The sequence below is a fragment of the Elaeis guineensis genome, chromosome 15, assembly GCF_000442705.2.
Source record: "Elaeis guineensis isolate ETL-2024a chromosome 15, EG11, whole genome shotgun sequence".
NCBI classification, from domain to species: domain Eukaryota; kingdom Viridiplantae; phylum Streptophyta; class Magnoliopsida; order Arecales; family Arecaceae; genus Elaeis; species Elaeis guineensis.
Genome location: NC_026007.2, coordinates 66,261,436 through 66,333,524, shown reverse-complemented (window position 1 = coordinate 66,333,524; position 72,089 = coordinate 66,261,436). Strand labels below are relative to the sequence as shown.

The window sequence follows — 72,089 nt, the reverse complement described above, 5'->3', positions numbered from 1 at the left end:
TCATGATTGCCTCTTCTGAAGGATACGAAGATTCTCTCTCTACTTTCTCTCTCTATTTTCTCTCTTATGACCGACTTACTTTTTTTAAGAAGATCTATGAATTCTATACTAAATCATGCCTTCATCTTCTAGGGACTCATGTTGACTCCCACAAGATGATCCGAAGTCGCTTTGATATACGTGCTGTATGTCAACCTCATTTGACCATATTAAGTATCTTTCAAATTCATTATTAATGAACCCTATTGATTGATCTTGATCTTGATCCGATCTGTGCTTCACGATTCCTTGATCAAGTCGTTTAAATCTAACCTTCAGCTCGGAGATCTTGAATTGCCCTGATATCTGGATGGTTCGACATGTCCGATCAACAGGCCTTTTTCTTTATAATTTAATTTTATTATATTTATTGAATAAAAATTGATGATGATTTGATATTTTAAATAGGATTAGCTGATTCTTCTAACAAAGTCTGAAGATCTAAGACGAACGAGATAAGTGAATCTTATACTTCTTATTTATTTTTTTAAATAATCATATTTTTTATGCAAATAATTATTGTTGATAGAATCATATTTTTCATAAAATAAAGATCAGCTATGATATGAAAAAGCATGTTTTACTATGAGCATTGATTCTATGAATGTGTTTTATGAAAATAGCATGATTATGAGGCATGAATTTTATTATTTTTTCATCTATGTATATGTATGTTTTAAAAAAAAGATGTAAAAATTTTAAAGGCTCTCAGATAGCTATGAATGAATTTCTTTGAGAAGGTCGACATTCGGAGCTAGCATCCACACGAAATATGGCCCCACCAATGGGTATAAAGTTGGCATACGAAACAAGAACTCTGTGGATTAAGAAATATGGCCTTGTCACGGATATAATAGTGATTTTAGCATGAATATCTGTGAACAATATTTTGAAATATGAGACGAATACATGATAAGAATGATTTATGATTCATGATTGTGAAATATATATGATTTATGCATGCATAATGGATTTATAACTTGTTTTATTATATGCTCTATGAAATATTTATTTTTATAATACTTGTTACTTTCTAAATATTACATTATCATGAAAAATAAAATTTATGCTTGATCCGGTAAGAAAGCATAAGTTCTACTTCCTGGACTAGTGTAGCTCATATTCTTTTTTTTTATTTTTTTTTTTACAGAGAAAAAAAGTTCAGACTGATGAAAGATTTAAGTTTGGAGATTTGGAAGTTTAGTTTATTTTATGATCATGAATTTGTAGTTATTTATTTACGAATGTTGAGATTTGGATTTAGTATTATCTTTTGGATTTAGTCACTCTGAGCTAATATTGGTTTAATTATTTGATGAATAATGAAATTGAATCTTTTATTTGATAGATTTTAACTGATTATGATTGATTAGCTTCGTGTTATCGAAGGCTCCATCCCTCGATAGCATGATCATATTATGTTCTGAATTTCGGGCGTGACAATATCTTTAGAAAATTTTACGCACCAAGCGATGGTCTTGCCTTTTAGATTTTTTACTTTTATTTTTTTTTAATTTTTTGAGAAAGAAAGGGATGGTGACCTTCCCTCTATACAATTATCTAGGCCCAAATTCTTGGAGATTTACTATCCAAGACTTGAACCTGGAATCTCTGCTTGCTAAGCGGAGGGGTGCTCCAAACTTCTGGTCTTACTTGGCCTGGTTCTTGAAGGACCTTCCTCTTCTCCTGTATGTCCTTGTTGTGAGTGTTGACCAGTTTTGGAAGACTCCAGTATAGTTGAGAAAGGAATGGTTTGGTTGATAACTAATTGTGCTAGACTGATGTACTTCTCTTCTTGGATTGCTTTGGCAGAATAATTTGATTGAAAGATATGAAGATTTATTATCTTATTTGTCCAGTCTTTGTACCTGTTTCTCTATTTTGGTGGGATTTTTTCACTTCATTCCAGTTGTCTTTGAGGTTGTTCAATGCCCCTAAAGGGTTAAGATTTTTTGCTTAGTTGTGCATCAACAGCTAGATCTTTATGGGGAAACAGAACTCGATAGCACCACCCAGTCAGGTGCTCTACAATGCTGTAGGGAAAGTTGTTATCCTTCTTATTTTTGATCCATTTGTGGTTCATATGGAGAAATATGAGAGAGCATCGATGATCAGGGAGACACTGGCAGCTTTGTATCCTTGCGGTCAGAATGGAGGATTAGGAGGGTTAAAGCTTCCGCAGAACTGGAGGGATATGCTTGTCCTAGAGGTCTGGAGATGCCTTGGGCTGGAAAGAACTTACGGAATCTTTTGCTAGGCAGACTTTTTAGAGAGCGTCCTTACTAAATGCTCAGAGCACTTTCAGTTTTGGACCATGTATCCTGAAGGGCTCAAATGGATGTGGTGCACTTCTTAGAGGTTGCCCACACTTAAGATTTTTGCCTGCTGACTGTTGGTGTCCTCTATTTTTTTATTCTCTTTTTTCATTCTTCTCTTCTTTTTGCTGCTCTTTCACCTTCTTTATCCAAATGAATTCAGATAGGCTTCCAGCCTTTTCTTCTCCCTCCCTCCCTCCCTCCCTCTCTCTCTCTTAAACAAACAAGAAACATAAACAAAGAAAGAAAGAATAGATTAAAATCTGAATCTTCTGAGAATGGATTTGATTCATCTCTTGGAAGTTGGAATAGTGGAAATAATAGGATTTGTTGCTTTAAAATTTATAAGTGATTTATATTTTGCAGTATTGTATTATTTAAGTGAGTGAAGTACTTCTTTTGTAATGTTTGAAACTTGACTGCACTCTGCACTTTTGTAGGAGACGCTGCGTTGGTTAACAACTGAATTTTACATTCCAATGATATTAATCACTAATAATATTAATTACTAAACTGGAATAATTAGGGTGAAATCACACATCAAGCAGTACCTCTTAATCTTCATTGTCTGCGTTATTTTAGTCAATTAGAGAGACTACCATGCTTCAATATGATTGTCAGGTTAACAATAGTGCCAAATGCCAGTTGTCATTGAACAAATCTTTTCATGTATGGTTATAGATGCTAAAATAGGTTAAAACTTTTTGACAGACGAATGCTGTCTTCCTGTGGCAATCCCTCAGTTTTCCTCTCTGGGCCACCAAAGCATAGGTGACAAAATCATTGCCAAACAGTTCTCAATTTTGGTACTGCCATGCTAGAGAGTCACTTTTACAGTCATTTTTGGACCCCACACACACACACATATATATATGTATGTGTGTGTGTGTGCATATATATATATATATATATATATATATATATATATATATATATATATATATATATATATATATATGTGTGTGTGTGTGTGTGTGTGTGTGTGTATCTACGTATGTACATATATGCATATATACGTATGTACATGTATGCATATATACGTAGGTACATGTATACATATACACGTATGTATGTATATGTATGTATATACATACATACCTATGGTTGCTCTCATGTCTCCTTATTTTCTATTTTTATTCAGGCATTTAAGATCATATAATAAACCAGTGGTTAAATTTTTCCAGTTTTTATGTATTATGCCTTGATCTCTAAACGAACCAAAATGGGTGGAATAGGCTTGTTCGTTAATGTTGCTTCCAAATCTTGAGTCATTGAAATACATTTTGTCATTCTTTGACACGCGTATATCTCTTTCTTTGGGATATGAAATCACTTGAACATCAAATTTTCTAAAATATTGGTAACAAAGGTGTAACTATGACTCTGTTGCTGTTGATAAAAAAAGTGGAACTTTCTAATCTCTGTTCCCGTTGCTATGAACAAATAGACAATGAAATGAAGATGTTGCACCAGCCGTATCTTGCGGCTAAATTATACTTGTTCACATTATATATTTCCTTACAACATTATGATAATTTGTAAAATTTCTGATCATCGTGTGAATGAAAATATGATGATATGTGCCTTTTTAATGGATATCTTTACCATTATAATGCCATTGATACACTTGCTACAAGCTGCTTAGCTTGTTGGCTGGGGCATTTAGACCACACTGACTTTCTGGTGGTGTTGGTGGGATTTGAGCTTTCACAGGTAGTGGAAATATGTAACCAAAAAAAAAAAATGTTGGAATGCTGTCATAAGCTTTGAACCCTGAAAGGATCCAATATGAACCATCTATTTGGATGTGAATATGATTGAGTTAAATATCTAGTATGAAAGTGGAGGCTGATGTAACCTCCTAGTGGTATTGAACATCTCTTAACATGGTTCAAAAAATAAGCAGGCACTGTCTGATCACCTGGCATTGTACCTCAATTGAAAGTTTTGGAAGAGATTGTTGTAGTGAAAGTAAATGTAAATCTAGTGGTTTTATTGGATGCCGCTGTATGGTTCGAGAAGGAATGAATTAGTGGTTCTACAAAGGCTACATATTACTGCGTGAAATTCTGACATGCTGCTTCAAACTCAAGACCAATCATACTATCAAACGCCTTGATTTTGCCTTTGGAGGATGGCCAGGTAATGTGGCATATAGCAAACCCACTATAAGGAAATATGAGGGTGTGAGATATATGGTATAGCAACCACATTACTGGAGAGACTTAGAAATTAGGTTTTCCATATCGTGCCGAACCGGCCGGTACACTCCGTATCGTATCGAACCGGTGGAAAACCGGCACGATTCGGCCGGTAAATTCAGTGCACCGGCGGTACGGAAGGAAAAAAAGAAAAAGTGAGAAAGAGAGAGAGAGGAGGAGAGGAAGGGAGGTGGGAGTCGGCTGCGGCCGCCGGAGGGATTCCGAGTCCCGTATTGTCCGATAGGGCTTTCAAAAGAGCGAGAAAGAGAAAGAGAAAGAGAGTGCTCGGAGGGGGAGGAGGGACCTATCGGATGGATGGCGTCTCCGTCACAAGGCCCTCGGTGGTCGGCAAGCCGACACCGACGGCTTGAGGGTGGTCGGCTCCGCCCCTTCTTCTTTTTCGAAACAGACGCTCCGTGGCTCCGCCTCTTCTTCTTTTTCGAAACAGACAACCGTTTGTTTCGGTTTTTCATTTTTTTTTTTGATTTTAAACTTATGAAGTCGGCAACCCAGTTGCCGACTTAAGGAATTAAAAAAAAAAAACACAAAAATCGTGAAGCCGGCGAACTATTTGCCGGCTTCACTTCAAACTAGATTTTTAAAAAAAATTTGCAAAACAGGGGCGACGTCCCTGTTTCATGCCTGCAGCGCCATGTGCATGGACTGCGCCCTCCGACGGCTACGACGGCCAGCCGATGGCCCCGCCGGCTCCTTCTCCTCCCTCTTTTTCTTTCTTCCTCTTTCTCTCTCTCTATTTCTCTCTCTTTCTCTTTTTTTTCTTTCGGTTCGGGTCCACTTGCCTTCATCGGTTTGGTACGGCACGAAACCATACCAAATCATACCGCCAGTTGGTCAATATGGCCGACGGTACCGATTCAGCATACCTTGTTTAGAATGCTGATCATTATTCTGTTTATAACTGAGCTAAAAAAAGGTGTAAAAAGGCCAAATGGTAGCGTAGCAACATTCAAAAAGAAGGTTGTAAATTAGATTAATTAATATTCAAAGTGAAATAAAATGATTCAAAGTGTACGAGAGCAGTTCAGATAAAGATGGGTTAATGGTTAGTTGCTTCATAAAAAAATGAAAAAACTTCTAGCATCTTCTAGGATGTGTCTGGATGTACATCATTGTTATATTCTATGTTTTCAAATTCTCTGTTTTTTTCCTTTTTTTTTTCTGTAACCCCACCCTCCCTAAAAACACAACCTGTGATTTCTTAGTTAGGTCTTTGGTTGTGTAATAAGTTTCATAAAAACTAATTTCTTGTTTGATTGTAATTTTTCAATTTCATATTTTCCCTTCCTATCATCTTACTTTTTTCCATTTTGAAGTTTCTTCTTTAATGATAAAGCACTTCCTGTAAAAACTCAAAATCCTTAAATTTTCAAAAATTTTGAATCAAGAAATGGGATGGATTCTGAAATGCAGAAACTTACAACCTTAGTGAAAGTGAGGAACGCCCAAACATAACCTATATCAATTTCCAAGGATTTACTGCTGCAAAATAGCCAAAAATTATTTTCACATACTATGTATTCATGATAAAAAAGGGTGCATGCAACACTACATGACACTACGAAGAATTTTTGGCCTTCCCTGCATCCACAAAACTCATTGGTCATGCACATCCTTGAGGCTTGTTCCTACTATTTGAGGTCAGCTCTATGAATCCTCATTCACCAAGCATTCCTTTTCTCGCATCCTATGTATATTATAGCTCTACTCTATGCATACATACACACATATATGTGTATACTAAACCATCTTTAATTGTACATGAAAAAATAATAACTGCATTATGATTTTCCGAAACCATCATTTCAACTATTTTTTTAGAGATATTTTTTTCAGAGTAAATTTGTCAGATACTTCAGTTCAATTATTAAATACTTCATTAATTGCAATTTTTAGTTAAAGTTATGGTTTTCCAGTGAAATAAGTAGAACTGTTTCTGAAGTAAATCTAAATAAATTAACAGATAACATGGATATACATGGGTTTATGAAAATTTCATCATTGTTAAGTATAAAGCACCAGCAGACTAATTGAATTATAAGTTCATGAAAGGTTGGACAAACACTTTTTCAAGGCTGTAAGGAATTCTAGCAGCATCAATTCCTTCCATTTATAGTTTCACACTGCTTCAATATCAATCGTGATGAATAGCATTAAACACTCTAATCAGGAAATTTATAGTGGTAGTACTGGGTTTTGGAAAGCAGAACTCATAAAATTCTGGGAGCAGTATAGCATGATGTGTCTGGCTTCAGAACAACTGACCTAAGGCTTGTGCAGCTGGGAGTAAGGTGTCGATTATGTTGTTTGTCTTTCCAGTTTTTAAAGATGTTTGATGCCATTTGCCACCAAGTTGTTAGTAACTATAGAAATGACTCATTTAGAATCATGGACCTTAACCTGGCAGTAAGAAATTTTTAGCTTACCTTGCTGATTGAAAAGACAATTTTCATTCATCAGTTTTTCACATTTAAAAGCATTTCGTGGTTTTTTCTGAATCTAAAGAAAACTTATATCTAGATGATTTATCCTACAAATTAAGGGATAAGAAGAAACCATGTGGCCATTCTGGATTTATAGGGTAAAGCTAGTCATTCATAATTTATTTATTTCATGGGTTGATTGCAGTGCATTCTGGTTCTCTTAGAATTTCCTTAGGACAATAATTCTAACTTCTTGATATTGTTTTATGCAACTTCTGCGAGCACTTCTTTTGAGAAGCAACTTCATTGTGCACTTCATGTGTGCCTGGCAAGTATGGCAGATTAAATGCATGGAAAATCACATCTTAAGCATCTATAATATCTTTGGCCGAAAATGCCAGCCTTAAAGCGGCAACTTATAGAATCATTCAAGCAAAGAATAATGCTAAAGGCAAAGGCCCATGCCCTGGAGAAGAAAACAATGGGGGCATGGATATTTTGGAAGCCATTAATTGGCCAAAAGAGTTGGCATTGTAAACTACTATAGTGGACAATTATACCTGTAATCTAACTTGCGGGTGTATGATATTATATGTTCAATGACAGCTGATCTTTGCAACTAAGCTTGACTTTCTGACCCCTGTGGTTTTGTCGGATTTCTGCGCTGAAATTTCCTTCTTTAAGTAATTTTATTTTGGTGTAAAAGGGAGAATGCATGAGGTCGGTGAACTTGTATTAGTGTCCCTTTTGTTTTGTACTGTAAGAGGGGACCATAACTTTGCATCAATTGTGCATGTCCACAGGCTGTTGAAAATGCTTTGCCACAAATATCTTATACATGATCTAGCTGATAACTGATGCCCTTTTTTGCTACAATCTAATTTCTTGCTAATGGTGTATTGTGGTCCCCAACATCTATTCTTGGTTCTATTTACCAAGGCAACCTGCATGTAGCTTCTTGAAAATAAGCATATAAAACAAATAGAGCCTTCTGGGCATGTTCTGAAGCCATGAGGCTAGAGATTGAACTGCATTACTTGGGATTCTATTAAAAATATTTGCATTAACCTACATTCAAAACCATATATAGTTTTTCAACCAAAAAGAAAAACATAAATAGTTTCTATAACTCAAAAACTTCACTGAAATTGACTGGCAGGAAATGTTTGCTGGTAAAAAAAGGCTGAGTTCAAAAGAATTTCAGCGTGAGGGTGCAAATGATACGAGTCCTATTCACTGTAACACTTTGATTCCAAAGTTGAAAAGTTGTTTGGTTTTAGAAATCCCAGTGCTTCTTATTTATTTTTGAAAACCATGAAATATCGTAAATTATCATTTAAATTATAACATTTCTTACCTTTCACATTTATTATGTTTGATTTTGAAATCTATGTTGATGTTGGTTTTTTGTTTCTTGGTCATGCAAGACCTACTTTAGGCTATGGAAAGATTAAAATATTGCTTTTGGTTCTCCAACTTATCCAAGTTCCTTCTATTCTCTTTTGAGACATCAATTATAAATTCTAACCCATATATGTCTAATATCTTTCCCATCCATATTTTGTTTAGCATGATTAACTTTCTTTCTTAAGCAGCATTTTCTCCATTGAAGAATGGCAAGTATAATGATACTGGTTTAAATCAATGCATATCTGTCTGCATACTTTGCTCCACTAAGCCAAGAAATTTCAGCAATTTAATTGGCAGAATTTCTCCAAATTCATTGTTAAGACAAACCTCACTTAAATATCAACCATGTACAACTGGTCATCACAATAAGATGCATTTCGGATATGATAAATTGGTCAAGTGACTGCAGGTTTTTAATTCCATTAGGTAATTGATAAGGGTGAAATATTATGTGCTTTCTTCTCTGTTTTATTTAAAACTGTTTTACGTGCAAAATGATTTCTTGGCCTTTCCATTCTTTCATTGTTGCTTCTTGAACTTCTAACTAGCAAATCATTTAAGACAACATACTTATTTGACACAATCTGCTCCTCTGAAGAGACAGGAGAAAGGGAGCAGTAAACTTGAGCACATTTTCTAGGCAATGTGTTTGGTGGCTGGCTAGGTAAAAGCATCAAATTGTTGCTGTTTAAAGCCCCGTATACCAGAGTGCCTTTGGCTGAGAGAAAGAGAAGATACCTTGGATTAAGTATAGCAAAAACAAGTGCAGCCAAACATCTGCAGAGGATAATCAAGAGGTACAAAGACATCATTAATTTTCTTTCAGGCCTCGGGGTTCTAATATTCGATCATTCTGATCCTGATGATCCATCTGATGTATCGGCTCTTGGCATCTTTCTCCAGTGCAATGTCTGGATCACTTTTCTCTGAGTTCTTTTCAAATTGCAGTGGCGCAGTTTGAGTGTCAAGACACTTGATTGTATTTAGAAACTCAAGAATTCTTTAGGACCACTTGAGATCTTCCATAATTTTTTTAAAAAATATTGTTAAATGTTTATCTGAGATAACTACATTATTGTTTTTTTTTTTTTTTTAACTTGTTATAAATATCAAATGCTTAATCCAAGTCCCATGAGCCCTCTCTCTGTATTTATGAATAAGGTATAGATGTGTCATCCCACCATCTTTATTGTTCTTGATGGATCTGATTATCACCTATTTCATTGCCAATACTTTAATTCTCCTGGTGGCTTGCTAGGGCGTTTTGGAAGCCATCTAAAGATGTTTCCGGCCTAACCTTTTACTTTGTATTCCAAATGTCAAATGTTTTCTCGTACTCTGTTAAGGTGCAGAGTGAAAGGAAATAATTAAGGATGTAAATATGGATCATCTGACAGTCATCTTCAGTTTTGGCATATTAGAGACCCGCATTTTTTACATTTAAATTTCCTTGATTTCCTGGTTAAACATACAAAAGCCTCACCTGTCTAGAGTCTCCCACTCTTAGAAATCTAAAACCATTCATCCCTGTTTTCATGATCTTAAACTGCCTAAACAGTGAGAAAGGATTCTCTTCCTGCCACTTGGTCATCCACTCATCTCCAAAAGAATCCCACGAACTCTGTGCCACTTTTCTTTTTTCTTTTTTTTTCAAGAAAAACTCTGTGCTAATTCGGTCGTGATTGATAGCAGAATAAGCTGGCTTTAGATAATTTCTGAAACTTGTTTGGTCATTCTTTTCTGCATAAATCTGGCCTGTTTGTGGACAAGACTCTGAGGGATGGATAAACCTTGCTGGCTATGGATGTCAGAAGGTCATATTCTCAGTAAGGTTTTTCTTTTCTTCCTTTTTTTTTCTTTTTTTTTTTCTTTTTTTTTTCCCCCTTCCCCTCCAAGAAAGCTAGTTTTATATGCACATTACTTCAGATTATCATAATATTGAATATTGCATCAAATTTCACCCTATAGCTTCATCTTACATTTCGTCGAAAAGCACTCTGCACACACGTGTGTGCGTGTGCTCGTGCATGCGTGTTGAGACCAAGATAGCTAGTTGTTCAGGGGACTTGGCTTACACTGCACTAGAGGCTTCTACTTTATAGTCATTGACCTACTAGACAGCAATAAACTGAAAAGCAGCGACAAGTCAGATTATCTTCTGGTCCACCACTGTGAGGTGTTCACCGAACATGGAATACCGAATAATAGAATGATGAATCAATGAATAAAATCATCATCTGAAAATATGGGTCTTTCCAAGAGGGACCATTTGATCATTATACTTCGATTAAAGACCATTAGAAGGAAGGTCACTCACAAGAACACTATGGACCTAAGATCGTCTTCTTACTCCTTTATTTTCCCCCCTTCGTGAGCATTAGTATACTGCAAACATCCATCCTCTTGCAGTATTCTTTACGACACCACATGATAGAAGTTGTCCCAGGCATTTCACCTTTTAATCATTCATCTAAAGACCTGGAAAAAGACCCTCTTCACCGGATCTTCTCACACCTAGTGAAATGACATGGGAAATTGTACTGAAATGTAATGCCTTTTCCTTTATTCGATGTTTTATTTTTGTCCTTCTTTTTCCTTTATTTTGGTTGGTCTCACTCTTTTTGAGTCCACATCTAGACCCATGGGATCCGAACATCATCAAAGCTCTACCTTTCACTGTTAAATCCCATCATCACAACTCAAAAGCTCAGCCAGTCAGCTCCTAAAACTTCAATGGCAACTGTTCTCTTCCCCCAATTAGGTGGCCTTCATTAAAAGGATGTCAGAGATCCCTCCTTATGATACACCCACTTCATTTCTCCTGCACCTTTGGTAAAATCTTTGAATGAACTCTCTCATCTGATATGAAAGCAATCGATTGAAAAGGTTCTTTTTGAATCGGCTACATATGGGCAAATTTTTAAAGATCTCATAGGGCGCTGAGCATGTCTCTCCTATATTCTAGAGTTGAGTACCCTTTCAAGGTCTAGATATTACTGGCATTCAAACCATTAGCATTTAAGCAGCAAACAAGATTCTTAAAAATATATCAGAACCAAAGAGACTGAAACAATTTGTCATATGGTTAGGATTACATGAAGATAAGATTAGTTAAGATCGGACGACTGTTGAATCTTCCCAACCATTTGATAGACTGCAGTAGCAATTTCATCCACAGATGTGTATTGGCAATCATCTTCTACCTATACCAATCAGAAAACACCCAATAGAAGAGTATACAATCCATTAAACGGCAATTCATGGCACCAGTAGTAAACAATTGAGACTTAAAACAATTGTAAGCTAATGATACCTTGAGACTGAATGAGTAGAGAACCATTTCATCCATGGTGGTCACATTGAGGTGGAGTGTAGTGAGCTGCAGGTTCTGTAAGCCCACCACTAACTTGAGCAGCTGCTTGGGTCGCCGTCTCGAGAGAACCTTGAGATTGGCATGGCTGTCGACCATCATTACCTCAATGTCGGCTATGGCCGACCGGTTCTCAGCCATTATCTCAGTAGCGTTGGTGTTGATGGCGGCGGCAGCGGTGGTGGTGGTTGCAGCGCCGTTTGCACTTTGAGAAGAGCATGATGAGTACTGAGGAAAGGTGAAGAAATCAGCAAAAGGAACTGTATCGGATCTTTGCTTCAGTCGCTTTTGAACTTCGAGAGATTGGAGAAGTTGCTCAAGCTCTTTGACATAATTTATTGCGCCACCAATTATTGATGCTTGATCACCCTATCCATATAGAAATCAACAACTTCAGAACTTGAGACTCAGGGAGACTCACAAGAATTAATTACAAGAAACATCTTTGGAGATCAAGTCATAGAGTTTGATTAATATTGATATGGTTGATTTAAGGCCTGGAATTGTCAAATTTCAAATATGTTAAACAAGAAGATGCACCTTTCAACGCACTTACGGAGATTGACAAGAGCTAATTGTAAGAAGCCATCACCGGAGATTTAAGTAAAAGAGCTTAATTAGTTTTTCTTGAAAGATATAGAGCTTGGCTGGTTAGTGACCGTTAATTCCTAGGCCTTGAATGTACGAACATGTAAAACAAGAAAGTGCATCTTTTCATACAGCATGAAATTTTAGATTCTTTGATGATGTAGAAACTTAAGGAGACAAACCTTCACCAGCCTTTTCTTGCAGAACTGCCACTATGTCTCCAAAACTTTGAACCAAAAGCAAGACATTTTTTTGAGGGAAACAAAACACATACAAATTCGGAGCTAACATAAAACTAAGGTTTGTATGGCCAAAAACAAAGATCTATCATATTTGAATCGCCAATAGAATGAATGAAAAAATGGTGAGGTGTAAGTGGAGAAGAAATATTTCAATATTACAATATTTCAAATCCAAGGAGATGAAGAAGAGGGATGGGGGGGGGGGGAGAGAGAAAGACACACACACAGATAGAGAGAGAGAGAGACCCTTTGCACATAGGAAGGAGGCATGAGGGACCGGATCGATGAGAGGTACTCGTTCATCTGCTTTCGCCGGTTGCGCTCCACCGCAATGTGGGTCATCCTCTGGTTCTCCACCTCCTCCTTGTTCTTGAAACTCTTGGTGCGTCGCCTCTTCCTCCGGCCCCTCATCGCCGTCTCCCGGCCACCAGTCTCCGATGGGGGTGAGGAATTCACATCCCACTCCTCAAGGTTTTGCACCAAGGAAGAGCAAGAGGAGTCCCAGTTCCCATGCACTCCATCAACCACCCCCTTTCCCTGCTCTTGCCTCACCCCACCACCAACACCACCATCCATCTTGCATTCAACCACCACCCCCTTCCCTTCCAACCCACCAAAACCATAGTTCCATACTCCTCCCAAGGTGTAGAACTCCTTCATGGTGCAACCAAAGGGGTCTTGTGGGAAGACCGCAGCATCTAGAGCCATCCTTCTCTACCTGTGGAGCTATCTATGGATACCCACCCCAAGAAAAGCTCACAAGGACTCAAACACACACAGCCCCAACTCACCTTTCCTCTGTTGGAAGATGAGGTAGAGAGGATTATTTTAAAGGCATGAGAGAACAAACGCAACACAAGGTTGCCACGTGAGGGCAAGAAGGGGAGGGAGAGCAACAGGTAACATGTAACATGGTGGTGAGTTGGGCAGTAGCGTCTTTTGTTTGTGATAGGAGGGTGTAGGGCGATGGTAGATGCGAATACATACATCAAGGGCTTACAGGTGTGTGCGCTTTTTTTTTTCTTTCTTTTTTTTTTTTCTTTTTTTGGACCAAAAAGCTGAAAGGGTTTTGTTTTTGTTTTCATTTGGTTATAATTTGGTCGGGTGTCGGCCCCAAAGCGCGTAGGGGCAGGGGTGGTAAAAGGACTTGAGGAAAAAGACTGACAGGAAAAGCAGATGGCAGTGGGGTCAGCAGCTATGCGTTTCCTCACGCGAAAGAAGGATTCACCTTCCTTCCTTCGCATCCATCGTTGGATCTGGCCATGTGGCATGAAATGGCCATGAGATCACCATCCCGGACTTGGGTCTGGCCTCTTCTCTCCTGCAGTTTTGTGCCATGAAGACTAAGTTTCCCTAGAACCCTGTCAACTCTTAGTTCATACGTATCCTCACCTTTTTATTATAATATATATACTGGATTTGTTTTCATGTTCGTTCGGTCAATCTTTGTTATAATTTGGAATTTAGGAGCAAGAAAAGGAGGTGGCCAAAGGAATAATAAATATTGTGATGTTTGTAGGCCAAAGAGGCATATATAGGAAATGGATGATATCATAATTTGTGTTTTGATGTAAGGATGATATCATAATTTAGCTATATATCGTTGCTTTGAAGTACTGGCTTGGTAATTTGAATGGAGCAAATCAGGGGAAAGAAAACTCCTTTGGAATGCATAATTGACTCAACTTTTTGATGGCATAAATTATCTAATCAGATAATTAGATCTTAATGCAGCAGTACCGCCATATTTTTTTGTTACTTCTCCAAGCAATATTACAGTATTTTTATAGTTAAAAAAAAAAAAAAGCAGGGTACACTTTCCGAAGATAGACAAATATCAGCTATCCATTTCCTAAGCTTGATGGTGCTCACTGGCTTACTGCCAAAGTCTATTTGTGGTCCAACAAGAGATACGGTTGAATCCTAACTTCATCAAGGTCGTATGATTTAGGCTTATTTGAGGGGCACTACTCTGATTAGCTCAAAATTATATAAGACCTCATCTACAGAAAAAAAAAAAAAATCCTATAGATTTGCTAATGCAGGCTGCTAGTTATAATTCTTTTTGCAACGAATCACATGTTACATACTACTAAATTTTTGAACTAGAAAAACTATGCCTTCATAACTTTTTTTCATTGGAGGAAATTAACAACATATTTACGTTACTGTCCTCTTGCATTTTCAGAACATGAAAGTATCTAAATATAGGTTTATGTTATAACGACAATTTCTTTTTAGCAGATATCAATTGTTTGCCCTGTCTTTTTGTGACAATAATAAGACATTGTCTTCGATCTAAATTTGATGGGTGAACTGCAAATACCTGACATACCAGATGGAATCTAATCTAGCAAGGCATTAACCTCTTATTTGCAGTACATGTTCAAGATTATTTACGTTTTTATACTCCCTTCTTTTTTTGTTGAATTCTTCGTTCTCATTGGCGAATCGGCAACCATTGGTTCCCTTTGGTTACAGAAGGGAGGAATGAAAAACACATACTTCTCTGTTAACTAAAATCACCACATAAACTACCAAGGGGAAAATTAAACAAAGGGTATTTTTCATGCCATTTGTCTGGCACTTTAGACTGTTTAGGAGCCCACAGACTGAGATTGCATTCCAGGCCATAAGAAACATTAACAATCTAACTATATTTTTTTCATTATTTCTTTTATACATAGATATATAATGTTTTTCCAGCATATATATATATATATATATATATATATATATATATATATATATATATATATATATATATATATATATATATATATATATAGTTTTTCTTCCCTTTCTTATTCTCGAAACAGCTTTTTCCAGCAATTCCAACTCCAATATCTAGTTTTAAGTATATAACTTTGGAGTATCGGTTACATCACAAGGCAAAACGCCGTATAAATGGCAGTAATAATGTCATTCAGCAGCGGAAACTGGAGTTAGAGTTGCAAGGTGGTATAGACATACCAACAGCTTATTTTAGAGAACCAATTCAGAGTAGCAAATTGGTATTCCAAAGTTAGAGTTGCTACTAAGTGGTATTGGCCCCATTGAAAATGTTTTATCACTAATCTCCATTGTTTAAGCGATATGGAAGATCTTGAGCCGCATTAATTAAAGAAATGAGAGGAGTGCAAGGAGGCTTCCTCTTCTGTCCCTTCCCTCCCTACAAAATCCTTGGTCAGGAAAGTGCAACCGTTGTTATTATTCTAAACCATAGGCTTAACGCTAATCATGAATGGAATAAAATTTTTAATCTATTCCATCAGACAAGATTCCAATCTGGCCGCTGTTTCAGATGACTTGTTACGTGAACGTTTGCTCACCAGACCCGGCAATCATTCCTATGCATGGCTGTTCGACGCTACTTTGCATTAATAATTGGATAATATATACGTACACGGTAGCGTCTGTAGGTTTTTGCATGGACTCGATCAGATGTTGGAGGTTGATCATTGTGGCCCATGGAGGCAGGTTGCATGGGGATTCCACACATCAATCAGGTGGACCAGATGTCACCCAATCATTCCTCGAGTCTCAGCTGAATGATTGGGGCTTGGAGGTTGGGAGATTTGGTTCATTAATTTCACCTTCACTATTGCCGGGAATAAAATGGAATAAAAGTTTATTTCATATTATTCCCTCAAATATACTATTGAAATGGCGGTGGGGCCTATGAATTTTACAATTTCGATCAAAGATGCATTAATTGTACCTTATTTCTTTCCACCTAGTTTACTCTATTTCATGTTTCATCATGGAATAGCTTATTCTAAAAAAATGATGAGAAATAATTTTATCTTATTCTAATTTAAGAAATAATAATATTTAATTTTGATGGACCTCGCAAATTTCCAACCAAATACAAAATTAGAATAAGGATGGTGAATAGGTATTTTTTAAAATTGATATTCCTATTCCAAGAATACCAAAATAGCCGCCAAACACTACCTACGAGAAATAAACAAGAATAATAAGCTAACCTATGGGATATTCTCTAGAATTCCTTTGGACCTAAAGGGTGAACAAAACTATTGACATCACACTTCTTTTTGCTGTTGGGGAATACATAAACGATGCCAGATGCAAGAAAATTCACATTGAGAGAATGCATCAAGTTGCATTAGATTAAAATCCAAGAGCTATAAAAGAGTGCCTATACTTGCTAAAGTGGAATGTGATCGTTGATAGCTTCTCACGAGATATAATGAGGCAAGTCCAGAAGCTCCCATTTTATTTACATTAGCGGTGTAAGATATACAAAAATGTGTCTGCAAATGATCATACATACAATATTTTGTAAGCCATGGAGACTCGTATGAGTACGTACAAGCCCTACCGTGAATTAGATGCAACCCACATAATAGTGAGGTGGTGCCTAGTTAATTATATATTGTTTGGGAAGCTATATGTGTATGTTTAGCCATGTTGCAACCTTGCTCAGAAGTCAAGATTGATCAAAACATTAATGCCATATATATTCTTGCCTGCCAAAGATTGGGCCTAATATTGACTGTGTGTCCCTTGGTTAGCATCTCAGAGGCCATTAATTAAGTCCTAGCTAACTATATAAAGCATAAGTCTTATTAAATTGGGTAGTGATCGGAATGAGCCTTTATCAACATTATGTCACCAATACACAAGATGGTAGGAAGAATAGTCACACAGTACACGCTCCTAAAAGTGATGGTAACGATCTAAATTGTAGCCCCTTTTTAACTCACTTTAATTTAGATTAATAAGGCCTAGTCATTCAGTTCCACCCTAGATCACCTTGGTCGCTCTCATCGGATCGATATGAGAAACCTAACAAACAAAAATGTCTGAAAAGGGAGAATCTCAAATGGATGCTCCTCTATAATCCACAAAATCCAAACTCTTCCCATGTGTGAGTGCAGAAAGTTTTGTGAACTTAGACAAAGGGCTGCCAATTTCTTCCAAGTTTGCCATTATTAAGCCTAGGAAAGGAAATTGCCTGGCTAGATTCAGTGTAGCGATGGCTTGTCTCTATATCAACTTGCAAGTTATGATGTCCCACAGCTCATCACCCCCACGTCCAAACAAAACTTTAGACCACACACTCCCATGCACGTATTTTCCCCTACCAGCAGGGTGTCGGCCTCTTGGATTGTGATGGTCAGATTTGGTACGTGAGTTAACACACTCGAGGCTACTCGGTCAATGGAATCAGAGCAATAGTACATGGTGCTTATTGGGAATGGTTGCACCAAACACTGTTTTGAGTGCTTTCCATCTGTCTGCGGGGAGCCAACGGTGCTTTTGTTCATTGTTCCAAGTTCCCTTAACCTTTTTTAATTACCACTGTTCTTGCTGAATCTTTGGACCACTTGGAGGTCCTTTGTGAGTAAAAGATTTTGCAAAGTTTAGGACACTGGTTTTGCTGGAGCCTTTGGGTTAAAAGAAACGACAGACTTTTATCAGACAAACAGTATATGGGATCAAGTTCTCAACTCAATCCTTTTCCTCATGGTATATTGCACTAAGGTGACAACGGGAACAAGTTATCTTTGATTATACCAGTGCTTTAGGAGCTGAAAATTGAGACTCAGTCAACTGCCTCTAATTTCTCTCGAGCATTCTGGTTTTTTCTAGGCTTTTTGTCTGTTCTAAGTCATCTATTGGTTTTTGATCTTTGTATTGCTTTTATTTGTTCTTTCTTCTTTTCTTTCCTTGAGGAGTTTTATCTTTATTTGACTCGATCTCTTAAATAACGTGAATTAGACTTCACCTAGTGACTCTTTCTCAAAAACAAAATAAAATAAATAAAAAAAAGCATTTTCAAATACTTCACAGTATGTAGTGAATTAATCAAAAGTGCATTATTTGCGATTTCTTGATAGCATGCATGGCACTATTGGTGAAAGACACCAATTGCAGTAGAGATCTTAATGTTCAGAACCCTTGAGTCACTATAAAATAACCATGGTCATTATCTAATACCCTGAATTACTAAAATACATGATACAAATAAAAACAGTTGACAAAAGCCTATACTCCTCATAAACAAATCTCATGAAAAATAGGAAAAGCAGGACCTGCTTCACTGAAATCCAAAGTCAACCAAGTCTAAATTCTCAGTCAACCTAGGCAGGTAAATATTGAGCACAAGTTAGCTTATGCTAACAAATACCAATTCAATTTTGTGCATGTTATGATGTGATTAAGATTTGAACTTTCAACCAATCGAGTTTTTTTTTTTTTTTCCTTTCTTTTTATTTTATTTTATTTTTTTTGTTTGGGGGGGGGGGAGAGGGAAGCCTGACCTAGGTAGCGAGCTCACAAGAAAAATCTGCCATCTAAAGCTTGTACTCCTTGGCATATATTACTAGCCCTATTATCCAACCAATGCGCTGGCCTATTATTTCTCTGAATGTGTGACTAGCTTGAAAGTGAAGTTGCCATTTCCAAAGCATGATATCAACGAGCCAAGGATGAATTTGTAGTCCCTCCGCTCCACGCAGCTTCCATCCTACGCAGTTCACATGAAAAAGCCATAATATCCTTAAGTAAACCAATTTACCTCAACTTATATTGCGTTTGGGATGGAGTTATTTTGTTTTTTTTGGGGCGTGCACTTTTCCCAGCAAGAAATAAATTAGAACAAATTAAACAAAAAAGAAATATCATTAAAACCATAGCTCAATATATATATATATATATATAAACTACTGCATAAACTCCCAAACAAACTCAGGTATATACCATAATAATAAACAAAGATGGTACTAGAACTTAAATTTAAAAGCAAAAGGCAGTACATCTATGCGTCGGAAAGAGAGAATACATAGTAATTTCATCACATTCCGACAACCATTTCTCTATGACAACGTCATGTGTCATGTTGAGCATCCACGCTAAAACCAAAATGATTCCTCGAAGTGCATGAACCTTTAGCGTGGATTTTAGAAGCCACGTGAACGAATCAATCATACTCCCGCGAAAAAACGACAACGTAGGCCATGAAAACCCCACATCGACCCCCCATTTTTTCCACCACCAAAAACGACTGCCAACTCAAATCCATGACCACCCCACATCCCCACAAACGCAAGCAGCCAACGTTTGATCAAAAATCTCCAGAAAGTAGCTCAGGAGGACATGGTCGGTTCAATGTATGAGAACCTCATCAGTCTCCTAATAACCAAGGGTTTCCTACTTATCAATCAATCTAGCTACCAAAAACTCTTGCCTTTTCTCAATGAGGACATCAAGTCTTTTTCATTTACCTTCTTTCTTTCTTGTTTTCTCATGGGTTTGAATTGACAAACCTTGGATTCTTCTAGGCACTCTTCTGTGGTCGCAGTATTGGGAGTTACAAGTTCGGAAATAGGTTTGTGTTTGTAAGTCATACCCAAGTCTGACCCAATTGGTTCTAATTAATTTTAATGGGTGACGCATGCCATGCTTAATCGGATATTTTCAACTTCAATTAGATATTTCATAGTCTATGATGTTTCTGATTTAATTCGGCTTCAAAGTATGGTTCGTAGTTGTAACTATCTTGAATTAGATATTGAGTTTGATCACTTGGATGATTGGGCCTAATCAAATCCATTTGGTCTTGTCCAAATTATGCTTGATTATACCATCTATGTGGTTAAATTGGATCTCATGTCTCAATTTGAACTTGCATCGGCAAAATAACCTATGTTTGTTTGCTTTCTTGCGAAAAAAAGCGTTACCCATCTTTTGGTATATGTTGGGAACGAACCTATTTATCATTGATTCTTTACCAATGCACCAACCAATACGGGTTGGCATTCTTACAGTATTTTTCAAAAATTATTTGGAACTTATACTAATCTATGTGTTTAGACTCTAGATGTGTGCTAAATCCAAATTGCGCTATTAAAAACTAACCCATGTCTACCTAGTGGCCTGCACCTGTGTGTTCTAATTACATTGTGTCATTGATCTCAAGGTTGGCACGGTAAGGAGTGTGATGTAGGCCTTTCTGTCCAAAAAACAGGCCCAGTCGACATGGGAATCTAGGGCCTTATAATATTCCGAGGGTACAAATGCAAAGACCAGGGGGTTTTATCTTGTGGGGTCGGGTTTATTGGGAAAATCCACAGAATCTGGAATCCATTGAAAGTCGAAACCAAGGCCATGTCAAGTCTGTCCTTACTCCTAATTTCTTTGCTTAGTTTATTATTAGGATGGAAATAGAGGAGGTCAATGTGCCAGGCCCACCATCAAGCCCCACAAGTGCAAGGTGGCGGCCTTGGACCAGGGATGAAGGGAGCATCTTGTCAATTTGTGGCCTAAAGACAACACAATTCAAGTCATACATAGCATCCAAGAAAACATAATATCCCAATTGGCCATGGATGATCCTTTGCTTACAAGATGATGATGTGAATTTGATTCAAAAAGATGATTAATTTTTCTTTTTTTTGAGATCATTAGGAGCTAATTTCTACCTCCTATCCTATACACATCATATCCCGAAAACTGATTCTATCCAGAATTGGCTCTCCATACCCTTATCCAAGTGGTAAGAAAAATTATCATTCGAGCAGGTTCTAGATGGTTTGGTGATAAAATGATGAAGAATTCCAATAATATATTTATCGGGTCTGTTGGGAGAAGCAGCTCATCTAGCTTTTTGTAGTGGATTAATGCAAACTAACCCATATACACAACCCACCAAATAAATATATGAAAAATTAAAAATCATTCAACATCAAAATCAAAAGAAAAAACTGGTACTATCTATATGCAGCATATCTTAGTGGTAATGATTTAGGCGCACTAATGGATGAGTTATTCTTGAAGAATATTTTGAATCTAACTAACTTTCAGACAATCTCTATACTTTATAGCCCAATAGGCAACTATAATTGTATTCGTAGCTACATCCTTCCAAGCATAACGAGCTAACGAAGGTGCAAGCATCATCTTGTTTGCTTGTGCCAATTATGCTTAGATATGCAATCTCTTTCTTGACGTGATTATACAAACAAATTATCTAGTTTCTACCCAAAAAAAAAAAAAGCAAATCATCTGGAAAGAGTACAATACAAATTAAATAAGATGTATCTTTGGTTTCATGTATATAATTCCTCACTTGATAAGTGTCAATTAATGGTCAGCATTGTAAAATTGTGATAATATTGAGAGAGAGAGAGAGAGAGAGAGTAGTCAAGCTCATTTGTGCCCATGGAGTCTTTTACCCACGATCCTACCAAAGGATAAGGAAAAGAGTACAAAGCAAAATGGAATTTTGCATGGGGCGGTTGGGAACAGGTCCGAACGTGCGGTCATGATTTGACGCGTGGACACGTCGGTTCCATTTGGACGAGCACCATGACCGTCCTCTCCGGGAATCACACGTGGCAGCATATTAGACCAATCGTACCGGTGGGCTCCGCCGCGGGGGCCATCAGATCCTTTCCCCCAACCAAAAACCACTCGATCGCAAAACCACCAGCCGCAACCGCAGTTTCTCTTGGAAAAATTTTGTATTACTCCCTCGTATTTCTGACAAGAATCAAAGAGACCCTCGAATTTTATATATTTTGGCAAATAATATTTTATTATTTTTTAAAAAAAATAATTACATCGAGTCCGGATGGATATATCACATGGCGTCTTGAGAAACGTGCGGAGGACCCCAGTCTATAGTCTATCGTATGAAACAATACGCTTTCTAATTCGCGTAGGAAACCCCTCGCATGCGTCAAAATATTCCATGTACCCAAATCATATTGCGTTCCTTTGGGTATATACCACCAACAACATGAGTTGTGAATAGATTTGCCCTAGGAATAAATGTTTCCTATCCTAAGTTTGGTGTCGGAATTCTTTATTGCCCACTGTGAGTTGGATCATTCCTATTCACATGGGAGAAACATGGTGGGGTGTATACTTTTTTTGGTTATACGAGGCTTTGACATTTGAGGACATAAAATTAAGAGATTATCCTTCCTTAATTCAAGAATGTGAGATAATTACTCAAAATTAGAAGGCAATGAGGTAATTGCTCAGGCTAATAAATCAGCTATTTTATTAGGTTTCCTTCGTGATAAAATGTAGCTTTGAGCTTAACGCAACGCCGTCAAATTTTCAAACTTGCTAAGGATTGTAATGGTTCCTACTTATTTTTAATCAAACTTGCTGATACATTTGAAACTAGGCCATCAATCATCGCGTTGGCGACCCAATGGCAGCCCAATACTTGTCTTTAATGAAAGATGAGAAAGCAACTATTCAACCTTTGCCATGTGAACTTTTATGATCGTGGTGGGGAAGCTCCAGAGTCTTCTACTCATTAGATGACAAGCGATCAGCCATCCCGCTGCTCCACTTCTTCCTCCACTTAGTAAGATCCGTAATCTCAACAAATTTTGAAATATGTGAAGCTGTTACTAACAGTCGAGGCATATTCCAACAACCTCTATTCCCTGATGAATGACGCTTGCTCTCGACAGCAAGTATCGACCTCTGTCTATAAAATCTAACTCTCCAACTCTCTAAATAGGAGAAAAGAAGTAAGTGAATACTTACTCCACCTATCTTTTTTTTGAGATAGATCCTATATGAATAGGAATACACCTCCTTCGTACAGCTTTAAATAATTCTGACTCTATCTCTAAACGCCACCTTTCGCATGGCATCCTCTAAGCCACCAATTTTTACTCTCCCACCACAAATATCTGTTCTATTTCATATTCGATCTTACTACTGGCTTTCTTCTCAAAGTTCAGGCCTCTTCTATTTACTTCCATGAGAGATTGATTTAGACATCAGAAGGTCCATTGTTGGAGAATTCTCTAGTACGAAGACTTTTCTATCTTTGGTGGTGTTGCAGAATCCAGATCAGGAAATCCACTGTGGATCTAGAGCGAGCGTCCGATCCGAAGATCTCGACCAACTGTTTTGCAACCGTTTCTTCCTCTCTCTTGACTCCAGCTCATCGGCTTAAGCCAAATCGTCTCTTCAGCGGAAACACTTGCTAAAGCTTTATTATTTGCCAATATTTCCACCTGGTTCAATTGTGGATCTTGAGTTGTTTGTAGTCCTTAATTGACATACAGAGAGATATATGACATGGCGATTTCATCTTCTTCTTCCCTCATTTTTATTCTTTCTTTAACACTTTGTTTCTAAAATTAATCTTGTAATTTTTGACTTGCCATTGCAGGAGAAATCGATCATCTCTTCGGCATGCACCTTGCATCTCTTGCCTCAATGAGGGCTTAGATGTTTAATTGTAACGGTGAGCTTGAACAGCTAAGATAGAACCAGAGTATGATACGATCAAAATCTTGCAGAGAAATTTGACATCAAATTTTGGAGAGTTAAGTCGGATCTCTTCACAGGTTAGGTACACCATACGGGTCTATATGCAAACTTCGAAACTAATGTTTATGGCAGCTATGAGGTCAGGCCGAAGCATATGTGATCTATTAAACATATGATTTAGGCATGGGTTTCCAAAAGAGACCCCCTAACAATATTCTAGAATGAGTCTAATATAAGTGTGTATACATGGATCAAGTTGATTTAGCTCAATAACATGACACCTAACCAACTGGAGTAGATCTTTGTGGTCCTCAACTCCCAACCAAACATTCAAGCCCAATAGTCTACCCAACTTACATAATGCAAGGTATTGCTCTTATATCCTGTTCAACTTGGAACTTTACCCTGATGTCTCATTTATTTTCTTCAGAGCTTATTAAGTGTATTCTTACTATTCCTATCTCTCATGGTTCATGACTAGATCAGTTAGTTTGGGCCTCTTCTAGATCATCTCAAGTAAAGCTTAAAGATTTTTATAAACCCTCAACCACAAGTTCTTCCTCGACTCTAACTAACTTTGCTTGCATTTGAAAGTCATTGGTGCAGCCAAGGGCCAAAACCTTCCTATGGAAGCTTCAATGGGGCAGACTGTCTTGCAAAAGCATGCTAGCAAACAATGGCATTATTGATATCATGCATACCTCCCACTGTGATCTATGCCCAGCAGTCGTGGAAGATATTGAGCATGCGATTATTAATTGTGTGTATGCTCTAGACTGTTGGCATGTCCTAAGTTACATGTGCCGGGTGAACTTTGTTCCTTTTTCTTTGTCGAATTTGTTTCATTTTCTATCAAATGATCAGGTGGAGAAAAGATTGAAGTCACTTATCGCACATATGCCTTGGTCCCTATAGCACTCTCGGAACGATAGATTATTTAATCATAATATTACTTTTGTTTCAAATTTGGTTAGAAAGGCCTATTCCCTGTCTATTTCTGCTTCTCATTAGTTGCAACAGAGACATCCTCCATCCAAGTAATAGGGTGCTTTTTTCTTATCTCAACCACATCAATCTGCTCCTAACATCATATGGGTACTTTCTTTTTGTAGGGTAATTAAAATAAATTTTGATGCCTCAATTAATTCTCATACAGCTGCTGCAGCTTATGTAGTTATTCGAGATGTCTCAGACGTACTTTTGTCTTGTTAGGGAGAAAATGTTTGACTCCTTCTCAGTGCCTTTGGCTAGACATGGGCACTAGGCTATGCTTGGTACGGCCTGATCCAGGCTCACCGAGCCAAGCTCCAAACATACCGTGCTAGGCACAGTCTGTTTGGTAAACGAGCCGTGCCTGACATGGCCTGTTTATCCGAAACCCTAGCCTGGCACGGCCCTAGACCCGAGATCTGGCATGTCGTGCCAGGCACAGCCCAGTAGCCCATCAAGCCCACGAGCCTGATGGGCGGCACATTTTTCCTCTTTTTTATTTTGAAAAAAGCAGCCCAAACGGGCCGTGCCTGGCATGGCCCATTTAAGTCCGTTATTGGCTGTGCCTGGCACGGCCCATTTAAGGCCGGGCCGGTCACAGTCTGTAATGACTAATTTTTTTTATTATTTTTTAGATTGGATAATAGTTATTTTTTGATTTTTTACCATTTTACCTCTAACAGCTATAAAACGGCTAGTTTTATAGGTATTTTAGAAAAATAAAAGTTTTAGGACTCCTATAAATAACCCCCTCCTCTTCTATTTTCACCGTACCAAATCAATTCTCCTCTCCTTCTCTACTATTGCTTCTCTTCTAGCAATATTTAACAAGTATTCAATATTTAGCAATTAGTAAGTGTTCAAGTGCTATACAAGAGGAGGATTAGTCTACCTATTAGAGTCTTAGAGCTAGGAGATCTTTATTGAGGTCCTGAAGAGCACAAGAGGAAGCTCACAAATCTCCGTCGGCCTACCTCTATATAATTTTTTTATTTGATATTTTGGTTAATTTTTATTATTTGCATAACTCAATTTAGATATGGCATCTTTTGGTGAGAGTCATTTTGGCATTCCTTCGATTTTTGAAGGAGAAAAAACTACGGTTCCTGCTCCCAATATCGAAGGTCAAGACTCTGCCTCTTCTTCCCATAAGAGAACTAGTGCTGTATGAAATAATTTTGAAAGAGTTATGGTAGATGGAGTTTTAAAAGTAAAATATAAAAAATATACCAAATTATATAGTTGTGCTGGTAGTGTGAGAATTTATCATTTGAAAAGACATCAAGAGAGCTATATGGTGAGTGATACTCGTCTTCAAAATACCCTTAATATATAAGGGGATAGTCTTATAGATAATTTTATATATATTCATGAAAATCAAAAGAAACATTAGTAAAATGGATAGTAAAGGATGAATTATCTTTTAGCTTATGTGAGTCTTTTAATTTTGAAGAGTATATTCAATTAGCTCTACAATCCACTTACAAAAGAACTAGTAGATGTACATTTAAAAAAGTAGCTATGATTAATTTTTTAATAATAAAATAAAATTTAATTAAAATTCTCTCCATCCTAAATTCAAAAATATCATTAATTTCTGATATTTAGATATCATCTGTTGGTAGTTATTGTTTTATTGCTGTTACTGCTTATTATATTGATAATGATTGACTATTAAATAAATATATTTTTGCTTTTTATGCTTTTGATTTTTCACATTCTGGACAATAAATTTCTAATACTATTTATCAAACTGCATGTACATATGGTATTAATGATAAAATTATATTTATTACCTTTGATAATGCATCTAATAATAATTTTGCTATCAGATTATTGAAAGACTCATTGCATCCCATTCTAAATAGAAATTTGTTGCATATTAGATGTGCATATCATATTTTAAATCTCTTTTTTCAATCTGGTATAGGTATGATTCAAGATGTTATTATAAAAATTAGAAATATAATTTTTTTTATTCAAACTTCAAGAGCAAGATTTCAAAAATTTAAGCAAATGTATATAGATCATGATAAATATTTTAAAAAATTTAAACTTGATATAGTTAGTCATTGAAACTCAATATATACCATAATAAATGATGCATATCCATATAAAAATTTATTAAGTGTATATATTAATGATTATGGAATAGATTTTACATTGATTGAAACTGATTGGAACAAAAATAAAATTTTGAAAGAATTTTTGGTTAATCTTTATAATACCATTGAAATTCTTTCTGATGTTTATTATCTATCCTCTTGTTCATTTTTACAACAAGCATATCTTATTAGCCAAAAGTTTACGCAATATAGATATGATGATATTTTAGAATCTATTATTTATGAAATGAAAGCTAAATGGAATGAGTATTAGGATAGGATATATCCTATGTATAATTTAGTTATTATATTTGATCTACGTGTTAAATTAAGTGGTGTGCTAATTTTACTTGATGCATATTATGAAAACATAAATCAAGATCCCGAACCCACTAAAGTTGAGGTAAATCAACTTCTTCATGATATTGATGCTTTATATAATGAAAAGGTTTATGGGTCTAATGCTTCTCGTTCACAAACCTCCACCTCTTCTTCTAGTACTTCTCGTTCATCATCTATTTTCTCATTCATTGCACATAGGAGATATACACATGCTTCTTCAAGTTCATCTACATCTTCATATTTAAGTAGTGAATTTAAATTTTATTTAGAAAATGATTTTCAATCTATATATGATAAAAATTAAGTAGAGAATCTTGATATATTGTCAGATGGAAAAGTATTAAAAATCAATATCTTGTAATATCTGCCACTGCGCATGATATCTTATCTGTGTCGATGTCTACAGTAGTATCGAAATTTGCTTTTAGTGTGGGTCGACGTATTCTAGACGAAAAGAGAAGTATGATGACTGGCAAAATAATTAAGATATTGCTCTATTTTAAAGATTGATTGGATGTCGAGACGAGATTTCAAGATAAAGATGGATATAATGCAATATCTGATGATGCCGACAACACAAATACTACCGACGATGCATGATAAATTGACGATCAGTAAGATTTTTATTTATTAATGCTAGATATTTGTAACTTTTTAATTTTTATCTTTTAATTGTTGAGATGAATCACTTCCATTTTTTCTCTCTTTCTCATTGTATTCGGAGGTTAGGTCTAGTCCCGCTCCATCCCTTATACCATTTTGATTGTTATTAATAAACTGATAAGGGTCCATATCAAATCTCCCACTATTACAAGATGGTCTTATATTTTTACCACAAAAATCTCACATCTATATTTAATTTTACTCCTTAATTCTTTTTAATTTATAAAAAAAATTATATTTTTTAAATTTAAAAAAAAAAGAGTCGGATCAATATGCGAGCCGTGCCGGGCTTGGACCAGGCCTAGACCATGTCGTGCCGTGCTTGGTCCGCGTGCTGGGCCTGGGCCGCAGGCCATAATCCCTTAGCCCAGCTCCATCCCTTTTAATGTGCCGTGCCTGGCACGGTTCGTTATTGTAGCAAACGGGCCATGCCTGGCATGGCCTGTTTCGGACTGGGTCGGATCATGTAATGGGCAGTCCGGTCCATTGCCCATGTTTACCTTTAGCTGAGCTAACTATAGCTTGGCTTGATGTAAAGGCTGCTGTACACCAGTTTCATTATCCAAATGTGCTTATTGAAGATAATTTTAAAATTATAATCTCTTGGTTGCATAATCCTCTGACATACCACTAGGTAAATAATCCTCCGGTTCTTGATTTGCGGCCGTGGTTTCAATATTTTTCATCTATCTCTGTTGCCCATGTACACCGCGAGGCGAATCAAGTTGCAGATCACCTAGCTCATAAAGTCTTAAATGGGGATTTTACTTCTCAGGCTTGGACTAACTTTGATGCACATGCCCAGCTATTACTCCTGGTTGATGCCCATGGCATATCCTCTTTACGTGGTCATCAGCCTCGTATATCGGTAAGAATAGGCTGCTTTCACATTTGTGTTCAAGGTTTTCCTCCACCTCTTTTGCCGGTCTGTGGGTTATTTGTCTGCTGTTCTGTGTTCATATATTCTGCCTGGGGTGTTTTCTTTCAACTGATTTGGCTGTTACAGAGTACCTCTGTCAATTTTTATCTTGGACGAACACACCTGGATCACTTCAACTTTTCAGTATACACTTATTCTTATTTGATGAGTTCACCTGTTTTTTACTGGGCATTTATAACTCTTCAGTTACCTACCGCATCAATCCTTGATATGTTACGCTCCATCTCACAGTTGGATACTTGTCGCTCACAACATTTGCTTGTGGATGTTGGCTTTCTATTTGTAATGCACATACTCCGCAACCTCTTGTTGTCCTTCTTCTGTACTGTGAAATCGGATTTAGCAAAGCCCCAGAATTTTTGTTCCACCCTGAGGGTACAGGGCCTCCTCTGCACATCTCTCAGTCCTTATCTCTTACTGTGGAGGAGCTTAATGATCCCCAAAACTAATGTATCACATCTTGGAAAAAAGCAAGGAAAGCAAGAAACTGATGAAGCAAACAGGAACATTGCATACAAGGGAAATGGAATGAAAGGAAAAGATTGTAATGGAAAGAATGAGTATCTATTTGGACAAACCGTGCGGCGTTCAGTAACTCATTTTTATTCTTATATTCTATTTCTGTATGCAGGATGGCGCTTATATTATTAGGCAATATTTTGAATTTTGAATATAAGAGAGATCCTAGGATCCATTTTTGTTTTTGTATGATCATGATCGTTAATTTGTTATTTCTTTCTATCTTTGTATTATTACGATTATCAATCTCTTATATATTTTTAATTATAAATATAAATGATCTCCTCACCATATTTTGTAAGAAAAAATTTCCACAATATTTTTTTCAAAATTATTCTTCTATATTCAAATTTTTACATACACCATGTCTAAATCCAGCCTTACTTTTGTTTCCATTATCAATACTGCTTCACTATCAGCAACATTCAACTTCGAGAACCATTACCAAGATCTGTTACCTTTACATACTGTTCTTCTCACATCTGTTGCAGACCTCAACTCAGAGCATTGCTGCTGGGCTTGGCTTAGCAATCAATAATCTCTCTGCATTACTAACGATTCTGTTCACCGCTCCTTCTTTGCTGTTCCATCACTACAGTATAAGGTTTCTTCTCAGTTGCATATCTCTGAAATTACTATTTTATCAAGTCTTCTCCATCAACATAGCAATTGCTGCATTAATCTATAAAGCTTCACAAGTTCTTCGCCTTCTGGACTACAGTGTGCTTACACAAACGGATCTTCATGTGCTTGGTTGGCTTGTTCTACTACTTCATGTTTGCTCTCTTCCGTTTTTTGGGTTTGACTCTGTTTACCCAGCTGGTTATGATGTTATAGGAAACTATGTTTTTGTACAGCTTCATCCAGTACGTTCATGTTTTACCATGGGTTTCTTTTTGTTGTTTGGGTCAAACAGATGTCTTTGGCCCATTGTTTTTGTTTGTTCTCCTTGTTTACTTATCCGACTTCTGATTGCAAATATCCTTTACAATCTTAATTTTAAGAAATTCTTATAATTGGGTATATGATTTTGGATTCTGCAATATTTGGCTGCATCCAACTTCTTGAAGAGAGTCTATTGTTTTTTGTTCAGAGGAAAAAAATCTTACCTGGATTTTTTTTTTTTTTTTTGAATTGTCAAATGTGTTATGTATCAAAATTGTAGGAATTTACTAGAAGTTGGCTTGTGGAGGATCCTCCACCTAAGAACATAGGCAGCCTTTATTGTTTCTTAACATGTCGTTTAGTGCTCTTCCTTCTTTTTATGATGTGCTTTGGGTCATAATGTATGGGTAATTTTGTTCCTCAGCTACTACCTTGTGTGTTGAGTTGCGATACAGATTAATAGGGAGACTTTTTCCTTAATATTATTCTTTCAACATTCTTATGATAGGCCGTTGAAGTCCTTTATGTTGCAGGTTGTGGGAATGAATATGGAAACTTTTGTTGTTCCTTAGTATGCTTTCTTTGACATTTCTGTTTCTTTATATGACGGGGATTTGCTGATGTTATTGTCCTCTCTTTTGGTTCAAGTGTTTGATACTTGTAAGACTTTATTAGCTGTTTGTTAACATCATTTGTTCAATTTTGTTATGATAAAATATGTTGCTCTTCATGTCCTTCATTGTGCTTTGGGGTCGGCTATGGATGACTAAGAGTATCCATTTTTCCTCATATCAATTTTAACCTTCTTGCTTTCTTGGGTGGATTATGCTGCTATCATTGTGATTACTCTTGCTTCATACCACGTTCAGGTGACTGGTGGGGTACTTGGAGACGGTCAGGTATATGCTAAAGATGAGATGGGAAAGGAGCGTAGCTACACTACAACGAAAAGGGCCTGTAGCGACAGTTTTTTGCCGACGCTTTTGGAAAGCGTCGGCAAGTTGCGCAGACCTGCCGACGCTTTTTAAAAGCGTCGTCGTTTAACGACGCTTAAAAGCGTCGGCGTTCAACCGGCGTTCAACTCCGACGCTTTTAGCAAAAGCGTCGTCAAATAAAGCAAATGCCGACGCTTTTGTACAGTAATTTACGACGCTAAAAAGCGTCGTTAGGTTCGTTTAATACCCTTCTTCCCCCGTGCCCTAATCCATCTACCGCCGCCCTTTCCATCCTTAATTTCTTCCGCCGACCCGTCTCATCTCCGCCGCCGGCACCGCGCCCGCCGTCCACGCGCATCCGCCGTCCACGGCTCACCGCCGTTTGCCGCTCCCCTCTGCTGCCGCGTCCGTCGACGCCGCACCCGCGCTGTCGAAGCCGTACACCGTCCGCTGGAAGCAGCCACCCCACCGGCCCTCCTCCCCTCCCCCCTCCCGGCGGCCATCTTCCCATCACGATTCCCTTCGATTGCCGTGCACTTTTGCTTGGATTTTGTTTGGCGCAGACTGATTCGTGTTCGACCGATTCAATTTCGGCCCAAAGGTTCGGTCTCTCTCTCTCTCCCCCTCCCTCCTTCCCTGTGTCATGACCGGTAATCGCATCTAATATGTGTTTACCATTTCTCAGAGCGGAAATCCTCTCCGTCATCGAACATCGACGCGGTCTCCGGTCGATCCAGCTCCAGCATCGGATCCACCGCCTGGAAACCCCAGAATCCGAGAAATCCGCAAATCGAATCCTCAAGGTGATGAGATATCCGTGGATTCTGGTATAATTCCCCTGTTCTTTAGTATTTCTTCTTAATTAGTTGATATTGTGGAGCTTGGAAGCTCGAAATTAGGGTTCTTTATATTTAGAAAGACGGACAGAGGATTTACATTGCGAGTTCTTCTCTTTGGAGCTCCGAATTTGGTCTAGAATTCTTTGCTGTGGATGCTAGGTTTTAGGGAGTGTGAGGAGATCTTCACATGACTGGTTTTGATACGCCTAGGTCTAGGAAAGTGAGAGAGTTCTTCTCTGTTGAAATTTGATGGTGCAAGTTGTCCATCAATTGGTTTCTCTCTGTGCATGTCCATGTCTGCCTTGTGCATGTGCGATGTGCATGTGACTCATCTTCCATTTCAAGTAGGTGTGTATTCTGCAGTATGGTTCATGTTGCCCGTATCGGCTTATATAGAAAGTTTGATCTGGTAGTTGCTGACTAGTTTGGGCCGGCAATGGGTCATAAAAGGATTCCAAAACCCTTTATTTGGGTTCATTTTCATCTAATGCAAGAGAGGGAGATGGGATAATTTTATACCAAATCTTATGATTCTAATTTACTGGAGATGTGCTACCATGATGTTGTGATACGCATTGCTATTTAATGCCTATATAGCGCTAATGTAGAACGAAAGATGAAAGGATACACTGCCTAATATAAGGAAAACAAATAATGAACTTTTGGAGTTATCTGTATTTCGTAGTTTTTTTCTTTTGTAACGAAATGCAAATGCTAATATTATGATCTTCTAGAGTTACACCTTCATAATATTCTAGTTAAAAATAATATGACGTTATTAGTGCTGCATGGTTTTCTTTCACAAAACCTGGCGTCCTAAATCCATGTTTTCTTTCATTTTGAAACAAGTATGATGTTAGCAGTGTTGTGTTTTGATTATTTTGTGATTACTTGAGCATGACTCATCTATTTGTCATTATGTTACTTTCTGTGGATGATGTTATTTAGTCTCTTTGGATCAATGATAGTATTATTATATTTCATTTTGGCCTGTTTCAACCTTCCTGCTGTAAATCATACTTTAATCTTGTTTAGCATCCGTCATCATGTCATGCTCTAAATACATGAAACCTTGAATTCATTAATGAAAGTTTTTTTACTGCAATGTTTATGAAGTGTGGTGAAATTTATCCTGACATTTTAGGATGGACCCTGAAAATCTCTTTGATCGGTGAGTATGTTGCTCTTCTTGCTACCAATCCCCCTTACTTATGCTTCTGCATCTATTTTTCACTCACTCTGTCTTCCAGAATCTTCTCTGTGTTTGTTTCCTCTGATCAATGGCATGCTTATATATAGTTCTTTTGAAGTTTCTATTTTACTGTGCTTGTGCAAGGATTATAATGCAAATATGTGTAACAGGAAAATTTTAATTTAGTGAGTAGGCTTGTACTTCATGTATGTCTGTGCTCCAAATTATGCAAGTCATACTCTTTTGGATTTGGTGGTTAACAACTGGTTGTACATGATCAATTTACAACCAGTTATCAAATATCAAATATGGTAAACCTGTGTAGCATAAAATAAATGATATAGAGCTAGATCAATTTACAACCACACCCTCTTAGTATCTCTCTACGAGGTTCACCCGAAAATATGTAGTACAATTAATTAAGGTTGTGATACATGGTTGATGAATGGATAATTTCATAGTTTCATGAATCCTGATCGATTGCTTATCTGACATGTGGCACTCGTTATGTGGCTGGACCCTGATATCGTGTGGCCTACGTTATCCTTATCTTCGTGACTGATGAAGACTAAGCATCTGGATTAAGCTGGGCCAAGTTTCTTTGTCCACTACTCCCCAAGTTAATATCAGGTATTAAATCAAATTAATTATGAATTAATTTTTCAAAAATTACATTGCATCGAAACATAGACCCGTCTTTTGATTAATGTACATATTCTATTATATCCGTACATTTATTTATTTTTGTACGGATAAAAGAATTATGTACATTGATCAATTGATTGTCCAGTATGGACAGTTTGGAAAATGTGAGTAATTCTATAGGTCATTACAATAATCAAATGGTATGCTGAGAGGTTCGGAAAAAATTTCGGATGGTATTTTCCTTTTGTTCTTCCTATACGGAAGAACTAAGGAGAAATACTGCCGAAATTTTTTTCGGCTCTTGTTGCATATCATTTGATTTTTGTAATTGACCTATAGAATTAATACATTTTCTGAATGGGATAGGACCTTCTTTACCTATTAGTTGATGATAGCAAGTATTTACTATGTAAACTTTATGTAGTTGTTATTTTTTTGGATTTTATGAAATGACTGATATTTTTTACTCATTGCATTAATATAGATTGTATAATTTTTTTTTTATTTTTAGATAAATTGCTAGTTCGGTCAGTTTTATCCTACAATGGACAAAAGTTGGATAAATAAACCAAGGAATAGTAAAGAATATTTAGATGGAGTTCATGACTTCATTAAATTTGGTATGGAGAAAAGTAGTTTGAATGGAAAGATTTTATGTCCATGTCGGAAATGTGTAAATAGTTCTTCTTTAGATCCACAAAATGTTGAAGAACATTTGGTATGGAATGGTTTTTTAAGAGGTTATACCGACTGGATTTTTCATGGAGAATCTATGTTGCCATCATCATGTAACCAACCCCTGACTCATTGCGGATCCACTAGCCTAGAAGACAATTCTGCAAGAGATGATGATATAAGGGGTTTGATCACAGATGCTTTTGGATTTGATGTTCAAAATTTAGGAGAATCCAGTAGTATACAAGAAACAGTTGGGATGTTTGATGGATGTACGCATACGGAACGTATGCATGTTGAGGAGCCCATACATACATCTAATGATGAGACAGCTCGTTATCACACCTTAATGAAAGATGCAGACGAAGAATTATATCCGGATTGTACAAAATTTTCTAAGATTTCTTTTCTTGTTCATTTATTTCATATCAAATATTTGAATGGATGGTCTGGAAAGAGTTTTACCATGCTGCTCAAGTTATTAAAGGATGCATTTCCAGAAAGCACTCGTTTACCACCATCGTATTATGAAGCCAAGAAAGTAGTAAAGGAATTGGATCTTGGATACGAAAAGATTCATAGTTGTCCGAAAGATTGTATGTTATATCGGGGTGAAAACGCTAATCAAGAGTCATGCAATGTATGTGGATCTTCAAGATGGATAACACAAAAAGAAGATCGAGATGATGTACTGAATGAATTGGATGCAACGCGGAGTAAAAAGAAACCGGCCAAGGTATTGCGTTACTTTCCTCTTATACCTAGATTGAAAAGGATTTATGCATCATCAAAAACAGCTTCATCAATGAGATGGCATCATGAAGGACGTACAAAGGATGGAATGTTGAGACATCCAGCAGATAGTCTTCAATGGAAAGCATTTGATGATAGACATCCTGATTTTGCCTCTGATGTTCGCAGTGTTAGGTTTGGCTTAGCTTCTGATGGCTTCAATCTATTTCGGACCCTGAGTTCTACCTACAGCACTTGGCCAGTCGTTTTGATACCTTACAATTTGCCACCGTGGATGTGCATGAAACAATCATCACTTATCTTGTCAATGGTTATTCCAGGAGATAAGGGTCCAGGCAATGATATTGATATTTTTCTACAGCCTTTGATAGAGGAATTGAAACAGTTGTGGGAGGGTGTTGATGCATTTGATGCTTCCAACGGCCAAACATTTAAACTACGGGCAGCATTGTTATGGACTATTAATGATTTTCCAGCATATGCCAATTTATCTGGCTGGAGTACAAAGGGACGGGTCGCATGTCCTTGTTGTGGAGATTCAACACATTCAATTTGGTTAAAACATGGAGGTAAATTTTGTTACATGGGACATCGTCGATGGTTGGAAGCAAATCATCCGTTTCGATTTCAGAAAGATTTGTTTGATGGTACTATAGAATTGGGATGTGCCCCTATTCCACCTTCTGGAACTGATGTTCATAGACAAATGGATGGCATGAATTACAGCTATGGTAAGCACTCAAAGTCCTCTAAAAAAAGAGGAAGGGATGATGTTGAACGCTCAGTGCACGAAGGGTTACCAGAGGAAGTCAGTATCAGTACTATAGATGCAGATCAGTTGTTTCAAGATCCAGACAATTATTTCGAGGATGAAAATGAGGAAGACACACAGATAGCATCTACACAACAGCCAAGTAAATATTTATGGAAAAAACGAAGTATCTTTTTTGACTTACCTTATTGGAAACATAATCTTATTCGGCACAATCTTGATGTCATGCATATAGAGAAGAATGTTTGCGATAATTTACTTGGAACATTTTTAAACCTTGATGGAAAGAGCAAAGATAACATGAAGGCACGTCTTGATTTAAAAGAAATGGGTATCCGACAGGAACTTCATCCTAAAATACTTGCTAATGATAGAATTTATGTGCCTCCTGCATGTTACACAATGTCTGCTCGAGAAAAGGATAATTTTTTGGGAGTTTTGAAAAGTATCAAAGTACCCGATGGATATGCATCGAATATTTCACGATGTGTGCATCTAAAGGATCGAAAACTTTCAAATCTTAAAAGTCATGATGGTCACATATTGATGCAAGATATTTTTCCAATAGCTTTAAGATCGTCATTGCCGAAACAAGTTGTTACAATTGTACTTCGATTATCGTCATTCTTTAAGGCATTATGTTCCAAAGTTATTGATCCTCGGGAACTTGATCAGTTAGAATCGGATATTGCAATTACACTTTGCCAGATGGAAAAGATTTTTCCTCCTGGATTTTTTACTATTATGGTACATCTGCTCGTTCACCTAGCTTCAGAAGTTAAAGTTGGTGGACCGGTACATTATAGATGGATGTATCCTATTGAGAGGTATTATTACAAACCTTAAATCTTTTGATAATTTTATTAGAAACAACAGCATACTGATATTTTAATAAATATTTAATTCTTGAAGGTATCTTGTGCGTCTTAAAGATTATGTGCGAAATAGAGCCTATCCCGAAGGCTCGATTGCTGAAGCATATATTGCGGATGAATGTTTGACATTTTGTTCAAGATATCTTCAAGGTGTAGAGACTATTTTTAGTCGACCTCAACGGCATAATGACTTTGTGGAGAATGCAGAACTGTATAAGTTCTTAACTGCTGGAAAATTCTTGGGAAGAGGTGAAGGTATTGTACTTGATCAAAAATCCTTAGCACAAGCACATCGTTATGTGTTACTTCATAGTGACATAATATCTGACCATCGCAGGTTAGTATATTTAAGGAATGACATCAAAATTTAAATTTTATATTAGATATAATGTTCTAAATGATATATTTATATTTTATGCAGTGAATTTTTAATTTATCAGAGACGAGCCAATCATAACATTCGTCCTAATGCAAGGATTGAACAGCGATGGTTGGTCGAGTTATTCCCTATGTGGCTTTCGAATCAGGTGTGATTTATATTTAATTATTGGATATATTAATTTTTGATACATATTTAATATCAGATAACTCAACTGTACTTCGTCATATCATTTTTTGTTAGGTATCAAAGATGATGGAGACAAATAAGTCAGATGAACTAATAGCTCTTGCTCGAGGACCTAACAAGATTGTGAATAGATATAATGGTTTCATAATTAATGGCTTTAAATTTCATACTAGAGAACGGGAGAAATTTAGAAAAACACAGAATAGCGGTGTTATGGTGGAAGCGGATGAAAAATCCTATTATGGTGCACTTAAAGATATCTATGAGTTGGATTATTATGGAAAATTTAAAGTAGTACTGTTTAGATGTGATTGGATAGACATAAACTCACTAAGGGGTTTGAAACAAGATGCAAATGGATTTACACTTGTAAATTTTTCAAGGTTGATACACACTGGTGTGTTATTGAAGGATGACCCATTCATTTTTTCATCTCAAGCTCGTCAAGTATTTTATGTACAAGATGCAAAAGATAAAGATTGGTTTACTGTCATCAAAACAAAATCTAGAGACTTATATGATATGGGAAACCAAGTGGAGGATGATGACGATGACACTTATACACAATGTATGCCCTACAATTTTGTGCCAGCTGATGATTTAAATGATACGACGACGTTGGTTAGAACAGAATTCGAAGAAAACACTACTGCTTGATTGTTACTGGTAATAATTATTTATGATGTATATATTTTGCATTAATTATTGTGTTATTTTACTCCATATATTAACTGATTCTACCTTTTATTTATATAAATGCTAGGTGACATCATGCGTCGCAGGGGACGATATGCTGGTGTGCAGTTCCAGTTTTCACAGACAGAGGTCGGTACGTCTTCTTCAGCACAGCAGCCTGAGGCCAGTTCAGCTGCACAGCATTCTGAGCCCTGTCCTTCATCATCAGCACAGCACGATCCTCCTGTTCATCAGCCAGATGATGAGATACACGTGCAGGGTATATATTGTCTTTCATGTAAATTTTTTTTATTTCATTTTATGTATATTTATGATATAGTTACTTTTATGTATTTTTTGCAGATGGATCCGGGAGAGTACGCCCCAGACGTGGACCCACAGTAGTACGAGATGTGTGGCAGATGCGTGAGGGCGAGAGGATTGTTGTGGAGTGCAATCAGCTAGGTCAGCCAATTAAGAAAGCTGCCTGCTTATTGACTTCATTTTTGGGGACTGTTGCTCGGAGGCCTCAGCTATGTCCGTTGGGCTATGCAAAATGGAATGACATGCTTCCAACGTACAAAGTTGAGCTCCTCCGAGTTATAGAGGTAATGAATTGATGTTCATACTGTATATTAATTATTAATCATTTATATAATTTATTTCATTTAACTTTTTTTTTTTATAGAGCAAGTTTGTTCTCCCTCCATCCACTCATGATTTTGTAATGAAGTCTCTCAACCGCAAATGGAAAGAATATAGAGCGCAATTGAAGAAGGACTATATGAGACAGGGTATGACAGAGGAGGAGGTTGCTAGGAATTGTCCTCCTGATGTACCCCCTCATCAGTGGATGGAGTTGGTTCATTATTGGTTCTCCGAGAGGGCACAGGTATATTATCTGTTTATTATCTTTTTTTTCTAAATATTTTATAAAAATATTGATTTTTATTATATATTGTATATATAACAAGTTCTTTACTTTATTTTACAGACTTATTCTGCTATTGGTAGAGCTGCACGAGCAGCTCAGTCTGTTCCTCATACATCGGGATCGAAGAGTTATGCACGACTCCGACAGGAGTTTGTATGTTCCTTAAACTTTCATAATTAACTTTTAATTTTTATGTTCAAATATTTATATAATTAATATCATTATGTATCGTGGACCATGTCTGTATCATGATACTCATATATTTTTTTAAATTATCATAATTGTTTGCTTAAAATTGAAATTATTTGTGTAGGAGGATGAGCATGGGAGGAAACCCGGACAAGTGGAGTTTTACCGGATGACTCATACTCATCAGGATGGTACTTTTGTTCGAGATGAGTCGAGAGATTTATATGTACGGTATTATTAATATTATATTTTTTGCAATGATTTAAATTTAATTTTGTTAGCTATTAATGTATAACTCTTGTTTTCAAAAAAAATACAGGAGAGGGCTACATCTCTCATTGCGGAGCGTGACGACGAGTCCGCAGCATCTACGCAGCAGAGCCGTATCGAGACCGAGGTCTTCACAGAGTTGATGGGACCAGAGCGCTACGGCCGAGTGAGGGGTTATGGAGTAGGAGTCACCCCCACTCAGTTATCTGAGGTTAGTAGATATACGCAGCATGCTGCAGCAGATGCTCAGGATTCACGCGTTCGCAGACTCGAGGCAGAGATACAGGAGATTAGACAGAGTCGTGCCGCTGAGATGGAGGAGATGCGACAGAGCCGTGCCGAGATGCAGGCCATGAGGGGACAGATTGATCGCCTTACATCTTTATTAGAGATGTATGGTTCATCTCAGGTAAACACATAATATTAAATATATATTTTTATATTAATTTAATGATTTATATATTTTATTTATAGATATGCAAATCATGCTTTTGATATATTTTTTGTAGGCTCCTGGCATATCAGGCACCTGTCGAGATAGCGGCACGTCACGTGGAGACAACGACGACCATCCGCCTGCAGATTGATGTTATTTTATTTTTGTTATATTTTTATATTTATTTATATTACTCTTGATTGTAATGGACGATTAGTACTTTATTTTTATTTATATAAAATATTGTCTTTTGGTTTGATTAAATTTTCTATTTCAGCTTGCTTTTGATGTGAATGATGGTGATTGTACATGTGTGAATGTGAATGTGGTGATTGTACATGTTTATTGTATTGTACAGGTGATGTGAATGATGGTGATTGTACAGGTGTGAATGTGAATGTGGTGATTGTACATGTTTATTGTATTGTACAGGTGTGATATGATTTCGTACAGAAATGTATTGTATTATTTTTTTTTTAAATAATATTTGTATTTTTTTTTTCCTCTTAAAACCTTTAACGACGCTTATAAGCGTCGTTAAATTTGTCTTTTGCGACGCTTTAAAGCATCGTAAATTTTTACATTAACGACGCTTATAAGCGTCGTTAAATTTGTCTTTTGCGACGCTTTAAAGCGTCATAAAGATTTAAATTAACGACGCTTATAAGCATCGTTAATGTAAATCTTTACGACGCTTTAAAGCGTCGTTAAAAAATAACGACGCTTTTAAAAAGCGTCGGCGCTATTCGTCCCCACTCTTACATAGTCGACGTTTTGCCGACGCTTTTCGAAGCATCGTAAAGCCAAATAGCGACGCTTTAAAGCGTCGTTAATGACCATAAATAGCGTCGTTAATGCCTATTTTTTCTGTAGTGCTAAGTATTGTCGGAGGAAGAACTTTACAGATAATAACCTATTGCGATAAATTTTCGACCCTAGCCAGAGCTACTGTAGCGACACGAAGCCCGACAAAGATGATGGCGCCCGAAGCCACAAAATAAGTTTTTGATTGAGGATGGTTTTAGTGGGGACTCCAACACTCCAGTCAAAAATCTGAAAGAAATAGGAAGGAGCGTGCAAGGGAGTTGCATACCTATGGGGTCTTTTGATTATCCCTATTTATAAGTCAGGATTGGAGTCATCAGAGGAAAAAGCGGTGGGAGACCTCTCTGCCTCCATCGAGCATATCCTCAGAATTTTCGCTCTGATTTTCAAAGATTTGGCGGGTGGCGATACCTCATCTGATATGTGATGAGCTACTTCCATTAATGACCCCAACCAAAGTCCTTGGGATCTAGCAGTTGATGTGACCTTATCCCGTGCATGGCCAGCCATTTTCTGAATGGCTATGGTTTTGAGTATCTAGAATTCGGAGGTTGATATGATCTTTTTCCGCATATGGTCAATCGCTTATCTTAATGGCTTGATTTGAAAAAGCTGTGTGAAGTTTCCTGCCGATTTTTTCGAACATGACGATCGAAGTAGGGAGCGGAGAAAGTGTGACTTAACAACCCGCCATATATACTATTGGAGATGTGGTGGATGCCTAGGTCGAAGCTGACGTAGGGGTCGATACTCGAAAATCTAGATCAATATTCAATGTCTGGATGTCGTTCTGATGATGAGTGAGATGTTAGATATATAGATCGATAATTTGATCTGCCTGAAGATGGATTCGGCCAATGATGCTTGGGGTTGGCAACTCGAGTGTGGATCGGCGGTTTATAAACAAAGATGCTAGTGAGAAGTCAGAAACCCATGTACAGGTCGGTGGCTGATGTGAGGGTCAGTGGCCGATATATGGGTTGGCCATGACCAACGTTCGCTTGAGTCTTCAGACGAGGTACCAAAGTTCTACCCATAACATAACCTTAACAAAAAGTTATTATAATGTAGAACTTTACAGATAACAACTTCAACAAAAAATTATTATAATGTAGGGTATAAGTGAGGAGTTCATAGATTGTGTATCCATTGGTTCTATGGATCAGTCAGATATTAGAGAAATTATTGTTAGAAAAATAGGATCTTTAGCTCATATAATTTTATAAAACACAAAACTAATATTATTTACCTTGAGCTATTGTGATATCAGAAGTACACCTAGATTCCACTTCTATTTTGAACACCTTATTTAGTTTGAGCACTTTTGGTGGTCTTCCCTCTCCTTGATACTCTCTCTCTTATGTTGGTACTTATTGATGGGTATCACAAACACGGGTATGTATATGGAGAGAGGGATCAAGAGCCCCTTATATAGATTGCTAAAGTAGCCCTTCCCATCAAGAGTCCTTAATGCCATTAATGAAGGCGCTTAATGACTTCCTCCTAGATTAGATGAATCCTTTAATATGTATCCAAATTGAATCTAATATTTTTCCATATGTATGTACTTTGCATATGAGACATTAAATTCATGAACTTTGATAATAATAATTAACATTTAATAGATAATAACTTTTGTAATGAACTTTGATAGGTACATTCTTTTGGTCAATGTACCAAATTCATAGATTCATAACAGCATTTAATTGGTTCATGACTTTGGTCATGGAACCCTTTTAGTTTCCCATATACATTCTTTAATGTGCATAAAAATTTGTTAAAACCTTTTAGCTTCGCATATTCATTCATATATAAAGGGTTTTGCTAACCAGTGCCGTAAGGGCACTGGTTAAGGAACATTTATTGTTTCTTCAAAACCAGCAAAACCTTTGTCCAAGGCATCAGAGATGAAAATTACACCCATCACATGAGTCAACGTTTTGTTTCTCATTAATATTAACCTTATTTAAAAAAAAAAATAAAAATACCTATTATAAGTACATTAATGCACATTCTTTTTCATAAGTACCATCAAACTTGCTTTAAAGAAAAATAAGAATTTCAAAAATGACAGGAAGTTAGATAAAATTAAATGTGATGGCGACGTAGGTATTGGTGATTAGGAGGAGAGAGGGGTGATGGAGTTTCAGAAAATGATAGGAAGGTGACGGAATTTCGGACTGAGAGAGGCAAAAGAACTGCATATTTAAATGATGATTGTTCAATGCCCATTTGCGGTGCTAGCCTGTCTTATAGCTTTGACCCTAAACAGCACTCTCTCTTGCCCTCTCGCATGCTTGCGTCACATCTCATTTCTAATATATTAAATTTTTTTCATCTTTAATAACCTTTACAACTTGATCGCTCTAAGAGTAGAAGAAAAAACTCATAAAAAATAATTTTTTTAATAAACATTTTGCTAATAATCTGTAATGAATATTTTTATTTTTTTTAAAAAATAAAATTAATGTTAATAAGAAATGAGATGTTGACTCATGTGATGGGTATAATCCTCATCTCCGATGCCTTGAATAAAAATTTTACTGATTTTCAAGAAAAAATAAATGTTTCTTAACCAATGCCCTTAGGGCACTGGTTAGCAAAACCCATATATAAATGTGATCATAAAGCTCACTTAAGTTATGTATATTTTTCAACAATTATTTTCTCAAAAATATTAATAAAATCATAAATATTTTATATATTTATTTTATATGTAAAATAAATTATTTTTATAATACTTTTAGTAGATCATTGGTGGATTTATCTTGCCGCATTAATCTTTGCCTAAGATGTTATTTTTTCAACGCATGTAATGGATTTCTTGTTGGGCTTTTGATACGATCTTAGTAGTTTTTTTAATTGATGAAATATTAACAAACTAGAGTTTTTTTATTTTAATAACTGATGATCATAAAATATGATTTGTAAGATAACAAACCATATAAAATGACATTTTTTGTTTGTAAATTGTCATAAAATATTATAGAAATATGATTCATGTATGTATGTATGTGTGTGTGTGTGAGCATGAAGCCTTTATGATGCATGGATGGCATGTATGGGTGCATGGTGGGGTGGGTGTGTGTGTATAGAGGCGGGGGTGCCCAAAAGAACAAGGAATGAACGCTGGCCCGTCTCACCAATTGGCCTGGTGGCAGGGACTGATAAAGAAAGACACTGCTGCTTTGCAAGTTCATACCATGTGCAGTTGTCGTTCGTTTTCGGCACGCATGTAGTGAGTTAAAAGGCATGTAACAGTGACACAACCAGAACTCATTATTTTATTTATCTAGTCAGGACCACTCATTATAAGATTAATGCATCATCTGGATTGCAACCATAAATAATATTGACTGATTCAATTGTAAACAAAAAAAAAGTTGACGAACGACCTGGTCCTATACCTATCACCATTTGATGGTATCCCAACATATATCCATAGACATTCTTCATAACGGGAACAAGTAACATGCATCACATTTGATGTATTCGAAGCAGTTTATATTTTACAGAACAACAAGTATCCAAAATCGAATTGTATGTTGGAATCATGTCCATTCATTAAATGGCATTCATGTCTATATCCAACAAATTCTATAGCGCATCCAAATGCAACTCCTACCGTGTGGTCTTGGCCTTCTTACCTGTCCAACTTTATGAGTCTTTGAAGACTTGGAAGCTGAACCTTTTTGGGGCCAAAACAATGCCAGAACCAAATGGGAAGACACCTAACCCTCCCAGGGTCATTGTTATGATGGCATTCAACTCCGAAGAGGACTTCTTTCGGTCATGCGTTCCCATCTCCTCACACTCAAAACCCTCCTCGGAGGTGAAGTCATAACCCATGGAATCATTAATATTGTCTCTTTCCATCTCAAGGTAACTAGTAAAAATGAAAACATATAAGTTGGTAAAGCGTTTGTTAGGTGTATCAAATATCTTGGAATCAACCCCGTCTTCTGAAGTCAGAAAAATTTGCTAAGGACTATCCTGTTATGTAACCCATTACCCCAACCACCTCCCAACAAAAAAAAGAAAAAAAGAAAAAAAAAAGGGGGGGGCTAAATATAGCAGCTGCCGTCAGCCCATCATGAAACCTAAAAAATACTAATTATTACCAAATATTTCAATATCCATGTAAATAATATTAAACAAATATTTAATATTTAATAAATTGATACAAGCAAATCATACTCTGATTTATTTTTATTGTCATCCAATTTTCTCATTGTAACATCAGAGAACAGTTATTACTTAAACATTGTCTTCTGGAAAGAGATTTTGCTGGAAAAGGCTTTTTTTTCTCTCTCTCTCTCTCTGTTACGACGTTAAATATAACGGAGGGGATTTATTATCTGGAGGCATCATTTTATAATATGAATATTGACCTGGAGCTAGCCACGCTGTGAAATGGAATAAATAAATATAATATATTTTTATCTAAATTATTAAATTATATTCGATAGCGAATAAAATAATTTGAAAAGAATATTGGACCGAATGCGCCGCCTCTACGCGACTCGAAGAGGCCGTCCGGTTTTCGGTTTCGTCCAAGTTGGTAAAAACAATAAAAAAAAGACTGCGGGAACCACAGGTCAAGAAAAATAAAGGATACCATACCGTTTCAACAGTCTAATTCTGTCCGTTTCTGGAGCGCCTGCACCGGCAAATGGCGCTTGAGAACTGTTTCAATAGGTATGTCTTTTTATTGAAATAAATTATGATAAATATTTTAAAAATTTTTATCCAATCAGATTTTTTTTAATGGTTAAATTTGATTATTTATTTTTTTAAATTTTTTATAATAAAGATGAAATTAAGATGAGTATATATTTTAAAATATTATAAAAATTTTTTTCGATGAAATGGAATGAGAAAGGTCCAACGGTTGGGATGATCAAAGCTTTTTTACGGGACCGTAAGTATACACCTCAAATTATCATAAATTTTTTTAATTGAATGAGGGTGAGGATCTACTGTTGAGCATAAAACAGGATCAAATGGATTTTTTTTTTTTTTTATATGGGATAGGACTAGCATAATTTTTTGTTTTTTCGATTTATTTTATTTATTTTAATTTTATCCATGTCCAAATAAATGTGGCTGAGATGAAAAGAGAGAACCGGATAAAAAAAAAAAAAGGGCTTTAGGTATCGAATCAAAATTTATGGCTCCTTTATCCGAAACGTGGCATTCTCTCCATAGGCGTCGGAGGAAGTAACTCCAAAACTCGTAACGCTTTAGTCAGGACAAGTCGGGTCACCACGCAGCGAATGTTACCTCCTTTGCTTTGGTGGATGGCTGCTCACTTGGAGGACCAAAGGAAATGAGCGGACGGTTGTGCCATTATAAATTATCTTTGAAAAAAATATCCTCCCAAATAACCGGGACATGCCAAAAAAGAAAAAAAAAAATTATGGGTCACGGAGAGCCTCGACGATCAAATAGAGCATGCTGCCCTTTTATATCTTATATGGATTACTTAATAGAAATATCATCATGTAACATTTTGGCACAATGAAATTCAAATAAGAATTATTTTACCTGGTATTTTGTAGCAACAAATTAGATATTGTCATGGATATTAATTAGTGTACTTATTAAATTATGGTTTCCAATAATCTAACTTTGAAATTCTTCTTTACATTCAGATAACTCGCTTTCTTTAATCAAAAGATAATGTAATCTTGCACCTTTTAATCATCCAACTAGGAAAAGTTAGCTAACCTTTTGAACAGCAATGTGTCTACACATCAATTTTTGGTTATATTAAAGTATAATTAGAAAAATAATGTAACCAATAGCCTAATGGACACCTACACCATCAAATTGCCGCATGATTATATCGGTATAGCATGGTGGTGGAAGCTGAAATGGAAGGGCCAGACGTGACCATATCCTACGTTAAAGTTATAATAAATGAGTTTCTTGCGAGGCTAGAAGAAGGGACTGATGCATGAGCAATTCTCTGCACCCTTCTCAACATAGGATAACATTAGCATTTATTTCTTCGCCAACCGGCACCACACATGTTCTAGAGACCGGAACCAAGTAGCATAAACAGTGGCCCACGCAGCAATTAAAAACTTAGCAGGAAAGGTAACGTGATGCATTATTCTTCCCACTACCAGAGGACAAGATTGGCTGGTATGTTAGTATATATGCTATATGATCCTGTGTGCACTTGGTGCTGGCTGGGCCCTTTTGGTAGCCTTTTTAACTCAGACCTTCCATATAGTTGCTTTAAGTCATCTACGAACGCAATGGCTTCAATAAAAGTAGAGGATTGATTGCACTTGGTGAGGAATGAAGAGCATTATTAATATTTTGCAAAGATAATTTCTGGTTATACCATTCTTTAGCTAGTTATTAAAATAATGTGGTCGGATGATGCTACTGATGCCATATTGTTGGAAGCCAGAGGGGAAACTGACCTAATTGACTGTTTCACCCTTGATTCTTCTCTGTTGGCATTCTCTTCTCCCCCTTTTGCTGATGGCTTCCCTACCAGATTACCAAATCTTCTGCTGCTATTGTCTGGGCAATTTCAAGATAACAGGCTAAGCATGTGTGATAACCAAGGCTGGCAATCTTGACTTGGGTCCATTTGTTGGCACCTTCCTCCTAACATTTCACTTTAGCAGAAACCTCAGAGTTCCAATCTTGGTGGTGGCATTCCCACAATTGGTTCAGAGAGGCTGAACCTAAGTATGTGAAACAAGAAATGGAAAGTTGCACCTCCTAGCTAATATAGCCAGAGAGTTTTATCAAAAAGATGTTCTAATCATAAATAGATTCTAAGATGAGTACTAGCTAAAATAATATATAAATTTCAACCAAATCGAGGCTAAATGCTACACTAAACCTTTTTTTATATACTATTATCAATGTGTGGACAGCAGTTAGGAACAGCAATATGGATTAATTATACTATTGCATATTAGCTTAAAGGTATGTATATATGGTTTGGATTTTTGCCCTTGTTTACTTAGGTAAGAACTGCATATTAAAGAATATTGCTTGGTGCATAATTGATAAATTCATCAAGCAAGTGATATTAATTGATAAAATATTGGTTATTTATAAAATCAGGTTGTTAAATTGAAAGCTATTGCAGCCTATCTCCGACGAGATAGTCGGCCGAGACCGAGGCATTGTGCCTGAACGGTGGATGGCAGAAAACTTACAAAACAAGTGCTCTTGCCAGAAGTTATCCAGTGGAGAAGTCTTTGATACTTAAGTCAGTTGAAGAAAGGGAACAATAATGAGGCAAAAATGAAAGTCCAAAAACTTATAATTAAATTAGCTTAGCTTACCTGATCTCTCGTAACTTATTACTTTGTATAGGGCGAGCAAAGCCATTACTATATAACTCCTACCTCCGAACATTCAGATCATGGGAGTTGTGGCATTTAGTAGGTAGTTATCTTATTAATTACTGTTAAGATCGAATAATGGACCGCTCATGGACGACTATCACGCTCTACGTTTGTGTGTAGTTAATGCTTGTGCTGAATAACCATCATTTGATCTCTAGATGGATGGAACTTAGATGGTCGATATGGCATCGAGTAGGTCATCGGTCATGTGCCGACTATATGTCAAACATTACTAGCTAGTTGTCCATCAGTTATCAATTGTATATCTTACCAAGTCGGTTAAATGCCGACTTGGTTATGTTCTGTCAATCTTAGTTGGTCGAATGTCGACTAGGTCAAGTCATGTTGATCTAAGTCGGCTTGATCTGTAATGTTATACGCTTAATTGGTGTGGAGATGAGAAAGAGATAGTCGTCATGCACTTAGTCGGCAGGGAGGTGAAGAAGAAAGTCGGTTAAGCGATGAGAATCTAATCTAATATTTACCCCCTAACTCCTGAGTCGAATTCCGTAGCTTTAATTGGACAAAAGAAGTTTAATTATCGTATGGATCCAAGTTGCTTTTTCTGACATTATTTATTATTGCCCCACAAGCCGTATCCAGCTATTCCATCATTTCATAGAATGAGTCATCGTTTTGTCATTTGTAGAAAGGACAGCTTTAATCCCACATCGGTTGTGAGTTAAAAAGGAGTATGGCTTATATAGATTGCAATCTTCTCTCCCCTATGAGGTGCTTTTTAAAAGGCAAAACCATGAGACCCCGTGTGACAGCATCAGAGGCCAAAGCATCCAATACCTTACGTATGCGGACACAGAGGTATAAGCTAACCATCCAAGCTATCCGATCCCTTGATCCATGACCGCAATAAAAGCTATTGATTTAATAATTGAACCATGAAACAAACATAAGAAAACAATCACATTTGTTTAGAATGGATGATGTTACGAGTAGAAAATCTCTGCCTAAGTTGAAGCATCGTAGAGCATCCGGTGCAATTGACTTAGGCTTTGGCCACCGACCTAGATTTCGGTTGATCACCGACCCTTGCTTATGTCGATCCCTACTTCCAACAACCTTGGGGCACCTCGATCGGTATTGATCGGCACACTTGAAAAGGTTGATCAGGAACTCCCACATATTTTTTCAAATTGTACGACTACTGAAAGTAGTTGGCCATGAATCAGATAAGGCAACCACAATCTCCAAATCTCAGAGGATCAGAACAAAAATTACAGAGTGATATGGCTGAAGAAGTCAGGACAACCTCCAACAACTCTTTTCTCTTGCGGTTCTCACCTCGATCTATAAATAGAGGTAACTAAAAGACCCCCAAGATAAGCAACCTCTAACTTGTATGCTCCTTTCCATTTGTTTCAAACTTCTAACTTGAACATCGGAGGATTCCATCGAAATCAATCTTGGTTAGAAACTTATTTTACAGATCTTACCATCGCGGTCCTATAGATACTGCCCAAGGCCAACCAATCCAACTTGAGTTGGAAATCTACAGCAATAAATGATATTTGAAACTACGGGTCTGCTTGGTTAAATTTGTCAGATAAAATTAATATGACACATGAAATTTGGTTTGAAAAAGAAATAAAGTCTACTTCAAATCATCTTCTAGAAAATGTGTTTGATCATTGACTGAATTTGTCAACATTAGAAAGGAAACTGAATTAAATTCAATTTGGATGGTAGCATCATTTGGTTAAATTAAACTAACTAAATAAGTTATCTACACCTGTAATGTTCGAGATGTTGCATATATGAACATTGTTCACCATCTTTTGGAATCTGGAATTGTTCAACAGGGGTCTTCATCTCATGTATCTTATGCTACTGGCAAGCAAAATTTTTTGGTGAATTCTGCATAGAAACCTATTTAATTTATAATTTTACAATAAAAGATTTGATTTTTTTCGTAGAATAATATATATTTATATGTTCTCAAATGATTTTGCCTTTGGATCTAACTACCAGATGGGTAATATGAAAATTTAAAATAGCTGATATGTATGCATTGAAGATATTCATTACACGTTCATTTAGACAACCACTCAACTTCTACAAAGAAATAAATCTAACCCTTTCCTTGCAAAATTAATAATTTAGCAGATTTTTTATACAAAATCCACTATGCTTGGCGTGCTATTTCATGATTGTAAATAACAAAAGAGGAGCCAAATGACTTCCGTCTAAAATAACTTATATTAAAGCAAGCATATTATGGGAAAGCTAGTATTAACAACCGGCATTAGATACATAGATATTAGTAATCTATCAACTTATTGCAATCAGAAATCACTAAAAAAATTAATGGAAATACTATTTGTGAAGTTAAATTGATTGCATAGCAATGATTACATAATAACTAACTTATAAATAATTATAACGAAAAGAAACAACTTATGAATAACAAGTGATGTAGAGTTGTATTTTGAGCAACGATAACCATAATTAGACCTTATTTTGTTTCCAACCTTAATCACGAAATAGCACCAAGTAAACAGCTGCACTCTCTAGTCTACATGCCATAAGCAATTTTGTGCGCTGAATCCGGCAGCAGAGATGCAGGAGACGGTGAAGTGATCCAAAGGCTCTGGTGAGCGAACCGCAGCATGGCACCGCTGATTTCAGGTTGCACACCCACACGCGCACCCACACCCCACCACCCTGGGCCGCCCGGCGCCTCGGTCATCCCGCACCCACATGGCGGTCGCGCCACCACCGATTGCCCCAAAGTTGGCTCTTCTAGAACCCATCGCCCCTCTCCCTTGAACACTTCCAGAAGCCTGGTGGACCACCACGATTGTCATCCTTTGACCAGCGCACCATCAATGCACCATATAGAACGGTACCCCAGAATCCGAACCGTTGAACTAGATCCCACTGTCGAGAGCTCACACGTGTGGGACGGCCGACGTCCACGTGCGAAACCCGAACCGGTGACCGGACTTAACTGGTTCGGCCGCCCAAGACTTTTGACCCACCAGGGCGTCTCTTTACGGGCACGGCATCGGCTCCCCACCTTCCCTCCCCCGTTATAAGGACCACCACTAGCTCCACTCCCCCGACCCCAATATTCTCTCTCTTTCGCGGTGTAGCCACCCATGGCGCCGACAAATCATGGCCGTCCGATCCACGCGCCCGGAACAGGGCACCCCACCGCCACCCTTCTCTTGCTCCCCCTGCTTCTCCTCACTCCCCGGTGCTCCCTCGCCCAGTCCTCCCAATCCCCCGCCGGCAGTGGCGACAATAACAACAACAACAACAACAATCCTTATCTTAACGCGACGAATTTCAACCCGTCGATGGCGATCGTGATCGTGGTGCTGATCAGCGCGTTCTTTTTCCTTGGGTTCTTCTCGATTTATATCCGGCAGTGCGCCGGCGACCGGGCGGAGTCCGTTCGCTTCCCCGTGCGCGGGGGAGGAGGGCGGTCGCGGCGGCAGCGAGGGCTGGATCCGGCGGTGCTGGAGACGTTCCCGACGCTGGTGTACTCGGAGGTGAAGGGGCTCAAGATCGGGAAGGGGGCGCTGGAGTGCGCGGTTTGCCTCAGCGAGTTCGAGGACGACGAGACCCTCCGAGTCCTCCCCAAATGCAGCCACGTGTTCCACCCCGATTGTATTGACGCCTGGCTTGCCTCCCATGTCACCTGTCCCGTCTGCCGCTCCAATCTCGTCCCCGATCCGGAAGCTCCCCCGACGGACTCCACCGAGCTCCAATCGCCGGCGCAGGCCGCCGTAGAGGTGACGGAGAGCGGCGGCCAGAGGTCTGATGCGGCACCGGCGACGGAGGGGACCGCGGCGTCAGTGGACCAGGTGGTGATTACGGTGGACGAGGAGGTGGTAGAGAGCGAGAGGAGGAAGGAGGCGGCGGAGCTAGAGAGGATCGGGAGCAGGAAGCGGGCGATGCGGTCGAGGTCGGGCCGTCGGCCGGCGGGGTTCCCGAGGTCTCACTCCACGGGACACTCCGTGGTGCAGCCGGGGGAGAATGTCGACCGGTTTACGCTCCGGCTGCCAGAGCATATCCGGCGGGAGATCTTCGCCTCCGCGAAGTTCCACCGTTCGACGAGCTGCGTCGCGTTCCCTACCGCCGGCGAAGGGAGCTCGCGGCGGGGATACGGAGGCGGCGGAGGGGAGGAGAGTAGCCGCGGCGGGGGGAGGAGCATACGGCTGGGGCGGTCGGACAGGTGGCCATCCTTCCTTGCGAGGACGTTATCGGCGAAGTTTCCGGCATGGGCGACGGGAAGGAGGGGAGAGGGCGAGGGATCGGTGAAAAAGGGGGACGGGGAGGGGTCCACAAGGGGGAAGCGCTCCGCCGTCATGCCTCCCTTCGACTGCCTAGGCGGCGGAGCCGCCGCCGCCCCCGCCGGGAAGGCCGAAGGCATCACCGACGAGGACGAATCGTCCTCTGCCGCACTCGCCCGGCGAGTTTGACCGCATCGAATTTTCTTTTAATTTATTATTTCATTATTATATTAAGAAAATTAATTCAAACACACCGGGTGACGTGGCGGCGGCAGGGCTGTTCGGTTGAAGCCTTCTTTCATCAAAGAGCTGTTGCTCTTTTGGACTCTTCGTTTCAGAGATGTACATAGAATGCTGTTGTATAATTCCACAACTGTGGGTTCGTCCCTAAAATATCCCAACCGTCGGATAAGACTGAGGACCATCGAATGGATGGTGGATGTTTTTCGGTATTTTTTTTTGGTGCAATGGATTTTTTTTTTCTTTTTTCCTGAGGGTGATCTGGAAGACGGCCATCGCCCGGCGTGGAAGAAGGTTTGTCTCTCCGTCAGTGATGGCGGCGATTATAAGAATCTACTAGACAAAATATATATAAGGAGAAGTCACGGTCTAAGCGTGGTTAGGTTTTCGTTTGGAAGAGAGCGGCCAATAAGGAAAGGGACACTTTGATTATTTACTATATTTTAAATCTGAAGGGGTTGTTGATGTCATGTGTTAGGTGTCTGGCTGGAAGCTTATTATTTTCCAAGGTCTCTTGACTTATGATTAGCTGCTATAAACTGTGCTAAGTACAGCAGAAGGCAGGATTTACTGTAGATGATTATATACATAGGTTAAATTAAACTTCTGCAATGGGATGCATGTGAACCCTAAAAGCTAAGCATGGGATGGAATCGCTTTCCCAGTAGGTGGGAAGGAGGAGGGTGGCCTGTGGAGTTGTTAAAAGGAGGAAAAAGGAGCCAGCGCTTGAGGATACACATGTTCTGAAAGTTACCACATTGATGAAAAAAATAAATAATTACTTAGGAACTGGATAATTTTTCATCCAAAAAAGATTTTTGTTTAAAAAAATAGACCCAGCATCCTTGTCCATAATCTTCTTTTATTGAATGCAAGACAGACCGGTCAATTTACAATCTATAGGAAATATAAAGTACAACTTGAAACTTGGATACATCTTTTAGTTCTATCGAGTGAAGTTTTGTTCCTTAAATAGAATTGTTCGTTACGTTTTTTTTTTTTTTTTAATTGATTAATATTCTATACATATGTAATTGATTCAGGATGACATTGGGATCCATGCAAATATTTAGAATGATAATAATTTAATATGCAGTTTTTGTGAGACCCCAACAAATAAAAAATTATATAAATAAATTTATGCCTGCCTAATTTTATTGTGATTGTATACTTAATGAGTTTATCATAATACAAACTAAACAGCCTATGCTGTGCAATGGAGGATTCATGCAACTTTTTGGCATACCATCGCCGTGCTTGGATATCCAACAACTTTATTTATATCCATATGATTCTATATGTAGATGGAAATTTTAGTTACAAATTTTTAAGTAAGTGAAAAAAAGAAGGTAATGAGAAAATATGAGAAAGGTTACCAATCCCGCAACAGTAGGTTGCTATCGTTAATTTTTTTTAATGTATCATAGACTCATAGTACCATAGATGAACTATATTTCAGTACCTACAGGGCATTCATCTTGATATATTAGAATATCTGTAGTTTGTGTCTGGATCTGAAACGTTTATTACATCCGGCATATAACAATTCCATCTTGGTCTCCTTTAGGAGTGGATAGGACTAGAAAACAACGGGAAATAAAATACTGTGAATGAATGGCTAACATTGGCAAGTGGTTAATTAAGTCCTTTTCCAGGTGTTTTTTTTTGGTAGAAGTCCTTTTCCAGGTGTTGAAGTGTGTGTATAGTTCATAGTTGAATAATCTTCAGCATGCAGGGCTTACCCTTCAAGTAACAGCTTCATTAACCATATAAATTTTGTTTACCAATATATATATATATATAGTTTACATATCGCAAGGTAACATATGTTGAAAGTAATGTTCCAATATAAAACAAAGAATGCCAACAAGTGCAGTTGGTAAAACCTTCAAGTGTTGGTACGAAGTACCAACTATCTCAGCTATCAATAGCTCGGCCAGGATTTCTCCTATCCTAGTTCTCAAAAAATTGCTCCCATATAAAGCATTTAAGATGTTGGGGTAAATTATTTAAAGAAACAATAATTTTGGGAGATTCAATATTGAAGAGATATCTACATCTAATCCTATGTGATTCCCTCAAAAGCTATCTACATGTAATCCTAAACCAAACTCAATTGGAAGACATCTGAACTCAGATCAACTTAACAAGATTGGGCTTCGATCTTGCTAGGATCCAGCTAGAAGCATTCTATATTAACCCTAGTTGTCTTGTTAGGAAGGTTCCAGTGAGTCGGTAGCAATTATTTCCAAGAACGCAGCCATTTTTGGAGAGTATGTTTGAGGAAAAAAAAAAAAAAAAAGACGAAGTGTTTTCCGCAAGATGTGAGAAAATAAATGAGGTTTGGCTGTCCTTGTTGCTCTGAACAGCTCGAGACTGTTAATCATCTCTTCATCTCCTGTTCATTCAGCTCCGAGACGTGGTCCATGTTCTGCTTCAATCTAAATGTCCCGTTCTCCTCGTCTGATTTGAAAGAACTGTGCACAAAATAGAGGACATCTTTCTTCTCCAAGGATATGCAGCATGCTGTTCTCCTGGTTATACCTTGTCTCCTTTTCTTCCTTTCCAATGTACATTCTTACCTATATCTCTAGACTCTACATATTTTGCATCCTTTGCCTGTTAAATTTGGGTGACTGATGTGACCAGTGCCAATTAGTCTCCTTTCTACTCAGAAAAAAAAAAAAAAAAAAAGGTTTACTCAATCTGCAAAACCTGAAAAATAGAACTCAGTATTGTGCAATGACGAGAGGAATAATGAGACCAGCTTACTTTTCAGAGGATTAGAAGCTGAAAAATGCTCTTTGGATTACAGTGTTGCATCCACTATAAGATGTAGCACTATACATTAATTACAGATTAGTGGAATCTTGCTTGTCTGGTCTAAAATATGCAAGGTGGTAGCCAGTAAGACAGCGTCTCATTCTACTACAGCTGTGACGCTCGCGCGCTAGGATCATTGTATGTAGTTTCTAGGATATATGCCACGAACTTAGATGCTAGCCAGCAAAAAAAGCATCCCCGTCCTACTAGAGATGCTTCCAAAGGATAGGATCCTCGTATCCGGAATCTAGCTTAGATGGCATGTATTGGATGGTTTTGGAACAAAACTGTCCCTTTCAAGTGATCAGGAACAATTAACAAATACAACAAATACTTGGTATCTTACAGTGCAAAACAAAAGGTGAATACAAAGAACTACTTTAGGCACAAATCAGACTCTGAAACATGGCATAAATCAGTATCCCGGCCACCTAATTAACCTTCAGCTGTGAGCTTCTCATTTGATGCATGCGAGTATTTTGTCTTCTTGATTGTTCGGCTTATGTTTTCTCTGCATCATTCCTTCACATCAATTCTATTTATCATCAATTTTTTTGGCCCCTTAACAGCCTGAAGGGTGCAGTAGAAACAAGGTTTAAATAATGGGTCGAGAGAGAGATTCAAGAATAATTTTCTTCAAAAAAAAAAAAAAAACTTCGGTTAAAGCTGTCCTAGAGATTCTTCAAACATTCAAGCTCTGGGGTAACATTGCCATCGACGAAGATGCTGAAATTTATGAAAAAATTTGGAGCACTTTGTCTCCTCTTTGATGTTCATCTTCTTGATCACTTCTCGATCATTGTACTGGCTCTCTTTATATCTCCCTTTATTTCACTTTTTATATATCTACATTTAACTAATAGTAAGGGGAAGTGGCCTACTTCCTGAAAAAAAAAAAAAGGTTTTTATAAAGTTTTAACAGCTGTTTAGTTGCTTCAAAGATAATCCATTGTATTATACATATAATAATAAATAGAGTCATTATTTCTTTTTAAGTACTTACAGCATAACGATGTGGGAGGAGGGCAATTAGACCTCAACTTGCACTCAGTACAGTATTCAACGATCGTTGCTCCATGCATCATTCAGTTCACCGGTCGTATATGGCGAATTGGCGATCCGTGATTGATGCAATACGAGTCCATTCAGCAAATCACATCAACATCTTATCAGGAGCAGTGACATTTAGCTTTTTTATTTTTTATTTTTATTTAAGAGAGGAGAGTGGAAGTAGTCGGCTACCACTCCCACGTTGTTTGTTGAACATTTGGCATTTTTAATAATACAAACAACGGTAGACCATGCCATTGCCCGATCAACTAGGATTTTTTTTTTTAAATAATATTTTTTTAATAAATTATTCTCAAAATATGGTGATTTAAAAATTATTTTTGAAACTACTGTCCGGAAGTCACGTAGAATAAATTCGTAGGTTGAATCTATGAATATTGAGTCCATATGGATATCTTATACAAATTTTGATATTTGAATTTGTAGGTTGAACTTACGATCTAATTAAAACTAAATTTATGGTTTCAACCTATGAATTAAGTTGCATGTTTTTAATTTTTTTTTTTGTGTTCTCGTGATGGATGACGGACGGGCATGAAGGAGCTGTGAGGGTGGGGTACGTACGGGCGCCAAGGCGGGGGGTTGGGGGCTGAGGCTGCATCGAGCCGGAGGGAGGGTGCTGGGGTGGGGAGGGAGGAGAGGGGGCATGGGTTGCATGTGATCGGGGGTGCATGAAGGTCGGGGGATGCACCGAGGGTGGGTTGCAAGCCGGGGGGTGTTGCAGGTGGGGAGAGTGAGGCCGGTGGATGGTGCCAGGAGGGGAGTGCGGCCGAGGGGTGCTGCTGGAGCAATGGGCCGGGGGCCGCGGGGGGAGGGGAGTATGAAGCAACGATGGGCGGCGCGATCGCAGGAGAGGAGGCGTGGAGGGGCGGCGGTGGCGCGGACAGCAGATAGGCCGGGGATGGTGCCGGGGACCGGAGGTTTTGGGGGGAATGGGGTGGGGGGTGTTGTGGCTGCGGAGGGAGGAGAAGGAGAAAGAAAAAAATAAAATAAAAATAAAAAAAAATATTTTTTAAAAAATTATTTTTAAAATTAATAATTTATTAATAAAAATAATAATAAGTATTAAAAAATAATAATGATAAAATATTATCTTTAAAAAATAATATTGAAAAAATTTCTTTAAAATAAGACAAATAAGAAAAAAATAAAATAAATAAAATAAAATATTTAAAATATTTAAAAATAAATTATTTTTAAAATAATTTTTTTCAAAATTATTTATAATTTATATTTCGTCTGGTAGATGGTCAGGGGGCCGAGGGTGGAGTAGTCAGGGGTTGGGAGGTTGTGGTGTATAGAAGGTATCGAGGAGTGGTGGCGCATGCTTTTAAAATTATGGTGTCAATATAATGATGCAATAAGTAGTAAAACTCCTTCAAGGCAATCGTGCAGGGGTGGTTAGGGAAGGAGAAAGAAGGAAAAAAAAATTAAAAAATTAAAAATAATAAAGTATGCTATTGGTGGGGGAAGGAAAAAAAATTAAAACATTATTTAAAAAATTTTTTCAAAATGATCCTGATAATAAGTATGCTATCGCAACGTCTCACAAAAAAAAAGAATATATATATATATATATATATATATATATATATTTTTTTTTTTTTCTATCATATATATATACATATTTCAGAAAGACCATCATATGATGAGATTTTTTTTAAAAATAATATTTTTATAATAAAATATTTTTAAAATATCATGATTCAAAAATTATTTTTGAAACTACAGTTCGTAGGTCAAGTTAGGATAAATTCGTGGGTTAAACCCATGATTAATTAAAACTAAATTCACTGGTTGAACTCACGAACCCACGAATTAAAGCTGTGTATTTTTATTTATTTATTTTGTTTTCCAGTGATGGATGACAAGTGGGTGTGGAGCAGCCATGTGGGTGGGGTGCGGGCATCGGGGTGGGGGGCATGCTGGGATAGGGGGTGTGGTGGTAGTGGTCGGGGGCTGGGGCGGGGAGGGAGGAGGGGGTTGCATGTGATCCGGGGTGCGTGAAGGTCAGGGGATGCACCAGGGGTGGTGGAGGGGTGGCGAGATGGGTGGGTGTGCGGCAGTGGGGGGGGGGCTGCTGCAGGCAGTCACAGGCACATGGAAGTCGGGGGACGCATGGGGGCATTGCAGTGGCGGGGCAGGGAAAAAGGTAGAAATGACAAAAAAAAAAAAGAAATAGTAGGCTCAGCATGACTTCAGTGGAATCGTGGGCTCAGCCCATGATTTTTTTTTTATTTTTTCTTATTTTTTTATTTTTTTTACCGCCATGTTCTCTGGCTGGGGGTCGGGGGCGGAGCGACCGAGGGTTGGAGAGGGGGGATTGTGGTGTGCGGGGGGAGGAGAAGGAAGGAGAAAAATATAAAAAAATTATTTTTTAAATAATAATAATTTATTAATAATTCGTGCAGGATGTTCATGTGGACTCAAAATTAGTGGGTTTAACTCACGAATTTATCCTAACATGACCTCTGAATGGTAGTTTCGAAAATAATTTCTGAACTATGGTATTTTAAAAATATTTTATTAAAAAAATATTTTAAAAAAAATCCCATCATATGATGACCTTTCTGAAATATATATATATATATATATATATATATATATATATATTCTATCAAAAAAATATATATTCTTTTTCTTCTGTAAGACGTTGCGATAGCATACTTATTACCAGGATTATTTTGAAAGATTTTTTTAAAAATAATATCTTAATTTTTTTTTCTTCCCCTGTCGATAGTATACTTTATAACTTTTTATTTTTTTAATTTTTTTTTCTTTCTTCTCCTTCCCCTACCACCCCCTGTACGATTGTTATGAAGGAGTTTTACTACTTATTGCATCACTGTATTAGCACCATAATTTTAAAAGCGTATGCCACCACTCTTTAGTGCCTCTTGTACGCCACAACCCCCCAACTCCTGGCTGCTCTACCCTCAGCCCCCTAGCCATCTGCCTAATGAAATATAAATTATAAATAATTAAAAATTATTTTAAAAATAATTTATTTTTAAATAATAACAAAAAATAATTTATTTTTAAATATTTTATTTTATTTTATTTATCATTTTATTTATTTTATTTTTATTTTTATTTTTTCTTATTTTTCTTATTTTAAGTATTTTTTTCAATATTATTTTTTAAAAATTATATTTTACTATGCATTATTGTTTTAATATTTATTATTATTTTTATTAATAAATTATTAATTTTAAAAAATATTTTTTTAAAAATAATTTTTTTAAAAAAATATTATTTTTATTTTTATTTTATTTTTTTCCTTCTCCTTCTCCTTCCCCCGCATGCCACAACACCCACCCCCCAAAACCCTTGGCCTCTCGGCATCGTCCCTGGACCCCAACCATTTGGGCCATCGTCGCCCCTCCGTGCCTCCCCTCCCTCTGATGCGACGCCATCGTTGCTTCTTCATGCCTCCCCTCCCATAACCATGCCACCTACTGCTGCCCCCGATCGCATGCAACCCATGCCCCTCTCCTCCCTCCCCACCCAGGTGCCCCTCTCACAACATCCCCCAACCCCCTGCCCCAGCGCCCGCACCCCACTCGTGCGGCTCCTCCACACCTGCCCATGATCCGTCATGAAAAAATCAAAAAATAAAAAATAAAAACACACAGTTTTATTCATAGATTGAATCTACAAATTTAGTTTTAATTAAATCATGAGTTCAACCCATGAATTCAAATATCAAAATTCGTGCAGAATGTCTACGTGAACTCAAAATTTATGGGTTCAACTCACGAATTTATCCTACATGGTCTCCAAATGGTAGTTTCGAAAATAATTTTTGAACCACGATATTTTGAGAATATTTTATTAAAAAATATTATTTTAAAAAAAAAATTCAATCAACTATGCTACTAAACTCTGCACATTGCCATTTGTATTTATCTACTTTATTTCTGTTGAATTGGAGATCAACAAAATAATAAGAAAGAAGAGAAAATATATATATATAATATTTATATAGTTCAACCTATTGATCAACATCTATAAGTATAGATAATACAAAAGTTTCATTATAAAAAAAATAATAAAAATTAAGAATATAAGATTTCTGCACAAACCTAACCCCCAATAACCACATCTCTAGGACATTCGATTGCTCGTTCTTCAGATTATAAGACATATATAATATAAAGTAAGCCGATTTAGAGTCAAATTGATATTTCTACAATAATCATGTTAGATCAGTATATAACTGATATCCTAAATATATCTGAACTTGATCTTTAGGATTTATAAACTTAAGACATACTCAAAAAATCTCTATATTAGCTTGAAATTTACCAAGTTAAATATATTATAAATACTTTTCTTACCGTCTCTTTCACACTTACCTCCAAGGGCATCTCTACAAATACCAATCAAATGTAAGCAATTCTTTAACTTGTCGATAAGAAATGGCCTAAACTTTTCATTCATGGCAACATCCATTCTGCAGACTCCTTGCTATTAACTGCATCATGATACGAGGAATGTTCCTTATCCTTAATACCTTTGATTGCTGCAAGAATATTAGTAACCATATTTGCATATCAAAAAGATAGTCTAGTCATCCTCATCTTTTGCCAGTAGCAATACTGTACTATTAATATTATCATGACGTATCATTCTATATAGAATCCTTCATCTCTATCTCATTGGGCCAAACTGGAGAGTTTTGTGACACATTCTCTATAAAGCTTCAACATCAAGTTTCGTCTGTTTGTTGACATCGTGGTATATATCTACACTATTAATAAATTTATTTTTCTAATTTAACATAGTAAACTCATCAAAAATAACATCTTTGCAAGCAATATATATTTTGATGACCCAAAATCATCCATAAACAATGGTCTATATCCCTTCGCCCCATTTGCAAAGTCTAAGATTATTCATCTTTTCTCCTCCGGTTCAAGTTAAACATTATTTATATGAACATATATATAGGATAGCCAAATATTCTCAAACTATAATAATTAATAGAGTGATCGGATCATACCTGATGTGGAATCTTATAGTCAATTGCACTTAATGGAGATGGATTTATTAGGTATTGTATTGTATTAGGTGCTTCATCCTAAAAGGTTTTACCAAGTCTTGTATTTGAGAGCATATAACAAGCTCTCTCTATGAATGTTTTATTCATCTATTCTGCAACTCTATTATGCTATGGTATTTCTCATATAGTGCAATATCTTACCATACCTTCATTCTTGTAGAACTCATCAAATTCATCCGAATAGTACTCCAAGCCATTATTTGTTCTCAGTATTTTAATCTTCTTTCTGGTCTAGTTCTCAACCAAGACTTTCTACTATTTAAATTTGACAAAAGTTTCATCATTGTGTTTTAGAAAATATATCTAGATCTTTCTAGAATAACATCAATGAACATCAGGAGATAATGTTGTCCACTCATTGATGCATTTAAAGGACGCAAGATGTCTGAATGGATATAATCCAATATATCCTTGATACTGTGAATGCTGATACTGGACTTTGTCTTGTACTACTTATCGAATACACAATGTTTATAAAAGTTCACTTTCCTGATCTTTATACTATCAAGAAGATCTCTCTTAGACAAAGTCATCATTTCCCTCTCATTCAGATATCACAACTAAGTAGCATTCGTATCCAACAACCTTGATGATAAAGAAACTACTGGGATACCAATTATTGTTTTATCTAGTAAGTGATGCAAGCAATTAACCAATTTTTCTTTTATTATTATAAGGCTTCTCTTAGAGACTTTCAGCAAACTATTCTCACAAACGTATTTGTATCCTTAAAAATTCAAAGTGCCTAAGGAAATCGAGTTCGTTTTTAATTCTAGAATATGTTAGGCTTCTAAAGTCTTCACGATACCATTTTACATATCAATTTGAATGATTCGAATATCAATAACTACAATAGATAGAGGTGCAAATGGATCAGGTTAGATCGAGTCATGAGCAATCTTGACCCGATCTGATTCTTTGATCGAGTCTAAATGTTAGACCTAGACCCAATCCAATAGAAGATCGGATTGAATTGGATCCGATCCATGGCTAAGATTTTTGACCCAATGGGTCACTCGGGTCAGATCAGATCTATGTATAATCTGGCCCCAATCCAAAAAGTTTAAAATTTAGATTGGATTTGGATTAAACATAGCTAAGTATATTTTTTAATTACCACATAGCTAACTATGATTAACCATATAAATAGGCAATAAATAATTCTCTTTAAAAAAGGATATGAAAAATAATCTCAAACCTTTCTTTATATTAAAGATATTACTCATATAAGTCTTAAATTATAATTTAGAAGCTCAAATAGGTTCGGGTCCTAATGGTGTACTGGATTCGGGTTGGGTTGGGTCCAAATTTAGTAAACCCAGACCAGATCTAGAAAGTAGAATGGATCCAATATTAGAACTTGATCTGGTCTCCTAGATCCTTTAAAACGGATCGGATCGAGTCTAAGTAGGTCGGCTGGATCAGGTCATAAGTCAACTTGATCCATTTGCATCCTTAGAAACGGATTTATTGTCTCCCCATATAATTTTTCCTTTCCTAGTCTGATAAGTAGTAAACCAATCATAATTAGGAGTCACATGAAAGAAACAACCGAAATCAAGAATCCACTATCTCTTAGAGCCATTGACGCTGACCGACAAAATCTCACTATAAAATTTTTTGAGCTACACTAGTATTAATTTTAGAGATACTCTCTTTTTTCATCCTTTCCATTTTTCTTTGCATAGAATCTTCTAATATGCCCTTCCTTGTGGCAATGAAAACAATAGATATTTCTATGCTGTGACTTTGATCAAGATCCCCTTACTACTAGATCACCTTTCTTAGTCCCCATCTTTATCAGTCAAACCTTCTCCTTGATTCTTAATATAACTCTTAGAAGCTTTTTTATCCAATATTTCTTCAAATTGCAAGATATTTTTTACATCACTAACTGAGAATAGCACAATATCGATGAATTAAGCTTCCACAAGAGGATGGTAGTGAGCACAATAGATCAAAGGCCTGATCTTGATATCAAGTGGAATGTTAATATTTTTTAAATCTAAAATAGCTGTATTAAATTCATCTATATATATGATCTTTCAAAGGCATATCTTTTTTTTTTTTGTGCAGGCAGTGTTGTAGTGTAGAGAGGGCTTCTTTTGTCCCACATCGGTTATAAGTCAAGAGAGAATATGGCTTATATGGATTGGAACCTTCTTTTCCAATGTGAGGCATCTTTTAAAGGATAAAATTATGAGGCTCTAAAATGATCAAGGCCCATTGAAGCCTAAGGCCTACTGAAGCCTAAAGATGGTCATGAGTTAAAGCGGACAATACCTCACGTATGCCAAAGAGCTACATATTTGATCACATGTGTGCCCATTATTTTCTTCTCGTCTTTTTATTCAAAACTGATTATTAGTCGGACCGAATTCGATGCCAATTGGGCAGGACAAAAACCATAATAATCCAAAATATTTTGGATGAACTTCAAAATCGAAAATCGAAAATCCGTCTGAAGGTCGTCGACATAGAAGGCCACCTGATCCGAAGGAGGGGCGTTCACTCGACCGTCGGCACCAGAGGCGAAGAGCTGATATTACTCCGGGATGCGATATTGCTTCCGGAGTCGCTCAACGTTCGATTTCGAAAGTGAAGAAGTCTCCACTTTCGAGCCCGATGGAGAGTCATCAGTCGGATTCTCTGACCGACCACCCCGAGAGGAAGAATCCCTAGCCATTGGAGAGAAGAAAACTAAAGAAGACGAAGGACAACTCAAAAAAGATAAAGACTTAACCTGAAATTCAAAGAGGAAGATGATAAGAAAAAAAAGCTTCAGACGCTGGAACGATCTTCCGACAGAGTTTCTGCAGTAAAAAAAATAAATAAAAAATAAAAAATTTGCTGAAAGCGACCCTATATATAGGATCTCTCAATGGCTAAGATAAAAGCGATCAAATCGGAGTCTCATCAGATGGTTGACATGTGGTGACATCTGTGCTAGCTATTGATCGGACGGTTCGATGCATTTGCTCCTGATCGAGCCACATCACCGTTATCTGCATGAACAGCTCCAATCCAATGACATTCGAACATGTGGCAAAGATCTACTAGTTAGAATCATATAGTCTGGCGTCGAATTATCTTCTCAAAATGATGTTTGATACTAACATCCGATACCGAATCATCCTGTTAATATGACAGTCTAATGATGGTTTTGTACCAAAATGATAAAACAATCGGTGCTCATATCTCGAAAAAACTAGCAGTCGAATCGGGATTCGATATGACACGAAATGACTCCCTTCGTCCAACATGACAAACCACGTGGTGGCACACACATCGAATCACCTTGGACTTGAGAGTGGGGGGCAACTATTGGGGTAAATCAATCGACTCCTGACTCAAGTCACTCAAGTCAATTGAATCCCGACGTCGACTCAATAATGATCGATCGATCGAACATATGACTCCGACTCTACATCGACTGACTGAACAAATCACATCGACTCTCGATCAGTTGATCAATAGACAGTCAGCTGCTATCGACCAACAACAGACGATTTGAACAATCTCTGACCTAAGGTCGTCGGTATATCAGAATAACTTATCGATGGCTATTCGGACGTTCTATCGACATATCAATATTACCGACATATAGTCGGCCCATCTGCTCAATATACTGTAACCATTATGAATAGTTATCAACTACGTATCACGATAATTAGTGAGAGTTAACGACCCACTAACTCCAGAATTATGGTCCGATAATTTAGCATCATAAAAAGTGAGACCACGTACTCGACGGTTATATCAGAATCATCTATAAAAGGAGGGTAAGTGAACAGCACCTGTAATACACTTTTGAGCTAGAGCTCTGCTACTCTCGACATTCAAATCTACTGTTCATCAATTACCTCTCTAATTTAAGCATCGGAGGATCTCCATCAGACACAACTCTGATTTGTGAGGACGTTGTTTTGTAGGTGCTCATCACTGACGACAGGCGATAGAAAGTTGGTTGCAACAGATTGGCGCATCAGGTAGGGGGGAGGAGCATCTTTTTGATGGAAAGAGTGCCTCGCCGATCCAGTCGAGTGCAGTGCTCTCATTTTTGGCATAGTTGATTGTGGTTGTTCTCCTATCTGGCGCGTCAATCTGTTGCAGCCAACTCTCTGTCGTCTGTCGCTGGTGATGAGCACTTACAAAATAATATCCTCACAGACCGGAGTTGTATCCGATGGGGACCCTCCGATGCTTAAGTCAGAGAAAAAATTAGTGAACAGTAGATTTGAATGTCGAAAGTAGCAGAGCTCTGACTCAGAAGTGTCTTACTGGTGCTGTTCACTTATCTCTCTTTTATAGGTGATTCTGATGTAACCGTCGAGCACGTGATCTCATTTTTTATGGTACTAAATTATCGGACCATAATTGTGGAGTTAGTGGGTTGTTAATTCTCACTAATTGCTATGATACATAGTTGATAACCAATCATAACGGTTACAGTATGTTGAGCAGATGGGCCGACTATATGTCGGTAATATTGATATATCGATAGAATATCCGAATGATCATCGGTAAGTTATTCTGATATGCCGATGGTCATAGGTCGGAGGTTGTTCAAGTCGTCTGTTGTTGGTCAATAGTAGATGACTATCTGTCGGTCAACCGATCGAGAGTCGGTATGGTTTGTTCAGTCATCGATATAGAGTCGGAGTCGTATGTTCGATCGGTCGGCTGTTGTTGAGTCGACGTCGGGATTCGATTGACTTGAGTCGGGGGTTGATTGACTTACCCCAATAGTTGCCCCTCACTCCCAAGTCCAAGGTGATTCGATGTGTATGCCACCACGTGGTTTGTCACGTTGGACGAAGGGAGTCATTTCGTGTTATATCGAACTCCGATTCGGTTGCTAGTTTCTTCGAGATATGAGCGCCGGCTGTTTTATCGTTTCGATACAGAACCATTATTAGACTGTCATATTGACAGAACGATTCGATATCGGATGTCAATGTCAGACGTCGTTTCGAAAAGATAATTCGATGTCAGACGATATGATTCTGACTAGTAGATCTTTGCCACGTATTCGAATGTTATTGGGTCGGAGCTGTTCATATGGATAACGATGACGTAGTTCGATCAGGAGCAGATACGTCGAACTATCTGATCAATGGTCGGCACAGATGTCATCACGTGTCAACTATCTGATAAGACTCTGATTTGATCACTTTCATCTTAACTGTTGGGAGATCTTATATATACAGGGTCACTTTCAGCTAACTTTTTACTTTTCATTTGTCTTCTTTACTAAAAAAACTCTATCGGAGGATCGTTCCGGTGTCTGAAGCCTCCTTTTCTTCTCGCCTTTCTCTTTGAATTTCAAGTTAAGACATAGAATAATCAACAGGCAGTATGGCCAATTTTTCAAAAATAATATATTTGTGAATAACTTAGCCATGCATTTATTCTTCAATTTTATCCATAGTTTAGCCGCCATCTCCTTTTCAACGACTTCATCGAATATCTTGTCCGTCAAATGTAATTGAAATCATACGATGTGCCTTTCCCAATAACTCCCCTCGTCTCCATCGGATATGCTATTTAATAATTTCTCCTTTCCTTACAATGTGTTCCAAGAGAAAAGCAATGCAAAAGCTTTACTATAGAAAGAAAATAAAAATTATAGATACAAGATTTCTTCACAAATTCTAACCTCAATATATTTTTATAATAATCAGGTTAGGCTAATATATAATTGACGTTCTAAGTCGATCTGGGGTCGTTCTCTATTACTTATAAATTCAAGACGGACGCAATACTTTTTTGCTTGTACGTACCTTCTTTCACTAATAAATAGAGGGAAGGTTCTTACTTCCTCCATTTTCCTTCAAAAAAATATCATATAAACAACGACCGGTCTCTCAAGTCTATCTTAGAAATCTTTTGCAAACTTCTTAGATGCCGCAGCCGCCGACCAATCTTTTTGAAGTCTAGGTCTTTTTAAAGTCTCGGTATTCTTATCAGTGCATGCTTCCCCCCCACTCCTTGGGTTCCTTTCTGGATCCCTCCCCCTATATATATATATATATATATATATATATATATATATATATATATATAATGTACGTAAGATCCCGCAACAAAAGAAGCATTTCCTCTATCTTCCTCTCTTCCAATGGCAGCTCCACTCCACCTCCATTCTTCTCAAGCCTCCCCCCTCCCAAACTCCATCAAAGAGCTCTCAGACAGTGCTGGCCTTTCTTCTATCCCTTTTCTCTATGCCTCCCGAAGCTCCGAAGCACTTCTGACCGATGTCGTGGAACATGAAGTCCCAATAATCGATTTCTCGCTACTGAAAAAAGGAACACCGGACCAACGTTCTCAAACGGTCCGGGACCTCGGCAAGGCCTGCGAAGAGTGGGGCTTCTTCAAGGTACATATGTTGCTTGCGGCCAAGTAACTGACTTAAGAAATTATATCTTATATACTGCATGCCCCGACATGGCCGTGCACCATACGCATCTTCCTCCCTTGAGGGACATTTGGTATGAGGTGATTCATCCAAAATTAAGGATGATGTAGATAGAGATGATGAGATCAACGTGTTTAATTGCACTATGGTGATATTACGTAGTGATAATTTCAAATCACCCCCATTCTTCAAATCACCATCCATGTGATAGGAAACCGCTCTTGAAGGCGGATATCCAATATCATTCCATTACGATAATCTTATATTAGAATATGTTAACCAAAATACCCTTACAATTGAAAGACTTCAAAGAAAAGGAAATCATTTTTTTTTATCGCGATATTTTTTCCACGCGTATGGAGTGGGTAATTGAGGCATCTTTTCCACGTGGAAGAGAAGGAACGTGCGTAGGTACTTAGGACGTTATCTCCACGGAAGAAAAAAAAAATTCTTCCTTCTCTCATCGTGTTGATTGGAAAGAGAAAAATCTATTTGATCTTGTTCTAGAATTTTTCTACCCCAATCCTCAATCCCAATTCCCCACTAAGTTGTCAGGGTATTTTTGATATTATATGATCGGTGATCTTGATTTTCTATAACATACCAAACAGATAGTGTGTACATATATTGTTGTATAGCAAACCAAATATAGTGATCTTAGATTATTAGAGATTAGATCATCTCAGGATTTGGATCACCAGTGATCTTAGATTACTTTAGTGATCAAATTGGATCACCAAACGCCCCCTTATGAGCATAGGATGTGTAGAGCCTATAAGAAGAGGGATTATATCCTATCCACTATGCACCGTATTACCATGCACATCATCAATCATAATTGTCTATTTCTGTAGTGATGCATTGAGATGAGCACTTGATGAATGGGCATAAATAAATGAGTGACCGTAATTGGTGGCATGCATGACTTTATCATGTATTCTATATAGGATATGATTTCTCCTGTGGGGAGGAGAGGAGGCTCTTGGCGTGGTACACAGCTACGTGATGCATGTGATACAAAATATAATTTATCTCTATCTAGGGTAGCAAATATTGTTCTGACTCCCGTTTAGGTTACGTTTGCATATTGGCAATTTTTTTTCACAAGTTCTGTAGACTGGACAGATTGGATGAGGGTGGGGTTTTTTTTGAATCATTCCCGGGTTGGACCGTTCCGGTAGCCAGGTCGTGACCAAAAGTTCTTTTTTTCGAGAAAAGGAAACAGAAAAAAGAGGCAAACGGCCACCCAAGAAATTTATTAATGCAGACAGTCATGAGTTACATGAGCGAAGAAAGAACAGTAACCAGCCAAGAGTCTGGTGGGAATAGATCAAGCAGAAACAATGTGACTAGAAGTATAATTTATCTTTTTTTTTTCTTTTATGCTACTTAAGGGGCCGAAGCCCAAAAGCAGGTTTAATTCATCCCACAACCGAGAGAGTCAAAATTAAGTGCTCACGTTGGATCTCTGTGGTTGGTTGGTTCATGTACGTTAAATAGAGAAGGTTATGAATTAGCTGAGGTTGTTCATGTTATGGGGATAATAACTAGATGGGTATCAATCTCAAAACTTTAGTAGGTAGAGATGGCAATGGATCTGATATGAATTGGATTGGCTAATTTTTATATCCACCTCACAATTAATTAAAAGATATCCCATATCCATACTTGTCCCATATCTGTCTCATAATTGCCTTGGGTCGGGTTGAGTTGAATTAAGTAGATGGTGTGGGTTGGATCGGATAGATAAGATGGAATGGGTTAGATCAAGTAAGGAACTCATCAAGCAAATATTCCAAAATAATTGTAATTTTGAAAGGGATGATTTAGATTAAAATTTTATCGAGTCGAATTCAGAGTAGAGTAAATCATTATCCGTATTCTATTGGAACCTGCTTTAAAGCCCCAAATATTTATTAAATCAAATAAAACATGTCCCATTTGGATCGAATCTAATCGAATATCTGATGGGTTGGCTACAATTGCCATCCTACTAAAGAAGAAATTACTAGGTAGACTCGGTCTACCACGTAGGTTAATTATAGTCAATAATTAATGAAAAATTAGTTGATGTGTGGAATTTTTATTGACTTTACCTATATCCTACATGGTAGAACGAGTCTACCTAATAATTTCTCCTACAAATGGACTATCAGTATTGGGTTTTGGATATGAGTACCTAACCAATATAAATGCCCAACATCATCTATGGAGGCCATAGGCTATTGTAACTTTACATGTTTCAGCTGCTTCCAATAATATAATCATTAAAATATTTTGCTCATGAACCAATCAAATTCATCTGTTTGATTGTATGATCTGTGATTACAGGTTGTGAACCATGGTGTGCCAGAGAGGTTGAAAGACACCATGGTTGATGCATTAGGAGGATTTTTTGATCTAACGGAGGAGGAAAAAGGGGAGTACACTAGGAAGCATGTGATGGATCCAATTCGGTGTGGCACTAGCTTCAATTTAAACGTAGACAAGTTTAGGTTTTGGAGGGACTACCTCAAGGTATTTGTGCATCCAGTGTTCCATTCTCCAGCAAAGCCCCACGGTTTCAGGTAAATAATAAGACTACGGCCATTTATAATGTTCTCAAATATATGAGTTACCTAACATCATTTATGAAGTTCTACTCTTTTGGTAAAGAATAGAAAAATTATTATTCTTAGACATACACATGCTGCGTCAGTCAACTACATATTTTTGAATGAGTAGTTCCAGTGCACAATCCATGGTGGTCTTCCCTTCACAACTGGTTAAGTCAACTACATATTTTAAATAAATATTATCAACTAGGAACAGATACTATCTTCTGAATCTCTCTTTTGTCTTTTTTTTTTTTTTGAGAGATAAAAGGAGACAGATAATACTCCTGAGTCTCCCTTTTGTCTTCAATCCATGATGGTCTTTTGGAATATTTATGTTGATCCAGCATTGATATTTTAACTTCTCATTCTGCATATTCTTATTTGGTTTCTTTTCTTCTTCTATGATGTAATTTATGCAGGCTGCATACTCTTCTCTTCATTTCTGAATAAAATTTGGTGAATGTGGACGTCTCTCATTACTTCCAATGGAGTTCCATTTGCATCAAAGTAGAAAACTTAAATATTTGGAGCATACTCTACAAAATTTTAATCCTAATATCAGTTTGCGTAGTGGTGTTTTTTTATTGCAAGAAACTAGCTTGTGATCTACTAAATTAAATGTGCGCGCGCGCACACACACCCTCATAAATCAATGTTTTTCCCAGGGAAATATCGCAAGAGTACACTACATGCATGAGAGTGCTGGCCATGGATCTCCTCGCGGGAATATGGGAGAGCTTGGGACTAGAGGAGAGCAACCTGACCACGGCCTTGGACCTCCACTCTTGCTTCCAAATCTTCATTGGTAATTACTACCCACCATGCCCACAGCCAGAGCTAGCCATGGGCCTCCCTCCCCACTCCGACCATGGCCTCCTTACGATCCTCCTCCAAAATGGCGTAGATGGCCTCCAATTGAAGCACAAAGGCAACTGGGTCAATGTCAAGCCCCACCCCAACTCTTTCCTTGTCAACACCGGTGATCACATGGAGGTAATTAACGAGATCATAATCCTTTAACAAGTTTTCTCTTTTTATACAACATTTCATGATTGTTTTAAGTAATGATACAAGTGTTACATGAAGCTAGATTATAAGCAATGGAAAGTATAAGAGCGTGGTGCACCGGGCAGTGGTAAATAGCAAAAGCACGAGGATATCGATCGCAAATGCGATAGGGCCATCTCTGGACGCAGTTGTTGTGCCTGCCATGGAGCTAGTGAGTGATGGGGGCAGTTCAGTGGCTTATCATGGCATGAGATATAGGGAGTTTATTGAACATCAGCAAGCTAACCCGCTCAAGGACAAGTCTGTTTTGGATCGTATAAGA

General features: G+C 37.5%; 5 protein-coding genes across 5 annotated transcripts in view; 4 read left to right on the top strand and 1 right to left on the bottom strand.

Moving 5' to 3' along the window:
- Window positions 1-11,423: 11,423 nt before the first annotated feature.
- LOC105058460 (transcription factor bHLH94) lies at window positions 11,424-13,507 on the bottom strand. Its single transcript, XM_010941404.4, has 3 exons — window positions 12,853-13,507; window positions 11,720-12,145; window positions 11,424-11,609 (listed from the first exon to the last, which is right to left on the bottom strand). Exons 1-3 carry the CDS (start codon window positions 13,312-13,314, stop codon window positions 11,514-11,516), a joined length of 984 nt encoding a protein of 327 aa, XP_010939706.1. The 5' UTR covers window positions 13,315-13,507; the 3' UTR covers window positions 11,424-11,513.
- Window positions 13,508-31,576: 18,069 nt separating this feature from the next.
- LOC140854160 (uncharacterized) lies at window positions 31,577-40,287 on the top strand. The gene is made up of 10 exons (XM_073249677.1): window positions 31,577-31,860; window positions 31,945-32,062; window positions 33,858-33,920; window positions 38,342-38,533; window positions 38,617-38,861; window positions 38,942-39,145; window positions 39,248-39,340; window positions 39,501-39,602; window positions 39,696-40,055; window positions 40,156-40,287. Exons 4-10 carry the CDS (start codon window positions 38,350-38,352, stop codon window positions 40,231-40,233), a joined length of 1,266 nt encoding a protein of 421 aa, XP_073105778.1. The 5' UTR covers window positions 31,577-31,860; window positions 31,945-32,062; window positions 33,858-33,920; window positions 38,342-38,349; the 3' UTR covers window positions 40,234-40,287.
- On the top strand, window positions 34,503-37,580 carry LOC140854159 (uncharacterized). Its single transcript, XM_073249676.1, has 3 exons — window positions 34,503-36,962; window positions 37,048-37,347; window positions 37,432-37,580. The coding sequence occupies exons 1-3, from the start codon at window positions 34,558-34,560 to the stop codon at window positions 37,541-37,543; spliced, it is 2,817 nt and encodes a 938-aa protein (XP_073105777.1). The 5' UTR covers window positions 34,503-34,557; the 3' UTR covers window positions 37,544-37,580.
- An 11,028-nt stretch (window positions 40,288-51,315) lies between the features above and the next one.
- On the top strand, window positions 51,316-53,034 carry LOC105058461 (E3 ubiquitin-protein ligase ATL31-like). Its single transcript, XM_010941405.4, has one exon. The coding sequence runs from the start codon at window positions 51,406-51,408 to the stop codon at window positions 52,732-52,734; it is 1,329 nt and encodes a 442-aa protein (XP_010939707.2). The 5' UTR covers window positions 51,316-51,405; the 3' UTR covers window positions 52,735-53,034.
- A 14,816-nt stretch (window positions 53,035-67,850) lies between these two features.
- Window positions 67,851-72,089, top strand: part of LOC105058534 (2-oxoglutarate-dependent dioxygenase 19-like) — a 4,342-nt gene continuing 103 nt past the window's right edge. Inside the window, exons 1-4 of the mRNA XM_010941487.2 lie at window positions 67,851-68,123; window positions 70,494-70,729; window positions 71,425-71,752; window positions 71,850-72,089. The exon at window positions 71,850-72,089 is cut by the window's right edge and continues 103 nt beyond it. Coding sequence (XP_010939789.1) covers window positions 67,866-68,123; window positions 70,494-70,729; window positions 71,425-71,752; window positions 71,850-72,089 — 1,062 coding nt within the window. The 5' untranslated portion in view covers window positions 67,851-67,865. The remainder of the gene's footprint in view (window positions 68,124-70,493; window positions 70,730-71,424; window positions 71,753-71,849) is intronic.

Excerpts from the sequence above, each read along its gene's own strand:
- LOC140854160 (XM_073249677.1), top strand. The coding sequence starts at position 38,350 with ATGCGTCGCAGGGGACGATATGCTGGTGTGCAGTTCCAGTTTTCACAG. Across the intron at positions 38,534-38,616 it reads TGATGAGATACACGTGCAGG|ATGGATCCGGGAGAGTACGC; the intron begins GTATATATTGTC and ends TATTTTTTGCAG. Across the intron at positions 40,056-40,155 it reads AGATGTATGGTTCATCTCAG|GCTCCTGGCATATCAGGCAC; the intron begins GTAAACACATAA and ends TATTTTTTGTAG.
- LOC140854159 (XM_073249676.1), top strand. The coding sequence starts at position 34,558 with ATGGAGAAAAGTAGTTTGAATGGAAAGATTTTATGTCCATGTCGGAAA. Across the intron at positions 36,963-37,047 it reads TGGATGTATCCTATTGAGAG|GTATCTTGTGCGTCTTAAAG; the intron begins GTATTATTACAA and ends TAATTCTTGAAG. Across the intron at positions 37,348-37,431 it reads ATAATATCTGACCATCGCAG|TGAATTTTTAATTTATCAGA; the intron begins GTTAGTATATTT and ends TATTTTATGCAG.
- LOC105058460 (XM_010941404.4), bottom strand. The coding sequence starts at position 13,314 with ATGGCTCTAGATGCTGCGGTCTTCCCACAAGACCCCTTTGGTTGCACC. Across the intron at positions 12,146-12,852 it reads CTCCTTCCTATGTGCAAAGG|GGTGATCAAGCATCAATAAT; the intron begins GTCTCTCTCTCT and ends CTATATGGATAG. Across the intron at positions 11,610-11,719 it reads TCTACTCATTCAGTCTCAAG|GTAGAAGATGATTGCCAATA; the intron begins GTATCATTAGCT and ends TGATTGGTATAG.
- LOC105058461 (XM_010941405.4), top strand. The coding sequence starts at position 51,406 with ATGGCGCCGACAAATCATGGCCGTCCGATCCACGCGCCCGGAACAGGG.